Here is a 72089-nt window from a genome sequence, read left to right on the forward strand (position 1 = left end):
CACAGGGATAGGATGTAGCGCAGGCACTCATGCAAGGTTCACATCCCCGTAGAAGGCAGGAAGGAGCCGGGCACGGGTACGTTTCAACATAACGACAAGCGCATAATGCATTTATGCTCTGAAAAAAGAATATTATTGACATTAAATATTTACATTTCGAAAAGATTTGTCGCAGTAAAGAAAATTAAGAATTCTAATATCGGGTATATATTTTATACTAGAAAATGACAACTGCTACAAATCTAAAAAGTGATCTTAATTCTTAGGTTGGAGGCCAAATGAATGATTAATCGATTCTTACAAGAATTCTTAGAAGAAATTTTTAATGAAAATAGTAGTTTTACCCATCGAATGTTCTACAGTCGTGGTGTTGGTTGCCAAAATAAACAAGGAAAGAATCTTAAAAATGGAAAGATAATGACTAAATATAATGCACTGCGTCTTAAAAACATAATATATCACCTGACCATCAAGACAAGACTTATTATAACTCTTATGTTGGCAGTGCTGTTTTTTCTTTGTGTATTCGAATTGGGTAAATGAATCTTTTCGATATACTCACGTGAATCTCACGGGCTGAACAATCATATTTATTACATAATTATTTTTATAAAAATAATCATGCATTTAAGCGATATGAAGTTAATAATCACGAGTTAAGTTCAAGCTGACTATTAGCTCTACCACAGCAAAATTACGAAAATTTAAATATTAAAGTACATGTCTTACCTGGCACAAGCACACTACTAAAAGCACGAATACAATTTTGTTCATTTTGACAAAAGTTTGAACACTGAATAAGTCGTAGTTTATTTTAAATTGTTATAACAGACTAGTGACCTACTGACCTGCACTCGAATATATATAAGTAGTTTCCGGGGTTTTTCCTCTTCCGATTGTGTAACCTTATTTCAAAAGAAATTTAAATGTGTGATAGTGTTAAATAGAGAACATCACGTAGCAATGAAAAATACCTACTATTGATGTTGTAATTTGATTATTATTTTTATTTTTTATTTTTTATAATTAATAATATTTACCAATTCGTTTTTTGAATAAATTTTTAACGTATATAAAATATTCAATAAAACTGATAGGATTAAAATTATGAAATTGAAACAAAAATACACTGACGCGCCTGATGAAATATTACGAGCAAATTTTAGCACTAGATTGAAATTTGTTTTACTCATCAGTTGAGACTCTATTGAGCTATTGTAGTTTCTATATACCGAATGTATCCAATTACTATATAACTTGAATATATTCGATATTTTACTTTGTTAGTGGACAGAAATTAATAAATAGGTTAAACTTATTTTGGTTAACTTATAACTTATAGGTTAACTTACGGAGGAAGATGACAAAAGTAAAATTAAACTATATAGAAGACTAGCTGGTACCCGCGACTTCATCTACGCAGGATAAGTAAGTACTTCGACTTTCGAGCTTATTATCTTCTCAATATCTATATTTATACCATAATTCATCAAAATTGGTTCTGCAACATAAAAATCAATTTGTTACTAACAAATGTGTATTAGAAATATTTTATCAATTTTTATTGTATTTATGGTTCACAATTTTTGCAATATATATGCTGTCGCGGGCTTTTTTGTAGGACTAATTAAGATTAGCATTTCTCTCATACACTATATAGTTTAAACTCTACAGTTTTTCAGCGTACGCCAGAATAGCTCACACACTCACTCACAGATGCCAGATTTTTTCCGACTTACTTGACAATTATCGTTATATTTTGAACAATTCACACACTATCTTTAAAAATTATAGCCTATGTGTTATTCTAATGTATCAGCTATATTACTGTAAACTTTCATTTAAATCCATTCGGTAGTTTTTGCGTGAAATTGTGTTTGTTCCTCACAAACATCCATACATCCATACATACAAACTTTCGCGTTTATAATATTATATTAAATAATTATAATAATAAATTATTATAATTTTGTCAATTCGATAAACTCTATCTGTTAATGTTATATTTTATATTTTTTTTATTGTATTTTTTTTACAGAATTGTGGTATTATACTTTTTAAACTTTAAACGAAATATTAAACTTCGTCCTTTGACAAGTAAACATTATTAAGGTCCCTGTTTTTATCTGAAGCCACCAGCAACAACTAATGAAATAAATGAAATTTGAGGCTGAACACAAAAGATCCTCGCTCCGATGTCTACATCAAGTAAAAAACTAATTTAAAAATATTTTGTAACATAAATGCTCAAAAGAACTGAGTTAATCATTTCTATTTTCATCAAATCGACGGAACTTTCTGTATATATTCGACATTATTCCTGTGAAACGTGTTCAGTCCTCTCTCTGCGCCACGTTGACTCCTTTTCAACAGGTATAACTATTTTTTTTTAGTATAGAAGTTTTAACAAGCAATTTTTTTGATAAAAGGGTAAAAAAAGTCTGCCGTTAAGAGCCCAGAATGGATGTAGGGAAATTATACTATACATAGGTAGTTAGTAGCCTCTTATGAAATATAATTTATATGAGTCACATGACACGGAAGAAAATCAGAAAAATGTTAGACCAAAGGAGAATATGTCTTCAACGGGTGCTAACGTGGAAGACATTTTTAGATCATACATCGTACGACTTTGCACAAAAATATAAGAATCGTTCGTTATACATAACCATATTGTTCAATTAGGGTTGGCACATTAGCAGCAAAAACTGTGTTGCTTTATTATCTATCGGCGTCGATGAAAAATTATCATCAAATAAACTATCTGTTAGTTTTCCTTCTTTGGATATAAAAATAACTATAAGCGGCAACCCTGTTATCACTGAGTCTTCAGTTATTTACACAATAAATTTTAACACAGGAAAAGTTACAAAGACTATCGATTACTTCAAGGCTTACTGACCATTGGAATTCAAACATTTTATATTAAAGCATTGATTATAATCTATTGTATACGCTAACATTGAAATGAAAAATATATATCTCTCTCTTTCTTAAAACGCTTGGTCTATGGCCTCTTGTAAAAAATATTACAGTATCAAACTAATGATAACTGGTGAACTAATTTAGTAGTTACTGTTATTGTTAAAATTATTAATAACTATTATAATAAAGTAGTTATAGGCACTATGACCACATATTAAACATGCAACTATATTATTTTGTAAATGAAAAAAAAAGACTGTCAGTAGATTTTCAAATAATTACTCACATTTTCGCACATTTCATGCGGTTTTTAGTCTAGATACATTTCATCGGTGGATGAAATCTTTATCCAGCATCTCAGGACGCCAACGTGTGGATTTTCTACTCCATTAATTTCTTACCTCGACCTTAAATTACCTATAATTCTTCCCCAGGAGCAGTTTTTATGAGTTTATTGTAGAAATTACAGTATAAAAATGTTGCTCTTTATCTAATGTTATATTTTCTAAATTATTTGTAGTAGTAATAAATAATGGTTTTGTTTTTATTAAGAGATTCAAACAAACACATATTTTATCGATTTGCCTAAAATGATTGCTACCATGTTTATGAAAATTTGTAACAAAATAAAACTCAAACGAATACATTTGTGAATCTATTTGCGAAGAACTTAATTCTTCTTGAGCAAGCATTTCTTTTTATCGTAAAATGCTTTTGTCGTTGTAAAAGACTTTAAATTTAATCTACATAATGGACCATCGGTGGATTCAATGGTATTGTTTGGCGCTTGTCAGAGCCAACCAAGTTCTTAAAACGAATTTAATTTCCTTTTTTTGTGATAAAAACGCTGTTAAAACAATTGAAATTAGCTATAAAATTTGACAAAGTTGATAATTAAATTTGGATTTGTGTTGTTTTTATCTTTAAAAAAAGTAATGTCTTCTAAGGTTAAATAAATATATGTCAACAAAACACAATGCTGCTAAAATTCCGTAAATTCCATTTACACTAAAAGTACTCTTAGATCGACATAAAACACCTGCTAAAGTTTTGATTCGAAAAGTTAGCGAGAGAGCCAGAATCTGACACTATACTCTATATTATAGCTCTGTTGTGCTCTTTCCACATCCCTTTAAATAACCAACTTCGAATTTACTAAATCGACCTTATTATTTTACAATAAAATTTGTAGCAGAAAAGACCTACTCGTAGAAAGTTTATATGCACAAACAGTATCCGTTTATGTATATAAAAATACAATGCCTACGCAACTTTTTAAGTACAAATAATAACATTTTAACCATTAATTTGCACTTTTTTGCGGGTAGGTGTGAAGTGATAACAACGTCTGAAAATCTCTGCTAAAACTTTTAGTGTTATAATTTGGTTATAATAGTAATTTGAACTTTTTTCATGAATTTTTTTCGCGTTTAAATAATACCACTCACCTGCGAGCAATCTCATTTAAATTCTACTATATTCCTATTTAAGATACATTGCTATGGACTCAGTGACCACTAAGTTATCAGCGATGACGAAAATGTTCCATGAACGGATGAACGAGTTTCAACAGGAATTGGAAAGAAATTCACCACGGTTAACTTCCTCTTCATTGGCATCTGATTTTAATGCTTTCAAGACATTCATCCTGACTGCTCTCTCTGAGCTTCAGTGCCAAGTTGAGCTCCTGAGTAGAATCATGGATCGTCAGGAAATGAAAACACGACGCAAGATGTTACTTTTTCATGGAGTACCCGAAGACAAATCTGAGAACGTTTCAGCTCGCATCACCAGTCTCGTCGCTGAAAATCTCAACCTACCGAACTTCTCTAGTACTAGTATTAAGTCATCATACCGGCTTGGTCGATCCACAGGCAAGAAACCTAGGCCTATAGTCGTAAAATTTAGTGAGGTGGCTATTCGAGATAAGGTATGGTTTGCAAAAACAAGGTTGAAGGGAACTGGAATTACGGAGTCTGAATTTTTAACCAAACAGCGGCATGACGCTTTCCTGGCGGCTCGAGAGCGTTTTGGAGTGGAGCACAAAATACATACAATATAGACAAGAACCACTTAGTTCATATTAACTCATTACAGCTAAATTAATTACTCAAATCACTACATTAGTATTTAACATAAATCAAATTATATCAAAGGTAATTAATAATAATACATTATTGTTTGTTATGTAAATGGTCTCGTATTTAATTTCAACTAAAACTAATGCTATTTACAATTTCAAATCTAATATTAGATCAAACTGGTGACTCCGAAGAGATAGACAGGTGAGAGTTTTGAGGCTGAACCATTGAAATATGATTTGATTTTGCTAACTTTAGCTAAGCCGTCTTATGGAAGCGAGTAGTATTTGAATCCTAACCATACAGCTTGTTAGTGTGTGTCAACTGCTTCGTTAGCACTACGATTACGCTTTACTATCTCGAGATATATTAGCTGCGAGCAGAGAGCGCATTAGTCGTTGCTCCCAAAAATTGGCCTATATTAATATTCAGCGCCCCGTATATCGACTTCGTATAATTTTTATACAGTATTCGATGATTGAAACCTATTATATTTCGTCTGATCTTTTTTTAGGCCGCCCATTCCATAAATTTACAATTGGCTTGCGCTGTCGTACTTAGCTTTAGCCACCCGTTGCAGAATGGTAAATACGCCCGTGTCATCATTATAGATATATGATATCGTTTCCTTGTTATACAGAAAATTAACCACCAACTTACGGTGTAGCCACGTAATTGATTAAGCTCCAGCCTCAAACACTTCACCTATATAGAGAAAAAACCCTGAAGAAAGAATCAATTAATCATCAATCAATATCGGTAATAGGTTCAAGCATAAAATAGTTATAAGTATTATTTTCCTGTGTGATTTATCTTTTATCACGATATAAACAAAATATAAACGACGACATTTATGTTCAACTTTTTGGCCTAAGCCGCTTTAAGTATAGTATTTCGCAACAGCTTGCTATTGCAATCCGAGTGTGTCGTGATTTCTTGGTATATAGAGTAAGAGCTCTCTAAAGTTATTGTTGACATTAAAACTTTAAGACGTCGTAAACCGAACTTCTTAAATTGTATTGAATGCCCGAGATATTAATAGTCCAATGTCTGACAGATTCTTTTCTGTAATAGATTTTTTTATACCGTGTAACTTAATGTAACGTTGTAAAAGTATAAATAAAATTTATTTTCGTGCATCGTAAAATGTCGTCACAAAAATGTATTTATTGTACTGTTACTGTATCTGTCTATAAATATCACACTGGTTATGTTACGAAACATAACAAGTTTAAGCTGTTTTTTTTTAGCTATTAAGTATTTAGCACGTTTATATATTTAAATAAGGTTAACAAGTAACAGAGCATACAATTGAACAATTACACAACATTTTACAGTAGATTGGAACAACTGGGCTCATTGAATATTAATTGGACTTTTAACACTATACATTATACTGATTGTAATATGCAAGTAAATTAAATTGACATAGTTGCGTTTGCGACAAAAAACTGTCTTTAATTTACGTCGACCAGTATTGTGACACAACGTTTTGTGATTGATGGACGAAAACGATTTTCAATTAAACCGCATTATTAGGGATAATTCAAAACGTACTCACCAGATCTTTATCAAATTTATATGATACCACACGACACCAGCTTTCGATTAAAAAATAATCAAAATAATTGTGTTTGCTCGCAAACGAAAAACAAAACCGACTTCAATTATTACATCGACAAGTAATACAAAGTAGATAAAAAAAATTAACAAACGCACTAGTCGTCACTACGATTTTCGAGGGTTTCCCTCGATTTTTCTGAGATTTCATCATCAGATCCTGGTTTCCTTATCATGGTACCACACTTGGAATATCACCTTTTCTAACAAAAAAAATAATTATCAAAATCGGTTCATAAACAATGAAGTTATCCCCGAACATAGATAAATAAATACGATCGCATTGAGAACATACAACTTTTTTGTAGTCGGTTAAAAAGAGTCACTTCCCATTTCACTTATTATCCATTGATCTTGATTATATTATAAAATCATGTACAATTTTTGTATTAACTTTACATATTTTTTTTTTGTTTAATAAAAAAAGGTTCACAAACAGACCACAGACCGTGGTCTAATGCATAAATTAATGAACATATTGTACGCGTGTACATTTATAATAAATTGGAAAAGTTTGTCTGTTTGACATCAAACTTGAGATGTGTTGAATTCGATTTGAAGTTACGGCAGTTTTACTAACAAGAAAATGTTCAAATCTACTATTGCTAGAAATGCTACGTAGTTTGTTGCTATGTCTAACTTTATAAATTGTCACGGACTTTTTGACCACTTTTGATGTATCCTCCGATATTTCGGCGACGTCGCTAACGCCGCGGTCATCAGGTGGGACCAACGGAATTTTCAAAATGACAATGGCGATAATTAAAAGTGTTGATAAATTTATTTTCAATTTTAAGTAGGGTACACATTTCACGCTATATAATTATTATATATAGCAGACGGGTCCTGAAGTGGAGACGGTGTCCTGGCAAACGCACTGTGGGACGTCCTCCGGCCCGTTGGACCTACGCTCTACGTAAGGTCGCTGGTGTGGGCTGAATGTGGATTGCGGAAAACCGGACTGTGTGGCGCGAACTTGGGGAGGCCTATGTCCAGCAGTGGACTCCAATAGGCTGAGCTGATGATGCTGATGAATTATTATATATAGGCTGTATTATATTATGTTAGAATTCATATTAACTTACATGCAAGTATCTATATTGAAAGAGATAAGATATAGATATATAGATAAGGGCCCATAGGATGTTTGAGTTTATTTATTTTATTTATTATTTAAGCTCACGTTACATAAGAAATTACAATAATGCACGCCAAAAATCGCATGGATTTGTCCGGAGTGTTAAGTTTGAATACAGTTCATTTGGACATCATTTCATTGTTAACAATAAGGTGGGTAGTTCTACAAACTAAAGTATAAAATCTTTTAATTGAAGGCGATCGAGACGCATAACCGGTACATATGATTGATGTAGGTAAATATGTAATAAAAAATTTAGTTAATGCATAATTTTTTTTATTCAGTATTTTCAATTTTAATCGGAATTAAACAGATATATATGTATTGTTTTGTTTAGTAAAATAATTCAAGCATTTCTTATTTTTACAGCATTATGATAAGTTTTATTTACATTTTATAATTAAAGTAGCTATCAAATTACAGTGAACAATGTTTAATTAAAACACTACTATTGCAAAAAAAAATTAATAAATGCTAAACATTATTTTGTCCATTTTATTTGAAAAATTGATTTAAAAATGTTAATTTTGTCTTTTACAAGGATGTGGATTAACAAATATTTCTTTTATTTCTGTGTTTAATTTATAATTAATACACAGAAAAACCAAAATTTCTTAATTATGTTATATAAAAAAATGACAGGTCAATGATTAAAACAAAACAAAAAAAAATAGTTACATACATTTATTTATTATTGAAACACGTGGTACGTAAGCATCCATAATCAGTATACTAAAGTTTTCTTTATAAGTAAAATATTGTATTTGATACATTTTGTAAACATATCTAACAGTTGGCACAGATGTATAGTATAATAAATATGTATGTTACCAGAAACTTACAATAGCTTAATCTAATTTTTACAACCTAGTTACAATTGGAAAAATGTATGATTTTAAAATCACAGACGAACATTTTTATGGTGAATAAAAAAGCGTGCGTTGATGCTGCGTACAGATATACGTTCTTCGAACGTACAATTTAACGCGAACAATGTATACTGCTCGTTCGGTCTTGCTTGCAACTGTTTAAATGGTAATACAGGAAAATTTACATTTAAAAAATGTTTTAACTGTACTCGATTGTCAAAAGGATATATGTCAAAGGATATATACTCGTATGTTATGGTGCAAATGCTAATAATAAACATAAGTGAACCATAAGTAATCCGAGTTTGTTTTAAAAGGTATATCTTTTTTTAATATTTTAAAAAATAATACGTTATGATTCATTGAATCTACAAATTAAATGGTTCAATAGAATTATCATTCAATCCTCGCCACGGGTGGTAAGGACATGATTAGTGCACGTAAACATGAACATTCAGACTAAGAATTTATCGCTTATGTTACCTTGTTCGTTACATTACACGAGTCTGTAAGCAGCATCAGAAATCAGTCGTGCGTAAAGTACTTCCTTATAGTCAATCAATTACGTAAGTTCTTTTTAATGAAACTAAGATGTAAATACCGCTAACAAAAGCTCACTTTTTTATTAAATTCTTTACTTTAGTTTACGTAAGATTTATTTAAAAATATGCATGTTTTGATACAATTTTAAAATCGGTTTAATAAAAATTCAATCGCATCAGAAATCCGAATTGGTAACTTGTTTATGTCAAAAAGTAGCTTTACATAATGTGTTTGTTATGTTTTATAATCTGGAATACTAATAATAGTACTTATACTTCGGATGAATACAAATTTTAGACATATATAAGATATGAGCATGTTTTTCACAGATATACAATTACTTTACAAGGACAATTGGTATAGACAATTAGTAAGCAACACACGCATTACATCATTGCTGCAAAGCTCGTTAAAATGTCGAGAAAGTGAAAAAACAGTTTCATTTTCAATAAAGCATTAAAAACGCTTGTTACTATAAATTTTAAAAATTTGCACAACATTTTATTTCGTATAGAACTTTTTACAATAGGTCAAGAGGATAGTATCAAGAATAGTGCGACGATCTTTAATATTTAAACATTTAAGACTATACATTTATTATAATACTTAAACATTTCACTAGTTGTTATTACACATTTCAAATACACGTACGTAACTAAATGCTCTTGTACCTGCTTGAATGTTCGTACGTCTATTGACATGACTTGGTGGATTATTCAATAAAATTTTTGGAGCATATATTTTAAATCAAAGTCTCACTAAGTTAAGTATTTCACTACTATTAAGTTTTGATAAGCACATGTAAGCATCCAATACTTTAAGGCTGGCAAATATGAAAACAATATTTCAACAAGAAATCACATTTTATTCTATTGTAATATGATAATATAAGCGAAAAATCCAATATGATTATTAACGCCGCCTACTACAGCGTAAAATTGTATTAACTACACCCTATTAATACTTTTGAATTTTAAAAATATATCTTCATGTAGACGCTCAAAAAGCAACATCAATTTACCCTAACGATTTGGCATATAATGATTAATCTCACTCAATATTACTTGCGATCCAATAAAAGGGAAAGGACGTTGCTACTTTAAATTTAAACAGTAAATGCATTTGCTTATCTTAGTCGGAATAAACCCTCACTACGGGACCTTCATCTTGGTTTATGACCCCATGTAGCAACAAAAGCCTACGCTTCGAGAATTCCACAAAATTATGAAGCTATAGAGGAACTTGGCAATTTATTCAGGCATAACTCTGTGCATGCTCCAACGGCATATCAGATAAATTATTACCCTTTTCGACCCAATTCTTTAATCTCCCGCGCAACTCCTCTAAGCTCTTCGATTTGGCCTTATTTATTCTTTTGTACTTGACGTCTTTCGGTTTCGTCACATTCCTATGATTCGACATAACTCGGTTGTAAGTCACCACCTGATTCGTCTTTTGTTCTGTCTCCCCCTCGTCGCTTTCTGGATTTGAAGTTACTTCCTCATCGGAATCATTTGGTGGCATCATTCTTTTTGGGACGTAGCTGTATGACCAGACCTCGTTATTCGACTTAGGTTTTGTTTCTTTCTCATTGTCTATACTTTTAACTTCAGCGGTTAAAACTACGCTCCTCATGCGAAAGTTGTCTCGCCTCTGCGCGAGGAGACTAGTTTCCTTATATTTCTGTTCATCTGTTTTATTGGCGTCTTTCAGTTCCTTTTCTGTGCTATTTTGTGCACTTAAGCCTTTAGTGGAATCTCCATCGGCTTCCTCTTCAACACTGTAAACAGTCTCCAATATCTCCGGTCTCCGTAGAAAACCATTTGAACGCCTAACGACGCTATATTTCAAATTTGGATCTATTGCATCTGATATGGATCGAACTATTGTGACACTATCTGGGTTAGCCGATCTGAATCTTGGCACATGAGGAAGGTTGCTACAATCCGAATCTACATCTTCCATTATAACAGCGGAATCTGAATCATTAAGTGAATCAAAGTCGCCAGTTATTTGTGTATCTTGTAACATGTCTCTGAAGTCGGGAATCGTTTGTGAAGTATCGATTCCGTTATCGAGTAACTTGGTTTGAAGGGTTTCGATTACCTTTTGCTGTTTCATGATAATCGTTTCTCGTAAAGCTAGCATGTTGGTGATCTCCTTCTGTTTACGAACCAGACGCGATTCGAATAAGAGGAGTTGACTTGAAAGAGATTTAAGTTGCTCAGCCTTCTCTCGCTGAAGGCGTGTGACTAGTTCTTCTTGAGTACGATGCGCTCGGCGCCATGTCAATAGTTGATGCGCTTGAGCTCGATACTTCATTCGGAGATCTCTGGAAATAGATGAAAATAGCCTATTTTAATTAAGAAAATGCTGCGTTTGTTTGCATATTCAATTATTATTCTGTAATTATAACTTTTGTATAGTTGTAATACACCGTTATTGTTGTCTTTTTGGTTTAATTTATATTTGTTCTAGATAATTTAATAAATAATCCTATTCAGATATTTTTAATACCTGATAGTACGTCTAGCCTCGTCGAGGGTGTGCGCCTCCAGGGGGTCGGTGAGGGAGGCTGCCAATGAGACATCCGGTTCCGTCGGACTGTTCAGAGCCGACTCACTCCGACTGTGGACAATTTAGAAATTTATTACAATATTTAATATTTTGAGCATGACTTAAAAAGTCACTATCGAAAAACAAAAATAAAAAGTGAATGATATTTTATGAGTCAATTTTGTCTATAATGAAAATTTTGAAATAGATGTAGCAATCATTGCACGCTTTACTTAATGTTTTCGTCTTTTCTTACATATGTTACGGGTATAAATATATTTTCAACAACCAATATAAAAACTATACTATTATCTAATAATTTAGTGATTTGTGTAATCTTTGAAATTTTAGTAGCGTCATGATTTTTAAAACGAATAATACATTTAAAAACCTCATAATATATTTATAACATAGCCTATTTATGGAAAAAGTTGATAGGCTGTTAAATATCTTGTTGTGAATTAAAAGAATACAGAGCAATCCATAAAATAAATGCGCAAGGAACATGTATAGAGACTGTATAATAATCATTACATTATAAACGATTAAAACAAATTATGAATTCGAAAGTTATTTATCCATATTTATATTACAAATCCTTAATCCGGTCCGGTTTGTTATAACATTGTATTAAACGTAGTTACAAAGCTAATTACGTTTTCAAAGGGTGTAATGGCAGGCGAAGTTATTTAAGCCAATCCTCAAGTAATAATTAGTTTCATCTGTTCCTTAGACGTTTAATGTACTGAAGAAAAACGAATTTAAATTGCGTATTTATAAGTAGTAATTGAGACGAGGCAAAAACACCAACAAACACATGGAAAAATAATGAATACTCTCTGAAATATATTTTACACACCGTCTTTTGTGGTTTCGTTCATATCGAGTTTCGATACTTATAAATATAGATTACGAATATAATTTTACCTACTTTAAATAACTTGTTTTTTTTTTTGTTTTTTTTTTTTAATATACTACCTGGTTGTCAAATAAGCTTACATGATGGTAACGGTTAGCGTAGCCTTTAAACACCTAGTTTGGTACCAGAAGAGTAAATGGTGAGTAAGGTGGCCAGAGTCTTTGGGCCCACCCAAGGTCTGGTACTTTACTCACCACAGAACAGAACACTAGTTGAAATTAGTATTATTTAGCTATGATCTTTTGTAAGGTTGAGGTATCCCCCAGATGGGCTGCTCCAGATTTTGAGCAGGAATTATTCTGCAGTACCCTACCTCAATGAGTATTTTATACTGTTGAATCAGCATTCTGACCAGGTGGCGAGTTAAAACTATTTTAAATAATGCTTCAAAAGAGCTTGCAGAAGTATATTTTATATGTGAATATTTGATATTCAGTAGATATCAAAAGATTTTTACTTTCATGTTTCTCTTTGGGAACTGCTGTATTTACTTTCTAGTATTTTACTTGAATAATTTATTTTATATTCGTTGAATTCAAACAGTGAAGTCGCTTTGAATGTTGAAAAAAAATATTCATTTACTCAGTAAAAAAAGCTGAAAACAACAGTTACAACTTTATTTACTTATTATAACAATTATAATAGTGAGGTTTAATCTTGATTTTTTAAGGGATAATTTTCAAGAAAAGTCTGAATCTATGTTTGGAATACAATATACCAACTGTTTCCAAATAAAATATTTGACACTATCCATTACTTTAGCAAACAAAAATATTACTTGTAAAATAATTAACTTGGTAATAAAAATGCAATTACACTATAATATAATGAAAGTTATTTTCTCTACCAGAAGAATTAAGTTCCAATCGCAATAATTATCAACTACATGTTGGCTGAGAACACTACATGAAGCCAGTATTATTTGGCGTGATCTTCTGTAAGGCTGAGGCACTTCCCCGTTCGGGAAGCTGCGAAGTTTCTAGTAAGATATATTGGCTCTGTCCTATTTTAATAAAACTCGACCATCTAGTTTCTGCGGCGTGATTAAGCACCCTTTTATAAAACGTGAAAATTTAAACGAGTCGTGACTTCGTGCTCGCCATAATTGAAAATATTTTATATCTCGAAGTCTGAAAGAAAAGTCCATTTCCTTTTTAAATAAATAAACACTAACGTTTTTAATCTAAACTATATTTTAGTTGCGTTTTCTTTCAATGTTTGTAAACGTGTAAAGATATATTGTTTGGCTACAACGGAGCTCCGAGACAGCCCAAAACATGAAGCAAATAGATGGTGAAATTTTTGACCTCGAATTACTACCGTTCCATTTTCAATTGCCTGTGTTTAAATTAAGAATGAAGAAATGTCGCTACAAAACGTGTTCTGTAATAAATTCTAAACGTTAATTCGTGAATCCATATTTATTTGGATGTTTATTTCAGGTAAAGAATGACCCATAAGATTAACAAATAACATAACATAATAAATTTAGATAGCACAATAAAAATATAGTTACAATAAAGTACGAATTAAAATAACTATGATAAAAATTTAAATAAATAAAAATGAATGTTGCTAAGCGCAAAACTCGAAAATTGCTCGACTAATTCGGCTAATTTATTTTTTGTATATTCCTTAAGGCCCACGGAAGGTTTTAAGACTTAAAAAAAAAGAACGAAGTCTGTCCGGTCAACTTACACACAGTACGTTACAGCAGTTTTAAATAAAAATAACAATTCATCAAAAGAAACAATTAAAAATGAAACAAAATACAACCAGTAAATAAGGTCCTCAGTGTTAATTAATTTAAAAATGAGAGATATAAATGAGCATCGTAGCCTACAACAAGTGTTTTGTCAAACATAATCACTATTACAAAGTCTCGACAATTTCCACAATTCATACAGAATAACGCCAACGGTTATGTATCATGTTCATAATGAGAATTTTCATCATATCATCCCCTCAGGTAGAACATTCATTTAACACGTTTTTATGTTATGTTCCATTTAACAGAAAGGTATTATTAATCTGTATAAATTAAATGAATCGCTGAAATGTATGTACGCGCGCAACTTCCGAATAACTGCACCTAACCGGTTTATTCTTTTTTTTTTCGTTTTTGTCAGAGCGAGGCTTGTATAAAAAGTAAATTTAAAAAAAAAAGAAAAAGTTAAACATTTACGAAAAAAACGTTTGTTGCATAAAATTTCACCTGGCCAGTTAGTTAAAAATACAAATCATTGTCGAATCATATGTTTCATCGCGTTAAAAATTAAAAACTTTAAGAGAAAAAAAAGTTATAGTCACTACACGAGCAAAGCCACAGACGAAAGCTAAAGTTAATATAGATTAATATACATCGTAATAAATTGAGTAGCGAAGTATTTGAAAAATTCTCATTTATCAAAAACAGCGACCCGTTACGGAAACATTTTTCCCTCGAAAACCTTGCAATGGAATTGTTTACCCCACTTTGAGGTTGACCGAGCGTAAAATAATGTTGGCTGAGACTAGGGCTGGCTTGTTTACAGCCTACAATTTTAGAGTTGCTAGATGGCAAATTAAGTTCAAATAGCGTTTAGGTTTTTTATTCAACAGAAAAGCTATTCATCGAGGACCGTTAATCTATAAAAGATAGCGATGATTTCTATAACGAAATATTTATTAGAAAACAAAAACAAAAGAATAAAATTGTTATAATTTAACACAATTAAATATAACTTATAATTCTTTCGTCAAGTTCTGAACAAATAATTGGACATTTACAAACAACTACTTAACAATAAGTTGAACAACACGTGTTAAAGACGACACGTGTCCGTTGTTATGCCGCGGTCACACGTGTGATCACGTGGACAATTTATATAACAAGATTATTTAACTCATAGCTTTCTCGGGTGTGTTACACGATTTTGACCGTTAATTATTATTATTTTTTTTTCATTAAAATATAGGCTATTTAACTCAGTGATAACGTGGTATTCTACTGATTAAAGACTTTTTATAATCAGCCCAGTAGACATTGAATTTATACATAGCAAACAAATAAAAATCCAATATTTCCTCCTTATAACTTTAGTATAGAAAACTAGAACAAAATTACGTCTGAATGTGTATATTACAATGAAGACTAGACTGTATATATCGAAGATGTTTCACAATATGTATGTTTTAAAAATACGAGTAATATATGTAATTTAAAACCATTAACATTCTTTTGATGCCTCCACAAGATAGTAAATAATTTAAATACAAAATAAAATAATTGTCGCACAGCTGTTGTCGCTGCTTTATATTGGTCGAGCTAGCCACGTGTTAGCCCTCGTGCAGAACGATATTTGTTGATGCGAATATTGAGATGTTTTCAGTTATTAGCATGAAAATCCACTGAGCAGTGTATACGAAACGTAGAGGTTAGAACAAGTTAAAATTCGAACTTAATTCGTATTCCTCTTTCGTTTCATATTTTCAAGCGTGTAGTTTTTTTCAGTAATGCTGTTTTGATGTGCTTTTAATTTTATATAGTAATGTCATTTAGTTTTTACAGTTTGGTATACGAAGGCAAATATTTTCAAGGTTAATATTAATAATTATATTAAATCAATATTACCTACTTGCTGTTCACTGAAATGCATTTATGTAATTATAATACGAGTGAGTAAGAAAAAGCAAATTTATAAAAATATATAATAACTATAATGCAAATGGAATTATTTTGGTAATTAAACACTTAAAGAATAATCACAGAAATATAACTTCACTTTTTAGGTACATGTTGAAATTAAAAATAAATATATATTGTCAAACAATGTACTATACGAGTAGTATTGATTCTTTCATCCGTGCGTCTGATTCATACTTAGTTATTTTTTAAATGTACGAATTTATCCTTCCTTTTAATTGAAATCTGTAGAATTAATGAGGTAGACAGCGGATTTTTTTAGTCCCATCAAACACCGAGCTACGGCAAGACGCAACTTACAAGATTTATAAAACATAACTATTTTACGTTTAAAAACTTCTCTAAATTATTTTAACTACTCAAAGTTATCTAAAACTAAAATTCACAAATGGCAAAAATATTTACTTAAAAAAGTATTAAAATAATACTTACGAACCAAATATGGAAAGGTCACCAAAAAAAGTCAATAACGACCCCATTAATATCACTTATAAATACTTCAATCTCCATTCAGAACTATATTATACTATATAGTAAACTAAAACAAAAATCAATTTAAAAGATAAAATATAGTAAATTTTCTTTTTTATAACAAAACGCACGTAAAGTACTTCACAATGTAGGAGAAACACTACCTTCCGTTTCTTTTAGTCCGTTATAACATAAAAAAAGTATAATATTTAAAGTCATCATTCTGTCCCTTACTATCATTAAATATGTGAGCGAGCGGAAAATATTTTGTACATGTGAATGGAAAAGTTTTTAGGTAATTAGTTTTTATCTCTTAAACTATGTTATTGTTTTTTTAAATAATTGCTTTGTGAACTAAACTCTGATTGATTTTAGACCTAGAAATTTTTACCGGTTATTAACATAATGAAATAGAATAGTAAAATACAAATTTTGTAGCTTGTAACTATATTTAAACTAAGAACATCTTTGTATACCTATATTCGCCATAAAATAAACTTGAATTTTCATTAAAAATTGTCTATGAGTAATAGAGTGTATTATTGTAACTTTACAGCCCTCTATAGTTTTTTTTTTAAGAAATATTATAACTGAAGTAGGGCACAGCAGGAAATATCCTGCTCAAAATCTGGACCAGCCCTGCTGGGGAAGTACATCGACCTTACAGAAAATCACAGCTAAATAATACTGCTTTCAAGTAGTGTTGTGTTCTTGTGGTGTGTAAGGTGACCAAATTTTGATTGGGAGTAGAGTCGGCAACGCGCGATGCTTCTGGTGCTGCAGGCGTCTGTAAGCTACGGTAATCGCTTACCACCAGGTGAGCCGTACGCTTTTTTGCCGATCTAATTTTATAAAAAAAATATATATCACATGTGTATCATGTTATATACTCGTATGTATCCGTGATCATGTAAATTAAGTTAAACCTTAGAAACTTTTAAGATCCAAAAATATTTATTTTAATTAAGATTTTAATATTGAATTAAGGTTATTATACAATTAATACTATTAATGGGACTAAAGTGACGCCAGATACACTTAGCTGAAAGTAAAGGAAATAGCCTCAGAATCAACGTTATAATAATTTTACAACTTAGTTGTGAAAGGTTCTGTAAACTTCCGTCCGACAAGGTTTTTCCGCAACAGTTTTGATGGCACTTAAAAGTTTTAAAAATATAATTTACCAAAATTGTTTTTTTTTTTTTTTTTTTTGGTACAAGAAACATCTGGTTTAATTTATATTTAAGTAGCTGTACCCTCCGCGTGTTCCTACGCCTTTTTATATTTTTTTTTGGTCGTGCCAACTCAGAAACCTTTGTGGGTTTATGCACAACACTTTGCTGAAGATAATGACATGATCAAATGCACAGTTTACGAAATATTTTTATATATATAAATATATTATACATAATTATAGTCTAATCGAATGAGATCTAAAAAATCATTTTAAAAAGTGATGTCTATGGAAAAATCACTCTGGTGTAACGGTGAGAGTAGTCGCCTAAAACACTGACGGTTTGCGGGTTCGATTCCCGCTCGGGATGGATATAAATATTTGTACAAATATTTCTTTCCGGTTTGGATGTCTGTTCTTGTGGGTCTCCCCTTCTCACCTCGGAGAGCACGTTAAGCCGTCGGTCCTGGTTGTTATCAGAAATATCTGATAACGATCGTTACTCATAGCTACCAGCTATCATTCTTTTTCTAGATTGTGAAAGAGCCCAGCAGTGGCTCTTCGATTAATATTTATGTGAGGAAATTCGAAAAATACACTAACAAGGACTATTTAAAGAATTTGATTTTTTATTTCAGTATATATTCATTAAAATAAATAATTAAAAATATTTAAAATTAATCTCCGATATGTATGTAAGCACATAACTTTCAAACGACTGCATAATATCAGATATTATTTTTCATGTTCACTATTTCCAGGACAAGGTTTGTACGAATTAACATAAAAGAAAAATCGATATATTGACAAAAAATATTCGGTACGAGGTTCGATGTGTCAGCTGGTGTTTAGGCATTTATATATAAATATTTAAACTAAATATATAAGTATAATATACCAGTTTTGTTGGCGACAGTATAAAGGGAGCGTCACGGTTGAACGGGAAGCGCAGGCGCAGCTGGTGCCACCGGACCGATTTCCGTACAACTTGACGTCATGTAACATTTTTTTTAAGTTTACGTTTTTTTAATGATAAAATTGAAAATATGTTTCCGAAAAAATAGACAAAAACGTTGCCTAACTTTAGACGTACTATTATTTTACTTGCTAAAGTTTTGTCGTAACTTACCTTATATTTTTGTATTACCTACAAATAAATAATTTACTTCACTTTGACCTACTTCATGCATGTACAAAACGAAGACAAGTGGCAACACAGACATTGAAATTGTATCTACGTTGAACACATACGTCCTCACTCGTACATACGAAAAATCCTTTCAACATGGAAAAAAGGTCCCAAGCCCAGCTGTTAGATGTTACGGGCTGAATCAAGACCGTGGCATACGAAAACAAAAAAAAAATACTAATAAATGAAATAATGTACGTAAATAATTCAACAAAACATTTTTAATCCGTTTAATTATACGAGAAAATAAATTATCATTTTTATATTCCATTATCTGATAAACCGGTTTTTCAATTGAAAAATAATTACATTTAAAATTAAATTGATGATAGAGTTATCAAGCTCGTCAATTTATTTTAAGTACTAACTTCAATATTCCAATTATGAATTATTTTTTAAATGGCATTTACATTTCGACAATTTTTAAACGATTAATTAAATTGTTTGGGTCAAACTGTCGAAGTACCTACTGATCCAGTTTGGTTGAATAGACCATTGTTGCTAGCCCGTTGGCACAGTTTGTAGTGACCCTGCTTTCTGCTCCGGGGTTGTGGGTTCGATTCCCACCCCGAGTCTGGGTGTGATATAAATATTTATTAATATATTCATATATGTATTATTTATAAGTATGTTTATCGAAAAAAATATATATGTAGCTATACCAGTCGGCCAGTTACCTGTAACACAAGCCCTATGTTGCTTACTTTAGGAACAGACGACCGTGTGTGTATTGTGTAGATATTAAAAAAAGAAAAACAATAGACAATCGGCATGAAGTTATAGCAGCCTGTAGGGATCGACAGAGTCAGATGTAAAAATACTCCCTTGCGTACTTGGACCCCATAACACGTCTTCAGTTCTTTAGTCAGGAATATTCGTGGGTTTCGAGATGTAAGTGCACCTACCATGAGTGAGGAGCTACTTGTCTAATACTTTCTGGATACGCCTCAGCCTGTAATATCCCACTACTGGGCAAAGGCCTCTTTCCCCACGTAGGAGAAGGATCAGAGCTTAATCCACCACGCTGCTCCAATGCGGGTTGGCGGATATATTCCCACTATGAGTAACGATCGCTATCAGGTGTACATGATAACAACCGGGACCAACGGCTTAACGTGCTCTCCGAGGCACGGTGGGGAGACCCACTAGGACTGCACAAACACTCAGACCACGGCAAACACCTGTATGGCCAATACAAATGTTTGTCATGTGCGGGGATCGAACCCGCAACCGCTAGCACAACAGATACAATCCATGGCTGTAACCGTTGTGCCAACGCGGCGTCAACTTTCTGGATGGTTGTCAAATTTCACCAGTCGGTCTGATGCGACTTTATACTTACTTTTTACATTTACTTGTAGTAACTGATATTTCTACTGAATTGATCGATAAGTGAAACGCTTATACGTAAATAACGCAAAATGTCTTTTACCGTCGTCTTCTACGTGACACTTAGCTTTTTTTTGACATGCGTACTAATCCATCATGGTTTGGAGTCGGGTCATTTAACAGCATGCAGTATTCGAACTTTTTAGCTGTATTAATATTAGGTAGGTTTTTAGTTAACTTTGGAAAATCTTCTAAATCTTATTATTCTTCTAACTTTCTAAATTATTCATTTAAATTTGAAGACGAGTCAGACTCTGTTCCCTTAAACTTTATTCATCTACCTCCTGTTTTATTCTGAAAAAAAAAATATAATCATTCGTCTATTCTAATGTTTTCATCTTAAATTGGCTAGCGTCATTTTGTATCATGACGTGAAGTCACTCAACTAATAATTTAAACTGGTGGTTGAAATTCGACCATAATTAATTTAAATTATAAGTTTGAACATTATTAAGGTTCTTTTCTCAACTATACTTCTATAATAATAAACAAAATACATGATAGAGTGTGTAATGTTTTTTTTTTTAAATTGATTTGATATATTATTTATGCATCTGTGTGGCTGTGCTGTGTGGCTACGGCACTAAAGAATTTAGCCACCCCATCTCTTCCCGTGGGTGTCGTAAGAGGCGACTAAGGGATAACACAGTTCCACTACCACCTTGGAACTTAAAAGGCCGACCGATGGCGGGATAGCCATCCATCCAACTGCTGGCTTTTTAAATGTACAGACCGAGGACGGGCAGCAGCGTCTTCGGTGCGATAAAGTCAGCCCTGCGGTCACCAACCCGCCTGCACAGCGTGGTGACTATGGGAAAAAAACCCATGAGTTCGCACCAAAAGTTTAGGCCCTTAGTTCCCGGCAGCCCCACTATTCCCGGCTATGGCAGCGGCCGAGGTAACGGTGGGGTAGAGGGTGCTAAAAATTTTGATCTAGCGGGTACATCGTTCCATGGCTTACTTGGCTAGAGCACCAACACGATCAGTCGGAGATGCATGTTCGATCCCCGCTGGAACGGTCGATTTTTGATATGATATTAAAATTTTTTTGAATTCCCTCATGTGTGGGTAGCACAAAAATAATTAGTACGATTTTTTATACTATTAATATAAATAATAAAAACATGAGCAGGTGTGTATACATTTATTCCATTTATATAGATTACATAAGCGACGTCAACTGTAATCGTTAACTAAGTAGTTGTTAGTTGTTCAGTAACTACATTGATAAGGCAACTGTTACAAACTTGTTCTGCGGAGAACGGAGTTAGTATCAGAATGTATTATCTCTTCATAAAACACATATTTATCACAGACTAGATGTGCTTCGTGGCTTCACATGCATTCGCTTTAATGGCTACAGTTCTACTGAATCAGATATACGGTATATTAGCCTATGGTTATTCCTTGATAATATGGAATTTTAGTGGCAATTTTAAGTATTTTAATTTTTATTGTTGAATAAAAAACGAATCTCATATTAACAATGTGCTAAAAGTTTTATATATAATAAGCCATTCATCATTTATTATTTTTTATTATATAAAACATTTTTTACTGAGTGTATTAAACGGTTATTAGTTTGGCGACGAACATCTTTAACATAAATGAAAAATCGAAGCAATAGAAAGTAATCTTAAAACGTATTCTTAAAGTTTTCATATAATTCCGATAAAAGTGTCAGTAATGTTAGATTCATTTCGCTATTCTATACTGATGTTTTTTATTATCTAAGTCTTTCCTTATTCAGACACCTTTTATTATTAATTCTAATTTCATTATTTTAATGTACCTACTCGTATTTAATAAGATTTTAAAACCTTAAATACAACTTTTTGACAAAGGTTTAAACAGCATTTTCAAAAAAGGAGGAGGTTACTCAATTCGACAGTAATATATATATATATATATATATATATATATATATATATATATATATATATATATATATTTATGTTTGTTCGGAGATAACTCCGTCGTTTATGAACCGATATTGATAATTGTTTTTTTGTTGAAAAGGAGATATCCCTAGTTTTATACCATGATAAGGAAACCAGTATCTGATGATGGGATCCCAGAGAAGATCGAGGGAAACTCTCAAAAATCCGGCATAACATTTTACTGTGTGTACCGATTTTAATGATTTTTAATTAAATCGAAAGCCGATGCTTATCATGTGGTCACATTTCAATTTCATCGAGATCTGATTACAACTTTAGGAGTAATCTTTAATAATACGTATTTACTTGACTATTTTTTCGTCTACCTACGTTGTATTACTTTACGATATAATTGAAGTCGGTTTTTCTTGATTGCCTGCAAACACAATTATCAAATCTTGATTTCACACTTAGGTTAATGTGATGTAGTTATTATTTTATAAGTAGTTAAAAATAAGTAACATAAGAAAAATAACAACTATACATCAGATTTATACGAATGATAAATTTTCTGTTATTTCGCCTAATACGAGCAACATCAAGAAAAACATTACCCGTATAAATCAAAATAAATTCCCACCGAGTGGTCGCGGCGACGTTTCAATCGTGAAGACTTAAGATATAAATCACCTACGTTTGTTTTCGTAGACCCTCGTTCGTCATTTTTGGAATATTTATTGATAAAACGATTCACATTTTCTGATAAAAGTATAAGATTGTTGGCTAACGCAAAAATTACATATGAGATATATGAGTAGTGGAGTGTATAGAGATGATCAATATTTTAATACGTGAATAAAAAACTGTGTCTCTCTGCTGTTTGTGTCTGCATCAAGTCTGGGGAAATGGTCTTTTTTCACGTTGATTTAAAGCAAAAACCATGAAAATAGAAAAAGATCTTCTATTTCCTTATAGAAGAAACAAACTACACGCAAAGTCAATATGCATTTCACATTAATATTCTATACTTATTATGTACCACAGATTAATAAATAAGAATATATAAAAGTTTCCGTTTCCTTCTGAAAGGAGTGACGTTCACACTCTTAAACTCATCAATTCACAGTTAGTATTATTTAACCCCGTAAGTTCTTGCCGCGCGCCGTGCCGTAGACATGGGTCCGGGCCCTGAGAGACTAAAAATTTGATGTAAAACTTCTTCTTCGATGTCACATGTATTCTGTATATATATTATATATATTTAACTGTACATAATATTATAATGTCTACAGAGAGTCTATGGAGACAAGCTTATATCCGAAGTCTAGTATTAATATTTAATAATATTTTCGCAACGAAACACGCCTTGTCGCGTAAATGTAGTTCAATCAAGGGTTTATGGCGGCATGAAAAGCCGAGCGAAAAATTAATCCATTATATTCTATAAAAGCAGCGTTTACTTTAACGCTTTACCGTCAACCTTGAAAACAACTCATTAGCTCTGAAACCGTTCTTACATAAAATTCCAATATTATAAATAAGAAGCATAATTAACTCTATCTTTGAGCTTTGCGTCCCAGGTTTACTTTTTAGATTTTTATGCCAGTAAAAACGAGCAAAATTAATACAAATATAAAAAATACCCATGTTTTGAGCAATTTTAACACTGATTAGAGTTTTAATAATTAGGTTGATATTATTGACTTTTGTTTCTGTGAACAGGAGCATCAAGCTTCAGTTCACATTTTGAAGCTAATAATATCCTTCAATGAATAATCTTCTAAAAAGATGGATAATGTCTAGTCGTTGCCAACTTCACGTTGTAACTCAAACAAAAAAAAAAAAACTCTTTGGTTTTATCCCTTAATATAATTTAATAAAAATTTAATTTCAGTTATAAATTCAATTATATAAAATAACATGCGTAAACATGATACTTGGACAAGACGATTTCTGCTATATTTTAGTACATTTTATCGGTGAAAGTTTGCACATAGTTTGGCGTACCGCCAGTTAAACGTTGCGAGACAATACGAATTGCTTTATCTCAAAGGAATACATTATTTATTTTTAATTTAGTTTGACAAATGTGTTTGTAAATATTTATAAGTCCATAATGTTACCAACTACAAATAAATAAATGTCACACAATAGTTTCAAGAAGGATTTACTTCTGTGTCAGGTGTCCAGAAACAGCACAAAAGCACAAACGCCCAGACCATGATAAACATCTGTATGGCCAATAAAAATGTTTGCTTCGCGCTGAAATCGAGCTCGTAAACGCAACAGCCATGAGCCACTGCCTTAGTTAATGCATCGTTTAAAAATTTAATACTTTTGTCTTTGTCTTTTATTTCATATAAATAAAAATGAATCACCGAAATGTATGTATACATGTATATAATGTATGTATGCATATCTTCCATACAATTACATCAAATTGGACATTTTTTTTTCAATAAAGAATTTACTGTCAGAACAAGTTTCCGTACTGACTGTTAATATATTATTGTAATATTATGAATATTTTCTTTCACTTAAGTGTTATTTTTGTTCACATAAAAGTACAAGATTAATAATTATCTCTGTATTAGCGAGATAATTTATTAGAAATAAGCGTACGGCTCACCTGATGGTAAGCGATTACTGTAGCTTATAGACGCCTACAACAATACAAGAATCACAAGCGCCTTGCCCACCCTATCACTCCCAATCACCCCCAGGAGCTCTAGTCACCTTACTCACCACAGGAACGCAATACTGCTTGAAAGCAGTATTATTTAGCTGTGATCTTCTGTAAAGTACTTCCCCTGTCGGGCTGCTTCAGATTTTGACGAGGATATTTCCTGCTATACCGTACAAAAAGTTTCAGTAAAATGTATACATTTAACAATGAATATCAATAAATGAAGCCGCGAGAAAATTTTAGAGCGCTATTTATCAAAATTATAAGTAAGAAATAAGTATAAAGTATATAATGAATGAGTCAATAATTAATAAGTGTTTACGTTACGTCGATCTTTTGTAAATGAAAAACGAAGTCAATTTTTTTTTTGTATCCTAACCCAGATAGAACAGTCTTGGATACACACAAACGAATATTATACAGATATATTAACATAATTATTAACATATATCTCAATGTGTACTTAATGATAACTTGAACAATAACTTTGTAAATTGTATAAAATAACCTGACTTCAAATAAAAGTTATATAAAATCATTAACAAAATATATACGAAAGTTTTGAAGTACTTAAACTACTCATGCATTTAATGTCATTTCATACAAACTCTTCAACTTTTAAACAATTTCTCGTTTGCTAGTTGTAAACTTCACGGAGTCTTGGAAAGATGTGTAGACAGTTTTTAAGTAAAACTATTGGTTTTGTTTATATAGAATTTTCAGAAGTTTTAATGAAATAATGTTGACATTTTTTACCCTTATTATTTATACGTATTCGTAATACGAATATATTTGTTGTCGGTTGACACTTTTGGTATTTATATTATTTCTATTTTTTTATTTATTAATTACGGGCCTTTATATTAAATATTTCAATATTTTATAACAAATAACCTTTTTTAATAAAAACTTTTCTGGACTAAAGATGTACTTAATTGAATTGTGTAAATCCCGGGATATGCGATTTTGTCTATATATTTTGTATATTTTTATGAGATAAGGTAAATAAATAAATCACAAGCTTCCGGGGAGCTTCAGATTCCTGGTTGGTTCCGACTCGATTATTAGCGATTTAAGCTGGAGGCTTGGTGCAGTTGATGAGAATCGATGAATGAAGAGGATGACGCCATTTTCTGACTTAAATCAAGGAGGATATCTTGATCTCACTCAATGCCTCTTTACACTTTGAAGAGAGTATTTGAGTGCCGTCATATTGATAAAGGTATGGAGTATGATATGTAAGTAGCACTCTTTTGTAAGAATTTTTCACACATATACGTACATGAAAAACATAAATTACTTCTCATTTTTTCAATTACGAGTATAATCCTTATATAACACCTTCACTTATTATCATATTACTCAGCAATTTTCGGTAATGAGTAAGCACAAAAAGGTAAATGGGTATGTCCAAGCTGTCATAACAATAAATTAAGAGCGACAACACCAATACACCTGTTGTACGAACACTGGGTCAGAAGCGAAACCGTCTTGATCTTTTCTCTTCTCCGGATGATGCCAGGTCCCATATTTTTGATCATGTGACCGAGCGTCAAAAACTTCAACCATCAATGTCTAATGGCTCATAACAGATATATATACTACTAAACTTTAGAGGTCTTAAAACTAAGACAGGGGAAATAAGATAGACTCTATTGGCACCTGAGTACGATTTAATCGTGAGTCGTGGTCTGTGTGATCATGAATTGTTTAATAATAATTTCAATGTCTTTCGGAAACATCGTATCTCTGCATCTCTAGGAGATAAAACTGTTGGTGGAGTTATAATAATTGCTATATTGACTTCGGAGGGCCTATGGGTATCGGGACTAACGTAGAAAAATATGCTCTTCTGAACAGATTAATGGGATAGGATATAATGAATTATTGTCCTAGGGCGACATCGATAAAATCTTTTCTAATAGTCTCGAATTTGTTAAGAATTTTTTAGTTATTTACAATTAATTTCTTTAATTATATTGTATTAATATATTGTTTTGAAACTTTGTACTTTGTTGTAAGACCATACTATTGCTATATCTCATACCAAAAGTTGTTTACTTGCACACAAGCTTACGTATAAAAAATGTATACACCTGTAAATACAAATCATACTGATTTATACGTGTAATTCTTACACTTAAAATATTCTTATGTTATGTCGATGGTATGTCTGTATAGTAAATAAATAAATAAATAAATAAAACAATTGTTTACAGTTACGCATTACGTTACAGTAGAAGGCCTATAAATTATTCAGAGTATACCCAAGTATCGATGAAATTTTTCACACTGTGAAATGGACCACACTTTTTAAAATATAACACACAAATCTAGTTCTTATTTCTGTGTTATAGTGCCTTTCGTTGTATAGCTTACTTTGATTGACATTCCACTACACTGACTTCAAAATGCAACTACATTTTCCTTATCGTAAATGTTATGAAGTTGAAAATCGCATGATTTAGGTGACACATGATTGAAATGTGAATTATGTATGAAGAGCTACAGTGGATTGAAAAGTGTTTATTCAAATCTCATAAGGGCGTTGGATAGTTAGCATACTTCAAATAGTAGAAAACGTGGTCTCGGTAAATGTTTGTTTATATCTCTTTGAAGGTATTCCTAAATACATAAAAGAGAAACGTATGTTTTAAATACGTGCTGTATACTATGTATACTGTAAATAAGGAAAGTATTTTATATATTTTAGTAATTATTTTTTAGCTCTTTCATTTTTCAATCGTAATTTATATAACATATTAATTTTGTATTAATAAATAAGAATGTACAATAAATGTACTATTATAAGTATTTATAACTAATAATATGTAATATTTTCTTTCAATAAAGTTTTATTAGTTTACCTACTAGAACGTTGTAAATAATTTAATGTAGATGGTACCAAGAACTTATTATATTTTTATATTATTATCAAATCATTTATTTTAATTTTATGCCGTTAAGTTATGACAGTACTGACTTTCAAAATTTGTACACTAATAAATCTAATATCACAGTTAATATTTAGAAAATACTAGCTGACCTGGCGAACTTCGTATCACCTTATTTTTTTCTGAAATATAATAATAACATAATATATCAAAATAAAATATAGCTTATCTTTTAAGTTGGATCAAACTGCACACGGTGTGCAAATTTGACTAAAATCGGTTAAGTAGTTTAGGAGTCCATTGAGGACAAACATTGTGACACGAGATTTATATATATTAAGATTTTATCAAATTACGTTCACAAGAAAACAAAGGAACTTAAGAATTTATGACAACAGTTTTGTTAGGTATTCTTTTCCTTCTGTGATATTTTTTCCGTTCTATTTCTTAGGCTTTTTTATCTTATTTTTTAAATTATTATTATAAGAAAGATAGAATATACTTTATTTAAGTTACCCGCAAAATAACGGTTTTTAATTAAAATTAACAATTTAGCTAAATTTGGATTAATTTTGCGACCAAATAAATTTTATTATTAGGCAGTTGACTCGATATAAAGTACCTGCTCATAAATAATGCACCTTGTAAAGAGACAATCGGCTAATTTCAACTTCGTAGAGCGTTCATTCCAAAAGTTCAAATTGTTCTGTTTTGCGAACTGTCAAGTGTCTGAAGTTGACACAGTCATTACGTTTTCAGCATATTTCAATTTTTTTGCGCAATTTTCCTTGTGCAATAACCTTTGCTACAAAGTATTAGTAAACTTAAAAAAAGTCCAGTCATTCTCGAGTTTTGCGCTTGGACCCATTTACTATTTTTATTTATATAAGATTTCAACATGATACAAAAATTATGTTCAAAAGTAGTACTGTGGATTTTGTACTAAGGACCACTGGTTCAATCCCGCACCTGTCATGTTCACAATTTTTGTACTGACCATATCGATGTTTATCTGTGCGTTTGTGCTTTTTACTTTTATTACATGTGTTCGGAACCGGACACGGGATTCAACGTTATACAAAATATTACCATTGAGTGTGATGTTTTAATTTAAAACATAAATACTTTAACAATACGTGATAAAACATATGATAAAAGTATTAAATAATGTTCATAGCTTTAAAATGAAAAGGAAATGAAATACAATTTAATTTCAAAATCTGAACTACCGCGCAGACATGTTGGTACTCGCAATGTTTTGTATAAAACATTTATCTTAATATATTATTTGCTTAGTTTCGCTTAGGTTTGCTTTACAAAAGAAAAAAAAAATCTCAACTATCGTCAAAAACATCTAAGCTTGTATTAGTAAGAAGAAGAAGGTTTAATTAATATGAAAATTATCTGTGCTACAAATTTCTCTTGAGAATTTCGGGATCAAAGATAGTGTTAATCTGGGTCTCCAGCCATCTGTATAGCAAGTTTAATATAGATCGAATTTCGAATTTATAATATTTATATTAATGGAATTAAACTTTGTGATGTTATCACTAACACACACATAGAAAGTTCCTAAAGTGATTACGTGTGTATGGACACAAAATTTAGACTCTGGTAATCAAAATGACATATCTAAGTCATTATTAGCATAAATTCACACCCAATACACACACATACAAGCGCGCGCGAGCGCACGCACGCAAGCAAGCGCGTACACAAACACTTTAAATGTGTAATTTCAGCAAGAAGTTAATTTTTAGTTTATTTTTTATTTTTACACACACGGTCGTTTGTTCCTAAGGTAAACCTAACTTAATGCTTGTGTCATAGATAACAACCGATTGATATAGCTACATTTTGTTTTTCAACAAATACTTATAAATAAATACATATATTACACCCAGACTAGAGGCCAGAATCGAACCCACAACCCCCGGAGCAGAAAGCGGGGTCGCTACAAATTGCTGCGTGTTCCCTGACCTTTATATATTTATGTTATTATTTATTATATTTTATAGGGCTACTTTTTAGGGTTCCGTACCTCAAAAGTAAAACGGAACCCTTATAGGATAATTTTTTGTTATCCGTCTGTCTGTCAAGAACCCTTTTTTCAGGAACGCGTGAAGGTATCAAGCTGAAATTCATATCAAATACTCAGGTCTACTGTTTATTAAGGCTGTGATAAAATCAAACTACTAAGCCAACACAATCAAAAGATACAGTCGTTTATGCTGCAAATTTTCGACACTCACAAAGGAATCAAAACCTACAAGGTACTTACTTCTTGTGAACTCAGAATCTTGAAATTTGGTACGAAGCAATGTCTTATAGCACTGATAAAGGAAAAATTGCAAAAGGCATAAATTTTTAGTTACATCATATACTTAAAATATTTTTAATATTTTTTTACGTACGGAACCCAGGTGCAGAGAGTTCGACTCGCACTTGACCGGTTTTTTTTTTCATAAATTGTGAACTGTTTATATTTATGACCAGTAAACAAGTTTTCTTTCTTTCTTTACAAACTGCGCCAACGGGCTAGTAAAAAAGTTACTAGAGAAATAAAAACTTTTTATATCAAACATTTTCCTCTGTTAAAGATAATTTTATTTCATTGATGTACTTCATCACATACATTCTTACATTCCGGCACATTTATTTCATCATTGACATACAGATGATCTAGATTTTGAAAGATATATTTTATGAGTAAAATAATATTCATTACAGCCTATACAGTCCACTACTGGACATAGGCCTCCACAAGTTTACGCCAAAAATAACGTGAACTCATGTGTTTTGCCCATAGTCACCACGCTGGGCAGGCGGGTTGGTGACCGCAGTACTGGCTTAGTCGCACCGAAGATGCTGCTGCCCGTCTTCGGCCTGTGTATTTCAAAGCCAGCAGTTGGATGGTTATCCCGCCATCGGTCGGCTTCTTAAGTTCCAAGGTGGTTGTGGAACCTTGTTATCCCTTAGTCGCCTCTTACGACACCCACGGGAAGAGAGGGGGTGGCTAAATTCGTTAGTGCCGTAGCCACACAGCACAAAATAATATTAAAAAATAAAAAATACCTCTAAATCATAAAATGGTAATCGTAAAAGAAAACCCTTAACACCAATGCGACAGAACGTGATATAATAAAGTATTGAGTTCATGAATATTTAAACGTAATATACTGGAAATAGTTTTCTTGAGACGTGTAATAGAAAATCGTGAGTAGTTTCTAAATCATACTCTCAAGATTATTTATGACGCGATGAAGTTCGCCCAGCGCAAAGTTATCAAGTAGCCGCTTATAAAATGAACTAAGAAAGACTTTTTTAATAAATATATTAGGAAACCTTCCTTTTTTTAATCATATTTAATACTAATAATAATTTTGTTTACACGCAAACTAAAAAAAAACGAATTCAATTACATTGACATGTAATAAATACAACGTAGGCAGAAAAAAAAATTGTCAAGTAAATTTGCGTAACTTATATATATTGTGATACAGGAATATGGAATAGTCCGTTACGTTGTACGTTGAGCGACTTTAAGCTTGTGGACCAGTCTCTTCGTCAGTCTCCACATCTCAATTCCGTATTTTAACGCATGCAGGACGTATTGCTCAAAGATTTTTGTCTTCAAGCATTTCGAAATCTTCGAAGTGAAGATTCGATGTAGTCTGCCAAACGCCGCATAGCCCAACCGAATAGATTTTATTAGGGATTAACTGTATAGGAGTTGCGTTATGGTGACATGATCACTACGTGACCAATCATCATCATCATTACAGCCTATACAGTCAACTGCTGGACATAGGCCTCCACAAGTTTACGCCAAAAATAACGTAAACTCATGTGTTTTGCCCATAGTCACCACGCTGGGCAGGCGGGTTGGTAACCGCAGGGCTAGCTTTGTCGCACCGAAGACGCTGCTGCCCGTCTTCGGCCTGTGTATTTCAAAGCCAGCAGTTGGATGGTTATACGGCCACCGGACCAAACCAAGACCTTAATCAAGTAAAGATAAAAAAATGTATTTACAAACTTTACACAAACTTTCAATTTTTTTTTTTATAATTCAAATTCGAAAAAAGTCTAAAATTTTAGTCTCAAACAGTCTCTCGACACATAGCATGTGTCACGATGATTTCAAGCATCTAAACTTCTAAACTACAGAAACTCTAGTCCGCTGTGAGTAAATGCCCTTAAATTGTGCTAACAATTCGAACGTGTCGGGATATTTCGTTAACGAATTAGTAAAGCTTGAGGCCCGTGGGAACAGGCATCTATTAAAAAATTACCGCTCAATTAACATTGTTAGTTTAATTTAGAAATTGTTTCTATAAAAGTTGTTAATTATGTTCGCCTTTCTCGATATTTATATATTATTAACTTTTTAACAAAAGCTCGTCTTGACCCTCTCTTTCTCTCTTCGTTTGAAAATATGCTCCACGTTAGTTAGTTTGAGTTTTAATATGTCTTTTACAGATAGTTTGTTAACTGTAAAATGCTATAGAAAACGCACGCAGCCAAAAAACGGACAGCTTTAAGTATATTAAAATATAAAAAGTTTTGATTTTCTGTTCCACTCAACGTAATAACAACTACTCGTTTCTCTTGTGAGGAGATGTTTCTTCTAAAATTATCTTCTATACTACATATATATACGATTCAACCTGTAATATCCTACTGCTGGCCTCTTTCTCCATGTTGGAGAAGGATTGAATTTAATCCACTACGCTAAGGGAAACTTAGCCTACTATGAGTATCGATCGTTGGCAGGTATTTTTGATAATGACCGGGACCGCGCAAAGACTGACATCCCAACTGGAAAGAATTTTTTTACAAATACTTATATCCATCCCGAGCGGGAATTGAACCCGAAAATCATTTTTTCTTTAGGCGTTTACACGCACCACGACACCAGAGCGGTTGCTACTTACATATATACAAACAGTAAAAGAATTTTGAGACAAGTTCGAAATTTTAATGTAAATTAATTTCGTAACAAAATTACCAGACTTACAACGTAATAAAATACAATGAAGCCTGAATACGAAATAGTGGTTTACATAAAATTAATCATAAAAGTAAGCGGAAGTGTCCTAATTGATATTTAATAAATTATAAACTCACATTAAATATAATTAGTAGTTGAACTATGATTATAAATATAATACGTATTGTATTGTCGCGATCATCAAAGACAATACAAGCGTAACGATCATGTGTTAACTTTCATTCCGGCGCCTGCGCATGCACGTAATGTTACGTCACGTTTGGGTAACCACGCTATACAAAAATCGATTATGTATATGTATTTAAAAAAGCTAAAAAGTCTGTTTGTTTGCTTAAACGCGCTAATCTCAGGAAATAATGGTTCGAATTTAAAAAAGTCTTTTTATGCTGGATAGTTTATTTACGTTGGAAGGCTAAAGGCTATTCCTAGGCCTTAAAAGGATGTTTTCTTCAAATTTACATGTGTGAAACCGCGCGGCAGTAGTATGTATAATAAAGTTTAATAAATAATGCAATAACTGAAGTTATTTTATTTATACATAGTTTTGTTAAACGGGCAAATATCAAAAAATTCTCGTAAGGCATTCTTACTCTACTTCAAAACTATCTTATTCTTCATCATTATTGTATTGAAATAAAAAAATAATATTTTTTTTTAAATAAAAGGTTAAATGTTTGGAAAATAAATATTAAGACAAGTATTGAAAAACGTGTTTGTAAAATAATTCGAGTAGATTGAAGAAACTAAGAAATTATTCACATGTATTTATGCAAAACTTACTAATACAGACAATGATACAAATGAACCACGATATATATTTTTTTATCACCAAGCAAATAAAACATATAACGATACAACAAAATAATGTCGTCGACCGACAATTTTCACATTTTCACTCGTTTTCCATATAAATTGCGGAGCATTGCATCACTATAATTACAGGTTATCTATGCACAAACAGACAGGGCTAAATACTTTCCCTAGTGAGCTGTACATTAAACACTGTCTTTATAAAGAACGATAAGAAAAGTAAAAGGTGTTTATACAAATGACGCGCTCAGAGAAGTGTGGTAGTTTTGATGCAAAAATAAATTTCTATGCCTTTAAAAATGTATATATGGTACGTGTTTACATACAGCTTGTTATTAAATTGGCGTCTTTCCGTTGAGGGTCATATAGATGAAGGAAATTATACGCGAAAAAGGGTTAAGTATTAGTATTTACAGTTCATTACTGTGTAACTTAAAAAATATAAATTTGAAAAGTTATGTTGAGAAGACATAGAAAAAAGTGGCTATAAATAATCGACATAACTGTGAAATTCAGGTGACTCGGTTATTGACACGCCGATAATTGTATATATAATGATTATTTAATTATTAATTATATTATTGACGACCGCTCTGGTGCGTGTGAGGTGTCGACGGCGCCTAAACACCAACAACAGTCGCTGATTCGATTCCCATTCGGAGTGGATATTTGTGTTTATACAAATATTTATTTCCGGTCTGGTTGTTAATCCTTGTGGGTCTCTCAACCGTGGCGCAAAGAGCACGCTAAGCTCTCGGTCCCGATTGTTATCATAAATACCTGAAAGCGATCGTTACTCATAGTAGAGAATACCCAACCCGCAGTGGAGCAACGTGGTGAATTAAGCTCTAAGCCTTCTCTTTGACGGGTAATAGGCCTATGCCAGCAGTGGGATATTACAGGCTGAAGCGAGTTAATTTTATCTCTTTTATTAAAACGTTAGAACAAGTGAGTTGAATATTTAGGTTATAATATCGATTCTGATATTGCAGTTAAATGGAAGGATGCCAGTTTAATAACGTCGTATATGTATGATATGTGTACGTACATCTGTCTGTATTAGGTTATACAATTACTTTGTTATTTTTTTCTTTCTTGCTTTACTGTACCCCGCGGTAACATCATTTCTCACAACCACGGGTTGACTGGCACTATTTGAGATAATTTCACCTGTTAGCTTTTTTTTGTAATTTGCACACTCTTTTAAAGTATAATAAAGTTATATAAATTACATGAAAATATATTGAAAAAATATAATTATTTAAATATATTTTAAAAGCCACATTATCAAAAACAGCATTAGGTTTGAAAATTCCAACAATCTCACGTTATTTAAACACTACCTGCCCCATGCGGTTCTACCGTTCACCGGTTCGATCTGTAAGACAACGTGGGAAAAAGGCTTAAGCGTTTTGAGTTTTTTTAATTAAATGAATGTCTGTTACAATATATTTATTATTTTTGTTCGGTAAATGTCTCTATAAATGTTGATATACAACATGGCTTACAATTATCGGAGGTTTATAAATCGGATTACAGCGCGTTGAAATCCGCGCTTTGCAGCACTTCAATAATGAAACATCGTAATGGAATTAATAATGAATGTTTATATGAAAACTGTTATACCATCGTTTTTTTAAATGTATCAATCAAGATTAAAATATTTTATTTGATTATACTTATTAAAGCCCTGTTAAAAATGGCCTTGGTAAAAAATATCTATATCTATATGAATAAAAATATTAGCATCACTAGAAGATTGTCTGATTGTAGCTAACCTTAATTAAGACCTGTTCCTGCTCTACTAGAAATGTTTCCAAGGAATGTTAATAAATTAACAAGTAATGATTCGTCAATCAATACCTAAAAATTCATCTTTGGACGCGAACTATATTAACAAAAAAAAAAATAATGTAAATAAATTAAATTATCCACGATATCCTATATTTTAAACAAGCGATGGCCACTCGAGCGTTGCCCAGTAGCGCGCATGTCAATACTAGAAAGTAAATCGTTCAACAAAAGCTTATGTAACTCGTTTATTAATATCCTCTGTGTATCTTTGTAACAAGCCGCACTGTGTTCATTGGTAACTTATAAAATTTATATTATCTTTAATATACCAAAAAATATTCTTTAATTCAAATGAACTGGTTTGATATGAACTGTTAAAAACAAGAACACGGCACTAAGCTTGGGAAAATGATCGAAAATAGGAAAGTTATCGAGGTAGGACACAGCATAATATTATATTCTGCTCAAAATCAGTCCGACTATGGAAGTAACTCAAGTACCTCAACCTTGAAGAATATTACAGCTAAATAATACTGCTTTCAAGCAGTGTTGTATTCTTGTAGCGAGTAAGGTGACCAGAACTGCTGAGGGAATTGAAATTAGGGTTGGCAACGCGTTTGCCACCTTACTAACAATAAGCTGTAATACTACTTAAAGTTTAGGTAGGTACTTCCCATTGATGGTATTTTTCGATAAACTCTTTTTGAAAAAGATTTTTCCAGCTGTTATTTAACACTTTATACTTTAATGAAAGCAATTATAATAATTTACAAAGATCAAACTCGTGCTATGAATTCTAATCTCATGTTATCGTAAGATTAACTTTCAGCGTTCAATATAATATTGTACCCACGCGTTTCAATACTCAATGAGATCGAATCAATGATTTATCACCTTAACGATATATAGGGTTGTCCCTTAGAACCTTTGAGGGTACCATCTTACGGACGTAAATTAAGAATAATGTTGTATTTTTTGCTCTTTATTCGGGTAATAAACTAAAAATACTTAAGGTGTACCTTATATAACACTGTTTACCACGGCTTACTATTATAATGCAATTGTTTAAAAATTAAATTATAAATGTTATGGAGTTATACAACAATTATTGTAGTTTTAAAACATTATTTCTTTTTTCGTAACTAGTAAAGTATTCTAATATCAATAATTAGCTTTAAAACCATGCAAACATTAGAAAAGTTAGCAAAGTCCCCATGTGTTAATTTAGGCACTATCCTTTTTTTTTCTTCGAATAACAACGACCTGTTCTTGTTCCTTTTTTGATTCAAAAACCAATTTTCAAGCCAAATTTTCTGTTCGAAATTCACATATTCCAATAATTATTCTGGAACTTATAGCAATTCGAGAGGCTCTGTCATATATAGAAAGCTCAGAATACAAGAATGTACCTATAGTTTCAGATTCCCAAAATAGTCTGTACCATTTGATTTCCTGTGCCGAGGATGGATTAGGAAGAAATGAGGCTTTCCACATTAGTTAAGTGTATTTTAAAATTAATACGTAATGGGGTAAATGTCCGACTTCGGTGGGTGCCATCACACGTCGGTATTCGTCGTAATGAGATGGCCGACGTCTTGGCAAAAACAGCATCATATGATGGGATTCCAATTGACGTGACTTCCCACTACACAGATTTCCTAGGTCTAATCAAGAAAAGAGCCTACTCAGCATGGGACTTACATGTTCAAGACAAATCTGGGAATAAAGGCTTGTGGTACCGAACTTTATCAGATAAACCGTCAAATGTTCCGTGGATCTGTAAAATTAAACTTACCAAACGTAACCTTTCACTTGCTTTAAGAGTTCGATCCTACCACATTCCACTTAATTGTTTTCTTTATCTTGTGCGAAAAGCTAATAGTCCTAACTGTACCATCTATGGCTCCCATGAGGATCTTTACCATGTACTCATGGAATGTACCAGAAATGAACTCTTGAGACAGGAACACTTAACAGAAATTGATTGTGGCAGGGAAAACCTCTATTTCTTTTTCCATTACGTTTTTAGCTTTAAATTTACAAAAACTTTCAGTGATAGAATCCTCAGTTTCATATTTCACTCTATGTTTCTTAGACAATCAGACTCAGACGACCAAATTACGTAAATAATTGTACACAGATCTAGTATTTAAGACTTATGAGCCGGCTTAGCCTTTAAGCCTGTATGGCTGTAATAAAGAATAAAAAAAGACCTGTTCGAAATTTAAATCAAATTTACATCGATAATCGCCATATTTTGGTTATTAAAAAAAAAGGTCATGCGTGCAAAGCACACGTCTCAGAAGTGAAACTTCTTTACTAATTTTTAAGACTCGTTTATATTTATACAAATCTAAAGCTTTAGATTTCCGTTCCAGCGCCATCGACAAAAACGTTGCCGTTTCATCAAAACGTTGCCGTTTTATCTGTGAAAAATTTACTCTCATGCGCCTAAAGAAGTTTCACTTCAAAAAGTTAGATCAATTTCTGAAAGAAAAAAAAAACAATCGACTAAAAACGTCTTAAAACTTACAAATTAAGTTTGTATATTGTATTTTTCTTTCATCTACGTTTAAAGTGTTATAACGTATCATATAAAATAGTACCTTTTTTTTCATTTTCTAATACCAACCCTACAAATAATAGTCTTAAAATACGATATTGTTAGATAATAATGATCTATGCACGTATTGATGCTGCGATAATAACCTTTTATTATATACGATAGCTTTTGTGAATGTATGTGTGTGTATTGAAGGCACGCGTAGGCAGAGATTATGCAAGTAATGAGCTAACGGGTCATTTTGCGAAGTTTAACCATTAGTAGGTGTTAAACGAGCAATCAGTTTATTATTACGTATACAAACGGTCGATAATTTTGAAGTGAAACTTTTTTAAAATCGTTATGAATTGAAACTCGATGAAACGAAAATGAGTCACGGTATAGAAACAAACACATAAATGTATAAAAGAGAATGAGAATACATTACTGCTCAAAACGCGTAAGCGACACGTTTTGCATAGCACTTACGACCTTTTTTAAGACACCGTGATCATCGCCGAGAGAAAAAATTGCAACGGCCTACCTTCCTACGACTTTTTTCACTCGTCGCAAATTTCACTCGTGCCGTGTGTAAATGGCACATACGCACGCACACACACACACACACACATTTTTTTTTACATGCACACACGGGCGATTGTTTTAAAGAAAGACAACTTTAGGCCTTTGTTAGAGATAACAACAGATTACTACATTATTTTTTTTAATAAACATACATACAAAGATTACGTATATAAATAAATATACATTATAGACTCGAAGCGGGAATCGAACCCGCAACTTCCGGAACAAAATACGTAGCTAATCTGTCTAAATGTCTTTGTAAGCGTAGTCCATAAAGCCTGAATTTGTAGTTTATATATGAAGTACTTAAACGAACGGCTTAAGTATAAAGTTATAAAATTTACAGTAAGCAAACCAGCCCTCTTTAATAATGTACTGATTTTCAATATTCTGTAAATCTACAGATTATAACGATCATAACTTTTATAACTTTTATAAATATGTTTTTTCATCAGATATCTTGGACAAAGTAATAAATTTAAACAGTACTTAAAATATGGTTTCATTAAATTTGTTAGATTATTATCAATTAATTTTATAGATTGTCAATTGACTATTATTAGCAAAAATTAAAATAACTTATTTACCAAGCATGTCATTTGACTTTTACTATTTACTAGCCGACCCGTGCCCACTTCGTTGGGCGTTAATTATTATTTTTGTGATGCAAAAATATATAGTAAAGTTTTCATCTCGCTTGCATTTCTCCGACTCGACTCGAGATATATTGCCTATATCGCTCCTGAATAGTGTAGCTTTCTGTTAGTGAAAGAATTTTCATACATACAAACAAAGTTAGAAACTTTACCTCTTTATAATATTCGTATAGGTATAGATGAAAAGGGTCCGCTGGCTAGCCTTTTTCTCTTTTGTAAAAAAAATATTGATTTTATTTTTACATTGTACTTACTGTAGCTTCTTACTGAGTAATTGAGGTACGAATGATTAGTATAGTGAATTAGAGTTCGTTAATAGATCTGTTCGACTCCTAATCGCGTTCCTTTAAATGCTTCAATTCTGTAGGTGTTATAGATACGTTGTACGCGAAAAAAAAATCCTACAACTTTTTAAAGTTTTATTTTGTTAATAAATTGTAAACGTACAATAAGAATAGACAAATACAGATGAAATTACTCTCAATTTTGTCGTAGGGAAAATCATGGGAAAATAGACTTGACCAGTTTGAAAATTACCTCCCGAAATATCCTTCGACGGTAAATGTAGTTGCAATTTGCGGACATTAATAAAGAATAAATGGAAATGCGCCTAGTCTATTAGCAGGTATGTTAATAATAATAATAATAATAATAATAAGCGTTTATTTCAGACGTGTACATCCATAGTATATTAGTGTGTTAGTAACAATATTTACTTATAATCTATGTTAGTTATTGTTAGTAAGATGATAATAAAATAAAATAAAATAATCATTTTAGTTGGCCCGTCATTGTTTCTATCCAGTATTTTTGAATAGAACAATCAGGGCGAGCCGTGATTGTCCTCAGGATGCTGTTGTTGCTGGCCCTCATGCGCCGCAGCAGAGACGATGCTTTTTTACGCATAATCGCGTGAAATCCATCAACCCGTGCATCCGCGAACATTCCTGAGGCGCTGCAAAACCGCGGTAGCCGCAACAGCACTCTGAAGGCATTATTATACTGAACACGTAGTGCGTTGTAGGCTCGACGCGTGTAGCTCACCCACAGACCACCCGAGTAAAAGGACTGACAAAAAGCCCGGAATAGGGTAATCTTGACACCCGCAGTACCACGTGCGAACCTGCGTGCGAGCATATTGCTTCTCACCGCCAGCGCCCTACGCTCTCTCTCAATATCGTCATCATCATTCAAATCAGCAGTGATTATATGGCCTAAATATTTAAATTTGTTGACTCTGCTTAATGCTGCCCCGTTCAAGGTAATTGTCGGTACATGACCCGGTAACCGTTTACCAGCCTTAAACACGAGGATCTTACTTTTCTTAGCATTGTACACTAAGCCGTGAGCCCTCGCATACGACTCGCAAATCTCTAATAATTTTCTTAACCCTCCGATTGATGGACTCAGCAGCACCATGTCGTCCGCGTAGCTTAAATTATTGACGCATTGCCCATCGATATAACATCCTACATGAACGCTGCTGAGACCCTCAATCAGCTGATTGATGTAGAGATTAAAAAGGGTGGGAGAACTAAGTCCACCCTGTCTCACACCACACGTAAGGGTATACTCATCTGAAACGGCCCCCGCCCACCTAACCTGATTTTTTTGGTGCTTATACCAAAATTTCAAGAGTTCGGTACATTCCGCCGGCATACCCGTGCCCCTCAGCTTCTCCCACAGGAGCTCATAATTTACTAAATCGAAAGCTTTGGATAGGTCTAAAAAGCAAGCATACACCGGCGTTTTCCTCTGAGTATAATACTTGACAGTATGCTTAAGACTAAAAATAGCACTTTCTGTAGAGACACCTTGCCTGAACCCGAATTGAGCATCGTCAAGTTCCACATACCTACCGAGGTAGCCGTTAAGCAAACTGTCAAGCATTTTTGCAGCTGTAGTTGCAAGCGATATAGGCCGGTAGTTGCTTGTGTCAGATGTGTCACCCGTCTTATTTTTAACAACAGGTACTACAATTGTACGCATTAACGCTTCTGGTAAATAGGTATGTCCCAGACTACAGTTAAAAAGCATCGCAAGTATACGAGGCAGATGCTCGCCGGCATACTTATAGTGTTCTATACTTAGGCCATCGTGCCCAGGAGACCTTCCTCTCGTCATTTTAGTAATAATTTTAGACAGATCTTTTGCTAAAAACTGAACAGATTTCCCAGACACAGTGTTTATATTGCTACCCGATACAGAGTCCAAGAGTGATGTCACCGTGAAATGTTTTTTAAAAACATTCGCAATATCTTTTAAATTATGTTTACCCCCTACGCTTACGGGGATACTGGGCCTAATATTTAATTTATTTGTATCCCTCCAAAATTTTCCAAAATTCTTTTCCGATAAATCTGATGCCAAGACATCCATTTTTATTTGTTCTTGCCTGCCTTGACACCACTTTAATTTGCTTTTAAAATGTTTCCTACTTTCTAACATTTCTTCATAAATTTTTCCCACACGCGGTTTTCCCTGTTCCACCCAAATTCTAAATTTAAGCCGTGCCACTCTGTGTGAGTCTGCGACATACCTATTCCACCCGGCTATGTAACCATTCTTTCTGGGACACCTGCTGCGATACGTCGCTGCGGCAGCATCAGCCAGAATGTTGATTACGGTGTCGTATATTTTGTCAATAATAGCCCTATGCTCAGAATTATTACAATACCTATCACAACAATTAGTAATTTCTTCCGGAAAGTTAATTTCTCTAAGCTTAGAGTTACAAATCTCACTATAATTTTGTATTTGAGAAATATTCCTTTCCCCCCACAATACTTTAGCCCTGTTGCCATTGGGCCGACAATTTGGTAACATTATTTTAGGTTTTACACAAAATAAATCACATTCTAGCACAAGTGGAAAGTGGTCCGACCAGTAGACGTCATATTTAATATATATATTATTTATTGTCTTACTAGCTGACTCTGTGACTATACAATGATCCAACCACCTTACACTACCATGCACATCGCTTATAAAGGTATAAGAATTTGAGTTTAATTATGTAACTCAATAGTTAACAGCGAGAATGTCTTTACTAAATTCAAAAGCGTAGTTGTTATAGATCATCTTATATGTTAAAACCTATATTCGTTATGAAATTCTTTATCTAGTTTTGGGAAATGTAAGCGATATGAAGCCAAACACAAATAAGTTATGAAACAAAATTTTGAATGTCTGGTTTAATCATTACATAGTATAAAAAAAAGTCGCTTCCCGCTGTCTGTCTGCTTAGATCTTTAAAACTACGCAACGGATTTTTATACGGTTTTTATTAAATAGAGTGATTCCAAGGAGGTTTATATGGATAATACATGCATAATAGGGAGGAACACTGATGGTTTTTGCAACCGTGCGAAGCCGAGGCGGATTGCTAGTATATTATAAAACCTAAACCAGGTACATATCATTTATCATATAAAATTAACATATTAAATTCGCTTTGACTTAAGTATAAAAATATATTTTAAGAAACAAAATAGTACGTCAATATTACCAATTGCTTATTATTTTGACAGATTAATTAGCTGTCTCTTTCACTCATAGGAGCAGCAGCAAATAATTTCTGGTAAACAAAAGGGACAGAGTTGTGACCTTAATTCAAAATGCAATCTTAGTTCTACATAAAAGTTCAAGGCGGACTTGTGACTTAAAATAGCAAGTACTCGAGACAAAAATCAACTATAAATACAAATGGATCTCCTTGAATTCCAAAGTTTTTAATATTTCGCTGTTGCATAAATATTCATAATATATTGGGAGTTTTTTCATATACCGCTTTCTATATTTGATCACAGAATTAAATTATTTTTTAAAAATTAAAAAAATAAATTCAATTTAACACATAAATGTTTTAAGGATTAAGTTTGATCGACGGTAAAGACAAACATCGTTAAGATACATGTGGTTTAGGAGAAGTTTTGAGACATAAACAAACCCAACTACGGTAGCATGGATTAAGTCTCATATATGAAATTTACCCTAATATGAAAAGATACTTTCGTCAAGGATTAAAACATTTCCAGAGTGTTTAAACGATCTATAAGCATTGAAACTAATTTGATATTAAATAACAGAAAGAAGGCAACATTTTAATGAATTAATGACATTTTTAATTAATGAATTATTTAATTAGATAGTATGTATAATATATATTTACGTTTCTGTATCGACTTGACATGACTATTGAACTTGACATGTTATATTTTTTAATCTTATATAAGATTTAGCGTTAATTCGAGGGAAAAAATAGCCTATAGCCTAACTCGGTAAATGGGCTATCCAACATAAATAATATTTCAATTCGAACCAGTAGTTCCTGATTAGCGCTTTTAAATCAAAAAACTTTTCAGCTTTATAATACTATTATAGATATATGATACCCTTAACTGAAAAAATATATATTATAAAATATTAATATACATTCTTATTATGATTTTTTTATCGATAAAAATAGTTACTTTACAAAATATAGCTAAATAATTTTAACGTTACGTACGTTTTTGCCGGCTAGAGCATCCATCCGTAACATCCCATAAGAAACTTCGTTCCAAAAAACACTCTCCTTTATAGTTATTTGAAATTTTTTAACATACAACATATAACGCCTATAACGCCGATAAATAAATAAATGTATTATTTATTACAACATATATTAAAAGTTACCAAGATGTAAACGTAAATCACATTTAATACAGTAATAAATCTATATTGTTGAATATTATTATTCAACACTTAGCTCGTTTATTGAACAACAAATTTGTACCGAATCTACCAAATTTGTTATCTGCGCTCGATTTTAAACGAACAAGCTTTGGATTAATTTTAGATATTCGATTGTTCCTATTTTACGAGCTCGAACCCAAAGATTCACGATTCAAATCGTATTATGTATTAAACATGATTTACAGGGGTACGGGTAAATGTTGCGCGGGTTGCCTTCAATAACGTTTAACACTGTCTTATAGTATGTGCTAAGCTATCGTTTGTCTTTGGTTGACTTTTTAACAATTCTTCTGGTGTCATGTAGCAATGGTTTCTCCAATGTTGACGATAGCGGATCAGAAGGCAGTCACTGCATACTACGCCAACGGGCTAGTTAAATTCTAAGCAAAGTCTTATTTTTGGCATAGATTTCGTGGCAAGTCAAGTCTTTCTGCAAGGACAAGAGCTAAACTTGGATTGTAAGAATGGAATGAAAGTTAGTCCTTTACCCAGTAGTGGGTCGTTTCCATATTTCTTTCTTTGGGGTTTGTGTTTTAGTATATACAACCACCAAGTTACGAATTTTAGGAGTGAAGTAATTATTCAAGTGATGTATAAAATATAAAATTAAATTTAAAAGAAATAACATGTTTACGTATGGTCTGCAATCGTGACACATCTCATTAGCGGAGCGCCGGCAAAAAATATTTTTCTAAAAAGAAATTTCAGCAACGTACTAACCTACGTCAGTCGTGTTTCCTTTTCATAGAAAAATTATTTTAATTGGGCATTAATAACTTTATACCAAATTATACAAATCATACATTTTAGCAAAAAAATAATCGAGTATTGATATTGACTGATTATGTAGGTTTTATCAAATTATCGTAACAAATAATAACATGAAAGATCTCGAATAAAAGGTTTTAATTCTGTAACACACAGAACTAAAACAAAATCGCAAAATCGTTTCCGTAAATATAAATATAAATGCTTTTGAATGATTCTTTGTGTCAAAATGTTTCCTCACCTTTCGGAATCCATGATGGGGTTAAAGAAAATCCAGTTTTACGACGATTTCGGACTTCTGAAACAAACAATATAACAATTATTTAAATATAAAGTTAAATGATATCAATAATAGTATATAAAAAACTGATTCAACGATCTATATTTACTAAGCTTAAGAGGTAAATTTTTGTGTGAAAGTGATAATCTCGGGAACTACTTTTTCGAATTGAAAAATTATTTTTGTATGTGATACGTCCATGGAGTCCATTTACCGGGGAAGACTTTAAGCTGTATAATATTTTAGTAATTTTTTTCTTTAATTAACGCGGATGAAACACAGGATACAGCTATTTAATAATATTTTAATAACAATAAACAAATATTTCTTGAAATCAAAATAGTTATTGTTCTTTTTTTTTTAAGAGGTGTCATGCATTTTTACTTATTTTAAATTCTGATATACATTAATAGCAACTGTTTAAACTCTAAAGCGATACGAATTATTTAAATACGTAGAACAAAAAATTATAATCTCAGTCTATAATCAAGTTGTAATTAAGATTAATTACTTTTATACCAAATATAACTGGTATATAATTACATAGTATAAAACAAAGTCGCTTCCCGCTGTCTATATGTTTAGATCTTTAAAACTACGCAACGGATTTTGATGCGGTTTTCTTTATTAAATAGAGTGATTCCAGACGAAGGTTTATATGTCAAATACATGGATAATATAGTAGAGGAACACTGATAGATTTTGCAAGCGTGCGAAGCCAGGGCGGTTCGCTAGTGTATTATGATTATTTGTAACAAATCAAAGAAAACAGTCAATTTCAGTGTTACTGTTACAAACTTACCTTTAAAAACAGATAATTTGAAGACAAGGGAGCTTTTTAAATCGCTACTAGTCAGCCATAATGCACGTTTCTTTGTGAGAAACGATCTTATCTTACACGACGATCCACGTTATAGCTGGTAACGTTTTGTTTTCATACATACGACGTTACTCTTTTTCGTCTTTGAATTTCTATTACACCTTACATATTACTATATTTTCTTAACTTTTTACTATGTTTTTATAACTCTCCGCACATAGATAGTTGCAAGTAGAATAATTGTTACATTTAATAAGGATATCAAGAACCCCGCTTTTTACTCTGAATTGAATTATTCTCTTAATAACTTACATTTATTATAATTTTATTTTGAAGTAATTAATTATGATTGACTGTTCGATCTTCTACTACTGTAAAATAAACTCTTTGTAATAAAAAATCATTTTCTACTTTTTAGTTCGATTAGCTATAAGTGTGGTTTTTTAGGTTTTTTAAACTATAATTTATTTTCTATTTTTAAGTTCAATTTCGCTACTTTTATTTTAGACATTTTATTTATTTCCATTATTAATATAAACAATAAAAGAATAAGTAACTCTTAGATAACTATTCCGCGCGGCGCGAAGCCATGAACTTACACCACGCGAAGTTGGCGGGAAACAGCTAGTAAGGAATAAACAAGGCAAAAATGCAACTAGCCTGAAAAAGTATCTGCCTCCGTTGTGTTGTGCTGAGAGCCCGAACGAAAGAGTAAGTCCGAAACTGCAGGCATACGCAGATCGCACGCTAGCTTATCTCTCTTACTTCCTTACAGAGGATCCACAAAAGACTATATTAATCCTGGCAGTCCTAATAAGGATCTTGGGAAACTATTATTGAATTATTGCATTGTCATCTGTCCTTGATACGTGTGCAAAGTTACAAATTAATCAAACTTCTGGAAATTGGTGAAAATTGTTGGTGAAAATGGGTTGTCTGGAAGAAATGGCTAATTAGCCAAAAGTCCGCCCATTGTACTCCACTGTCTGTAACTATCTTTATGCTTTGTTTGTAAATATTTGTGGTGTAAAATAAACTATAAAATAAAATAAAATAAATAAAATAAAATTATGCTCAGAGATTCCATTACATACATACATACATACAAACCAAGCTAATAAAAGCGTGATAAAAAAGTACAAAGGCGCTGGCGGTCTTATTACTAATATTAATCTCTTTCAGACAGAAATTATTAATACACACTACTAAAAATTTTACTTGTTCAAGTAAATGTAGATATGTGTAAATATAGGACAATATTTCGTCTCTCAAATAAGTATTGTAATAGATATCCCTAATAAATAAACACGTGAATCAAAGAAGACTAATAATGTTTAAACCCTCCATGTACGGTATTGAATGTCCGGTTTAATTATTCTGTAACAATAGTAACAGTATTACAATCCAACCTTTATCTATAATAACACCTAACAAGCAGTCAATTATTTTCTATTACTAAACTTGACGATACACACAATACCTTAATCTTTATACTTATAGCTTTTGCATTATTATTTAAATACAATTAGTTTTGATGTTTACTTATATTCAAGAATAAATAACCTTATAATATCGTTTTATCTAGTATAACGTGAGGTGTAGGAGAGAAACGCATGTTAGCTGATAAATAAATAAAAGCCTTACACTCCGCAGCCAATAGGCAGTAGAATTTTCTCCTGTGTAAGGGCTTCGGCAACAGATACAATACAAAAAGCCCAAACGCCCCGACCACGACAAACATCTGTACCACCAATGCAAATGTTACATATTGCATACATATGCCATCGAACTAGCAACCGCCAGCGCAACCAAGAAATATAACTCAATGCACCCATTGCGGTAACGCATAAAATAGGTGATGAATGATTTCGTGGGTGATGTGTGACCTTTTTGAAGTAAAGCTTCTTTACGCACCCTTGAATTGGAGAGTAAGCTTTGCGTGACGAGAGCGTTACGAAAAGTGTGACCAGACGAGGCGAAGTTTAAAGGGAGATATAAGTTAGTAAAGATAGAAAGTTTTACATCAGTCGTGTGGTCATAAGCACACTCGTTTTTTTCTTAAACTGTTTTCTTATCTTTCAGCTTTTAAGTACTAATTTCCGCAACTCTAAGAGGAATCGTTGAAATCTGACTTCCTTCAAAAAAGTGCATGTTTCGTAGTAATACATTAAAATATCTTTTATTTATTTCGTAAAAATATACGCTAAAGCTTTTACTTGAAAAAGGAAAACACACACGAACCAGCGTTGAATAGAACGAGATTGAAAGACAAGATATAAACTTAAACCATTCCAACTAATCGGAACTCGGAATAGCTGTGGAAGTTTCTGGAACTATTTGTTTTTATTCCGTTCATTTGGTAAAAAACTTATTAGGAGAGGATGAAATAGCATTTATTTAGTTTGAGAGAGTTTGTCGCGTTTTCCTCTGAGCAAACATTTACTGTCAGAAAAAGGGACGTTTGAATTGGTAATGCAGACAAATAATGTAATGGCATTTTAAGGCCTGCGTTTTTGAGATATTATATTATATTTTGGATTGTAGGTGAATTGTATTTTAAAAGTATTAACGTTTTATTCGAAACTTAATATAGGAGTTCAAAATTTTATCATACATATTACATACCTAATAATAATAAGGGTGTGTTCAAGTGTTAAAGGAAACTTTTTCTTTTTTTTAATTTTAAGCCGCTAGGCTATCTTAAAAAGAAAAATACATATAGGGTCTCTGATACGAACATGAGTAAGGCCATCGTAAAAAATGAGTAAAAAAACTAATTTCAACATTTGAAGACTCGATAAAATTCTCAATTCTAAATTATAAAGTTTGAGCTGTTAAGGAAGTAAAATTATAGTTGCTAAAAATTATACTTATATATTATCTAGTAATTAACTCTATGTATAGTTGTATATTGTAGTATGTTTATATTACATATTTTCAGTTCACTACAGATATAGACAAATGCCATAGCAGAAACCTTTGAAACATTTTGAATTTTTATATATCTCATGGTTTAGTCGACATCTGATATTGCTCTAGTGTAGTGATGCGTGCAGTTGCGGGTTCGATTCACGCTCGGGATGCCTTTTTGTATTTGTACTAATATTTCTTTCCGGTCTGGTTGTCTTTATTTGTAGGTCCCCCACCGCGCCTCGGAGAGCTCGTTAAGCTGTCGGTTCCAGTTGATGTCATATACAGCTGACAGCGATCGCTACTCATACTAGGCACTATATCCGTCAACCCACAGAGGAGAAGCGTGTTGGATTAAGCTCCGACTTTTCTCCTAGATGGAAAAAGAAGCATATGCCTAACAGTGGGATGTGACAGACGAAATCGTATGATTTAGCCAGCTTGAGCCATGCGAGTGCTTGGAAATCAGTTTTTCTACGACTTATATTTGTATAACTCTGGTTTATGATTGTGTGTTGATAATACATTTTTAGATAAAATATTTAGGTTGTTCGACTCCTATCTACGTTCCTTCAAATGGGAGGTTCTGTAGGTGTAATAGAGTACGTTCCACGGAAAAACAATGCCCTGCCCTTTTTTAAATTTTACTCTGTCTTAATATAAGCACGTATAACATGGTTTCTTTTTGGTTCAATAATTAGTTAAAATCGCATAAATAGGTCTATGGTTTATCTTGAAAGTCAAAACTTAAGTTTTAGGGTTTCGCTATATTAAATTACAAAAGATATTATAAGTAAAAAGCGCAGCTACATTCAAAATAAACAAAAGCAACACAAACTCGATACAATCGTAATTATACGACTAATGAGCTAACAATTACACATCGTTAATAAACATCGCTTGTCAAAACGAACCAATTGATTTTATACTTTAATTATAAGCATATTAAAGTTCAAAGTTAACTGTGATTTCACGGTGATTTATTATTGGAAACATCATGAGAACTGGTCCAGTTTCTATAGCCATAAGAAATACAGCGCAAACGCAATCAAATATGGGTATCAATAGCGAAAAACTTGTGAGAATTCTCGATGAGAAATTTTAAACGATGTTGTGAGCGCTTAACTTTATGTATCAAGTTATGCAACATAAAGTCTTTTTGCCTATAAATAATAAATTATACATACAATAAAATTGTAACGAGGCCGTATCGGTAATTTATTTATTACTGTAACATTAGTATATATTAGTAAATTATTTATTTATTTACGTTACGTGAAGTTATATGGCATTAAACCTTTCTTAGACAGACGTTTTGAAAAAAAATAATTGTCAAAAACAGGCCAGATTCCAAGACTAAATTAATCAAAATAATAAATACTCCTTCACCTTTATAACACAGGTAAAAAAGTTTGAAGCCAAGTTTGAGTAATTAATTGAATCTGTCAAACACTTTTTAATTGGTTATGAATTTTACTTCTAATTGAGGGATTAAATTATATTTACTGTATTATTAGACTATTATATATAAATATATATACAAGCAAACGCTTCACACTCAATGGCCTCTCGTCTATTCTTTGCAATTCTTTATTTCCTTTGTGTACATACAAGAATGTCTTCAAGAGATCGCTATCAGATAAAACTGTCTTTGCACCCTGACTATTTATTTCCTTTTATCTCTTAATGTAATTCTTGTAATGTCTTTATAATATGAGGTGAATAAATACAGACATGAATTACTGCGAAACACCTGTTGGTGACAATTAATAGCTCTGTGCAGCCTGTTCAGCTTGAAACAAACATATTACCGTGAATTTCGACGATTTTCGTCAATTAGTGCGAGTATTTTTGTTGTAATATGACTTTTTTATAATTATAATGCTCTACAATCGAGTCAATTCAAATATATTATTCATGTTATATTATTGTAATATTGTCATAGTAGCTTTTTGTTCTATTTTAAGAGTTAGGAATTTTTATTAAGTATTCTACAATCTTTAAATGGGGAGTTTTTTTTCTGAACCTATTTTTTTTGCTCAATAATTTCAGAAGAAAGAAGACTTACCATGTTTTGGCGTTTTTAACCAACTTATTAAAAAGATGAGGTTCTAAACTGGACTTTTTTGTGTTAGCTCATATATTTTACTGGGTACCGATTTTCAAGTTAATTTTATTTTTGGATAGGTAGCAAACACAATTATTTCTTAAATATTAACTTTAGACCGATTTAGTTCCAGCGAGTGAGTTAGAATCTTGATTTTATACGGCGGTAGCTAAGTTACTAAAACATTTTTTTAAATATATAAAATGATCCCATGTACAGTTCATTTCACAAATTTCGCATGGAAACGATAATAAATTATACACTTGTAATTTATATTCATATATACAGAACTAATGAACTGAACTTACCTAACAAACTAATTGGCATTAATTCATATTCATGATAACAAAATACATGGTTAATAACTAGACTTCAACTCAAATATGATTTAACGTTGTATGTTTCTGATGTTAAACTAAAACTTTCAGAATTTATAAAATGGTTTATCAAAGATTTCTGAGAACACAAATAATACTGAACACTACACTTAACGGATCCCGGTAATATTATCTCCTATGTCGGAAATTAGGAAATACACAATACACAAGTAAGTAAAAACGCGCGGATCACGATAAATATTTGTATTGTCTATACAATATTTATATTTGTATGTAACTTATTCTCATAATGATTCTTATAGATGAAATAGGTATTTATAATTTTGTCTGGTTATCTGGATGAATTTAATGTGTAATAATTATCTGGCTAATTAGCCGTAAGATTGATTATTATACTATATACGTAATCTTTAACTGTCTTAAAACTGCGCTTAAATGTGTATTATGTATTTGTGGTATGCAATAACGCATAAATAAACAAAGAAATAAAAATCATTTTATTACATCTTAATATATATAAATCTCGTGTCACAATGTTTGTCCTCAATGGACTCCTAAACTACTTAACCGATTTTAGTCAAATTTGCACACCGTATGCAGTTTGATCCAACTTAAAAGATAGGCTATATTTTATTATGATATATTATGTTATTACTATATTTCAGAAAAAAATAAGGTGATACGAAGTTCGCCAGGTCAGCTAGTATTTATTTAAATACACACACGGTCGTCTGTTCCTAAAGTAAGCAAGTTAATGCCTGTGTTATAGGTAACAGCCAACTGGTATATAGCTACATTTTTTTTAGATAAACATAGATACTTATAAATAATACATATATAAATATATAAATAAATATTTATATTACACCCAGACAGGGGGTGGGAATCGAACCCACAACCCTCGGAGCAGAAAGCAGGGTCACTACAAACTGCGCCAACGGGCTAGACAGTCAATTTAGAACCTCATCTTTTAAGTTGGTTTAAAACGCCAAAACATAGTAAGACTTCTTTATTCTGAAATTATTGAGCAACAAAAAATGAAATAAAGAATAAAAACTTAAGCGTTAAGTAGAATCTTACTCTTTATACAATATTAAAATGACCTGAGGGTATCCAGTTCGTTTCCCAGGCGGAAGTGGGTTCGACGGGATACGGTTTATGGGGTCTACAAATGGCCTAACGGAGCGTGACGAAACCTGTTCAGTGTGGTCGACTGCGGTCGCCTTTGTAACGATATTGTTCGTTTTAAAGGTTTATATTACAACCAATGACATCACGTCGTGTTATCTTACGTTCTTTGCGATTTTATCAATGACGAGTTTTGTATAATATCAAATTGGATTATATTTTATGGGTTATGGTAGTTTGGTGACTTACTGGCTTTTCTAAGGAATTATACTTTTTCCAATTAAATAACTAATTTAATAAACTAAACATTTTTTTAATATCATATCAAAAATCGACCGTTCCAGCGGGGATCGAATCTCTGACTGACCTTTAGGCAATTAAGCTATGGAACGATGTACCCGTTAGATCAAAATTTTTGATATGATAATTTCATATTCGGTTCTAAGCGTCCGTGGACGTTAGAATTCCCTAATGTGTGGGTAAGACAAAAATAAAATCGTACGAATTAAATAATACGAAATGGCTGATGAAACTGAATACTTTTTTTAATTTAGCTAAAGTTTAGATTATAGCTCATGAAAAATGGTTTTAACATTTTCATTTACAAAATATGACACTCATTTAATAATATCCTTTCTTGATACGAACAAAACATATCAAAACAAATGGTTTTAAATTATACGACCAATTTTCCACTGTCGGTCCGTCTACAACTAAAATTAGTATCGATCTATCGAAATGTATTTTAGTTAAATTTCGAGGCGAGGCGAATGTTTAATAACCGACTGGTAAAATTTTATTTGATGTTTCTAATTAATTTCACAGTAAATATAAACATGGTTGAACTATTATGTACAGTATTATCAGTATTTCGTAACAAAATTTGATATTTTATGCGGTGACGTCATAGGTCATGTACATATCGACGAAGAATTAATGCAGAATTGGCGGTTTAAGCTTCTACTATATAAATAAAATGATAAACAAAAATTTACAGTAATCAATTTACAGTAACAAGTTCAACGACAATCTTCCTTCCTGTCTTCCTTTGAAAAATGTACGTAGAAATAAATTATAATATGCTCGCAGACTCTGGATAAAAGGCATAGATAAATGTTACAATCTGGAAGAGCACAACTCTGCTTTTTTATCCCGGGAACAGTTAGGAAAGTTCCCGTGGGATAAATTCGTTAGTCGTTTACTATAGAATTAAAAAAATGGGATAATATTAAAATTTGCATGCCGACGAAACGCGAACAACAGCTTGTAAGTCGTTATTTATATAGTTTTATGCAAGGCTAAAACCCAATTCTGCTCAATCTTACCGTATATTACGTAAGCCATGAATATATAACAAAAAATAGCGTAATTACAATTGCGATTGACACCTTGTCATCTGTCACTTTTATTTTACATACTCACTAAACAAAATAGTAAATATAAATATAATTGTATTTACAACTGACCTTTTTATAAATAATTATATCACAAAACTAATTGGAAATCGATGTAGGCGTTATAGGAGTTACAAAAACAATGTGAACTTTGGAGGCCCATTGTAACTTATACGCCGACCCACAAGTTACTCTCTCATTATTAATTAGGGTTGGTGATCAAAGATAAAATATTGATGGAAAAAAATATAGTAATTGGGACGGTGCGCGGCAGGTCGTCTATAAAACATTTATCATTTTTTAATATTTATAAAATTTAGAACATTGTTTACGAGACTGATCAATTTTCTGTTATTTATTTATTTTAACACGAACAGTTTTTACTTATATAACATACAATTAATAAAATGTAAATGTAAGTAAAAAAGGATAAGAAGCCTATAACGACAAAAAATATTTACAAAATACTTTTAAAAACTTAATAGCTTATTGTATTGAGTGACAAAATACTTTGAATAATTTCAACAAGATTATACAATAGTGAAATACTGTGTACATGTTTTCGAGGAATAATCACATTGAGAAATATAAAAAACATCACGACAGTCGTCGGGCAGGACAAATAAACCAATTATTCTATGTATATTTTTTTTTATTAAAGCAGGTATAATTCCTACTTTTCTTTTATACATAACAAAATTTATAAATATTCTTGATGACCCTAATGTAATTATTGCAATGTAACTAATAGCATCTGTCCGCGTCTTCCATAATGAAAACAATTGTTTTCTAAACTACGATTGGGTAATTTTATTAAGACTATTTTTATATTATAAGTACTGTGATATTTTGAAAGATGAATAAAGACAAATGTTATTTTCATTTTGTATTAAGCTGATTAAAATTTAACTTAAACCTAGACGATGTAATGTTTGTTAATTAGATAGATATACCACAAGAATATAGATGTGCCGTTCTGAATACGAACCGGGTAAACAAGTAGAGACGGTCTACTTTCTGATTTGCTGTGTGGTTACGGCAATGAAGAATACAGCCACCCCCTCTCTTGCCGAGGGTGACGTAAAAGGCGACTAAAGGATAACACAGTTCCACTACTACCGATAACCATCTAACTGCTGGCTTTGAAATATACAGGCTGAAGACAAAGCCAGGCTTGCGGTCACCAACCCGCCTGCCCAGCGCACAGTGCTGTGAGTCTAGGACAAAAAAGAAAAAAACAAATTTCGGTTTCCTACAAATCGGTATTGCCGTTTTAAAAATAATGAGTTCCTACACAACGAGCACCAATTTTTATTAGCTGGATAGTTTTTATTCGCTTATAATGACACTTTGAATGTCTCACTTTGAATGAATACCGCTAACTACCTTATCAGTCGTAAATCGTCTGTTGTGCAAAGTGCATTGTGAAAAGAAAGTGTAACGTTTTTATAAACTAACAGCTATGGAGATTAAAGGCCAAGGTATGTACTTTAAATTATTATAGTTTTTGAGTCTATACGTTGTCTTTAACTATGTATGAATCTATCCAAAGTTGCTATTGAAAATAAGTGTAACTCGGTGCATTTTAAAACTTTGAAGAAAGTTTAAAAAAAAAACATTGCATAACATTGCATACTTGTAACATTTTATTATTACTACATTGGTATACTTTAATTTTCAGTACAGTTTAAGTGCTTCCGTTTGCGACTTTTTTTATAATATCTTTTTCAGCGAGAAGGAAATCTATCAAAAACTCCGGGTAATCTGGTAGAAGTACGGTTTGAAACGGAAAAAAGTGGTCGAGAATCAGCTGTATTTGAGAGAATTTGTTCTCTTTTCGTCGGTTATTTTGTTTAAATATGAGCAATAAGTGGAAAGAAGTTAGTCGTAGCCGCCAAAGACTTTATCAACGCCACGGAGGTTGGTTACAACGGGAGATTCGCCTGCCAGAAAGTTTTAATTAATTTAAAATAATTTAATTTAAATTATTTTAAATAATTATTTAATTTAAAATAATTTAGTTTGGCTATTTTGGTAGATGAATTAAGTTAGAATGAATATTGTGTTTTTTTACCTTAATTAAGATAAATAGGACCTGGGTGACCGAGCTTAGCTCGGTATTTTTAGTAAATCGTGTTTTTTGAAAATCATATTTAAATACGAATTACATATTTATAATATATGAATAATATTTTTCGATTTTATTCTTTTTAGAAAAAAAAAGAAAAAAAAACGATAATCGATCTGGAATACGTGAGGATTCGAACCATGATCTTATCGGCTGAGCGCGATCGGCCGATTTCCCCTGAGCTATTACAACTTTATTGACAGATGCGAAATTTACCTTCTTATTCTAACGATATTGTAGCCATTTTTTCATTGCCTAAAAACAGGGATAAAACGACATTTTCTAAAAATGAATCCTAGCTAGATGTATTTATCTCCCCCGTAATCCCCTGTATACTAAATTTCATGAAAATCGTTGGAGCCGTTTCCGAGATTCAGATTATATATATATATACAAGAATTGCTCGTTTAATAGTATAAGATAATTTTATATTTAATATTGTTATTAGATTAAAGAAGCTAAAAATTATTATACTAGACAACATTAACAAAATTATGTACGAAATATAGTTTATTACAGCATTAAAACTGTTTTATGATTTTTGTCCATCGCGCCATACATTTCACTGCACTGTGCAGCGTGGTGACTATGGGCAAAAAACACATGAGTTCACGCCATTTTTGGCGCGAACTTGTGGAGGCCTATGTCCAGCAGTAGACTGCGATAGGTTGAAGTGATGATTAAGCTGATTGCAATGTACTACGTTTGGTTGTTCTTAAACAAATTTGAGGTCTCTTGATTATATGACACTAAGCGTTACTGAAATTACGACTTGATGTGATGATAACTTCAATGGGACAACAACTTCTTCAAACAACGGATCATCGAAGGTATCTTACAAGCAATCTTAAGTTTGTATTTATTTCTTATTATTTATTAAATATATATTACACAAGAAAATTTAGAATTTTTAAATAAAATCAATTACTTTAAGTCTTTGTGACTATTTGAAAATAGAAACAGACGATATTCAACTTCAAGAGCTTTCTCAAATGGCCACATACAATAATATTATATTGAATTACGCGGTCACGACACAGCGTATATGGCCGAGGACCATATCAGGTGACATTTGGGTAGACACGACCTGAGACCATTAGGCAAATATATCTATTAGCTAGCGTTCGTAACAGCTTCGCAGCTTGGAATAATGTGCCTACTGATATGCGGGTGCGTTTATTTGTGACAAGGTTTAATTATTTTTATTTATTTGTTTTTTTTTAAGTCTTATTTTGTATTCTAATAATAAATTATATTTATATTAATTTGTTTAGGATAAGAGTTTATAAGTTTAATTAACAACTACTTATTTTTAAATAATTGTAATGTTACAACAAATGACACGTATATACCGTACTTATGTATAGGAAACTTTTTGGGGTTCGAATTCAAATGTTTAACAAAGATGGGTAATTTAAAAATGACTTTATATATATGAATAAATATGGTGACAAAAATACGCCTTCTATTGTTTAATAAATACCAAACTAAATTTCGGTCATTTACTATACGAGCAAATAAAACTAATAATATTTTTGCCCATTTCTCTGACATGCTCATATGTAAGCAGCTTGATTTGTTACAACCATAACTATGAAATATTGTTAGATTTATTCTCATTGTGTAAATGGAATCGGGTACAATATTAATATTATCTTTTACAGATTTTCTTATTTCTCATCATTTTCTATCAGTTTTTTTTTTGATGCAATTAGTTTTATAAAATTTACTGACAATATTGAATTAAAACTAATTAACATAAAATAATTACATTTAAGAATTGTATTGTAGACAATTTAATATGAATTATTGACAAGAACAGCACTATAAATATAAAATACAGTAAAATTACTCGTTTCTTACGCTATATATTATAACATTATTCATTTCTTCATTCCTCCACTCAACATAATTAATTTTAATGAATTCTCGACACTATTAATATACCATATATTATACATAGGTTTATATAGTTTTACTGTTTTATTTTTAAATATATATTGGAGTAGATACTCTACCTCCTAAGACAAAACAGTAACTGTCTCGGGAAAATTCTCAAATAAAATTTTAGTAAAATACATATTCCAATGAGTAGAACTATATTTTCCTTTAAACAGATTTATACTTGCAAATACTGCATACAAAACGAAATTCAATATCGATTACAATAGACGACTACTAATAAAGTTTTCACTTTCTTATCTTTGAAAATCAAACATGCCATATCTATTCAGAGCGTATACGCGAACCTCACCAAGCTATTATAACTTCTGATATAAGCAAATATGTATTATTTTAGTGTGCACTAAGTGATGGACGTCATTATAAAACAATACTGTGATCTATTAACATGAGGTTACAAAAGTGCAAGCGTATATTTTGAGTGGACTGAGTTTTAAAACACTAACAAAATTTTCTTCATTGTATTGCACCTGTGTTAACTTCAATTCAATCGACAATCAATACAACGCAGGCAGTTGAAAAAAGTCATTTTGCTTTCGATCACAAAAAGAATCAACAAAGTCGAATTCAGAACTACCTTGTATTTCTTAAATCATTTTAAAACCAGTAAGTCTCGCCTAAGATCAGATCAGATCTTCTACTACAGAGAAGAAGTCTGAGAATTATCTAACTCCGAAATTGACGACTTGAACTTTTTCGGAGTCATTTAAAACACACACCAGCACTTTGCTCGCAACCGCGTTTTGATTTAAGAGTTAATTTTGTAGTTTAGTATTTAAATATAAAAAAAATACTTTAAAACAATATATAGTTAAAAATACCTGCACACAGTCCAGTGACGCGAGTCTCATGTTCAATAGTTTCAAAATAGTTGGTAGTGACATCAAAAAATGATATCACCATTGACGTCATAGTGTTGGATTTGACACTTGATTATACCCTTCAATAGTATTATAATATGACAACAATGGCAATAAAATTACTGAAGATTACAAAGAGTCATTTCACACATTGTTGATAAAATTTTGACTCGAGGACTCGTTGGCGCAACGGTCACAGCACTGGTTTGTGGCAGTTGCGATGGCGTTTGCAGGTTCGATCGCGCACAAGACAAACATTTGTATAGGCCATACAGTTGTTTGCCGTGGTCTGAGTGTTTGTGCAGTTCTTGTGGGTATCCCCACCGTGCCTCAGAGAGCATGTTGAGCTTTCGTTCCCGTTTGTTATCATGTACACCTGGTAGCGATCGTTACTCATAGTAGAGAATAAATCCACCAACCCGCATTGGAGCTGCGTGGTGGATTAGGCCCTGCCCCTTATCCTACACGGGGAAAGAGGCCAGCAGTTGAGTTACAGGCTGAAGCGATAAAGTTGATCTCATACATAAGTTATGGGATTTAAAAAGCAGGAGTTTGGTAGGTAGGTGGCAGAAGGGCTCTGTTGGAATGTCAACTAGTAGATTAAAGCAAAGCAAAGTAAGATTCGAATATATAGAAACATCTAATAGATAAGGTGCATTTTAGTGGTGAAAAGAAAGATTATTTTATCACAAACTTGTATGTTTTGGATGTCATTATATGTCATATAGTTTTATCAGCACCTGATGGAGCAAAACTTTAAGATTACTAAAACTGAACAGTTTATTTTAATCTTGTAGCACCTACGTGATGGAAGATACGTTTCCAAGATGAAAATACGTAAGATGTACTCTGAAGAAACAATCCAGAAGTAGTTTTAGAAATTCAGGCCTTTTAAACTTTATGTTTTATACACGGTTCTGCTTTCGTGTTAACGTTTATAGGTAGCTACATACCATCAATAACTGTATTATTTTAAAACCCATAATGTAGCTATATTATACGTTTAGATAGATCTATGACGAATAAAAAATATTTGCATTTTTTTTAATCAATACTTAAATACATAATACATTGTAGTTAACAAGAGCTCTTTTAAAAATGGAATCAAAAGGTAAAAATTGAAGTAAAAAAACAAAACTGCAAAACTGAAATGTTACAGAATCTTTTCGTATTTTTGGAGCGTTTCTTAAATATAAAAAAGAAGCTTAAATTTCACTAGAAAACTTTTAACGACCCGGAACAAAGCGCTTCGTAAAAAATTCGGAAACATTTTAAGTGTTTGATTTTACTGCCCTAATATCATATATCAAAGAACATAAGGCGTTCATTTGTCTTATCTTTTTAAACATTCTTGACTTCACTCCCACTAAACAGATTCTCCCATTATGCAGACGGAGTGTTTTTTTTTTTGTTAAAAATTTCATAAAAAAGAACAACCTTAAAATATAGATATATATTAAAAATAATATTATCATCCCGAACTTTGGCAAAGTAAATTTTGTAATTTAAAACCAATAAATTCTGCCAGGACTGCCGACTTTGTTCGCAATTAGGTATAATTAAAATACGAGTATATTGAAAGTAACCATTCGTCTGGTTACATTAATCATTTATTGATTGATTTGTTGTATGGTTTTATTTTAGCGTTTTGAGTGTATTTATTATCGGTCGTTCCTTACGTATAATGTTTTTAAAAATACATAACAATATTTCTCTTCAGTGTGACGATATATAGAATATCTATGTTTCTTAATGGTTGTTCGTACTCTAATTCTATAAGTTAAGCACTTCATATACAAAAACGAGTCACTTTACTTTGTAAAAAACCTGCTACTAATGTACTTTAACAAGTATTGCGATGATGTTTCTCTGTTCAATCATCATCCCCTGACATTATTCATCACTTACATAAATCTAAGACTTACTTCACAACACTTCTAAAACGCTCAAGGTTTGAAAAATGCTACAGCTATTTTATTGCAGCGCCCTCGGGCAAAACATCTTCGTAAAACCACCTTCCGTTTGCAGAAAACTGTATTAACAGTAGTTCAAAGCGTTTTTAAAATTCAAATCAGACATAAATCTTATTTTGAATTATCCCAATTTTTGTAAAAGTAAGCCTATCACCGATTCGGAATATAGATTCTACAGAGAAGAATCGGCAAGAAACTTCGAAGTTACTATTTTGGAAATAATATATAAACTGTGTTTTTAATTAGTACAATTTTGTACTATCTTGCATGAAATACAGCGTCACTAAGTCCACACATCTTTCTTTATCAACTATGAATCCTGCATGTCATTTAAAGAAAATAAAATCGATTGATTTAGTTTACCCATTTCAGAGATAAGCTTCTACATTTATTTAAACCCATAAGAAAACAACGCAACAGATAAAAAAAACTTCTTGCGAGAAACCTACCTACTTTTCTTTGCAAATAAAAATAAACACATTTCTTGGCGGATATAAAACTGTATTCAGAAAATGTTTTCTCGTGTTCACTTGTAAGCGTATGTCTTTACAACACATATTTATCGATATTTTCCACCTGAAGTGAGATTTATATTTGTATATTTAGCTAGCCATTTACCCGAGTGTAAAAGAGAGGTTATATTTTCATATGTTTGAGTGCATGTGCATATAGAACTTATCGATGTCCGAAATAAAAAGCCAGCTAGGTTATTATTGATATTTAATTTAAAACGTTTATACGTATTTATATATATAATTTTATTTGTTTGTATTTGGTTCAGTATTGATCATGATTATTACCAATTAAACGTTTTCACGTAGATTCCCATTTATTGTTATCGATCAAGGAGTATATAATATTTATGTGGTCTGTGATATCGATGAATGAATGATGATGAAATTTATCAGAAACTTATAATATATCAAATACTTTATGAGTTACTGGCGTAGTTCGCAGCAGGAGATGTTGTGCTCAAAATGAAAAAAAGTTCGACTGAGGAAATACCTCTTAACCTTACAGAGGAACATAGCTAAATACTGTTATATTAAGTAAAAAATACACCATTTTATAACTGATAACGTCAAAAATCATACCCATCATTGAATCGACGTAGCTTTGATTCATATTTGGATGAACATATCGCTATCGTTCATAAAATTTTACGATCTTCAAACACAGAACAATGGACAACAGTGTTCGAAATAAGAAGTAATTGAACAACAGGTGCGTGATTTGGTCGGGAGGTCGACGAACTTATAGCATCATTTCGGCACCGAATTCTCTCGCTAAACTGATCGCGGTTTTTTTTTTCTTGCCTCATTAAACCGATTAAGAATAACAATGTAAAAAAACGTCAATATAATAACTACAAAAAGGTCAATATACGAATAACTAAATAATATATGTTACGTTTTAATAACCAATTAAAAAACTTAGTGTAGTTCACAAATTTATTTCTAAAAATGTATACAAATAAATAAAATTGGCAGAACTCCAATTTTTGTCTGCCTGTCTGTATTTATGTATGAAAGTATGTATGTATGTATATATGTATGTATGTATGTATGTATGTCTGTCTGTCTATCTGTTTATTTGTTCCAGCTAATCTCTGAAACGGCTGGACTAATTTTGACGATACAATCACTGGCATATAGCTGATGTAATATGAAGTAGCTTAGGCTACTTTTATTTTAGGTTTTTTAAATTTTATAACTCTAAGACTGCACTGACTGCTATTTTTTTTAATTCCACGCGAACGAAGTCGCTGGCACAGCTAGTACCTAATTAATATACTTGATCTATAACACAAATTTAAGAAGTGTTGACAAACACGAATTCAAGAATCAGAAATAAGTTTTGTTCTCAACTGTCAAAACAATGTATGAAAGTTGTCTAGGATCAAAACAAACTTTTAGCTGTTTCGTACTTTGTATATGTATATTTATCTGTACATTCTTATTCTATACCAGAAATTTGTTGAAAATTATTTTAAACTGGCGGCGCCCATGACTTCGTTCGCGTCGAATTTCATAGACAAGTTATTGTTCAACTCGCAGAGTTATAAAATAAATAAATTTCTAAAATAAAAGTAGCCTAAGTTACTCCTTATTACATCAGATAACTGCCAGTGAAAGTCCCGACAAAATCGGTCCAGTCGTTTCAGAGATTAGCCGGAACAAACAGACAGACACAAAATTTGTAAAAAATGTTATTTTGGTATATGTACCGTGTATACTACATCCACATACATTTAGTAAAAGGCGGTTATTTTGATATTAAAAACAGACACTCCAATTTTATTTATTTGTATAGATGATGTCACGGAATTCTCATTTTAGAGGAACGAATTTCATACTTTAGTCAACTCCCTGGGCAATTAGATTACCAGATTTCGGGGAATGGGTTTTAATATTAATGAAAATGTCTCAAGTGAAAATATAGAGTCAAGAAAATTAAAACATTAAAGTTGTTTTTAGGTTACTTTGAATACATACTTCGGTCGCTCCTTGTTGTAAGGAAATTATCTGCTCATTGTAGCTCCTGGGACTAGGGATTGGGTCTGCAACGCGCTTACGATGCTTCTAGTGTTGCAGGCGTCTATAAGCTACGGTAAACTCTTACCATCAGGTGAGCCGTACGCTTGTTTGTCGACCTAGTGATATAAAAAAAAAAGAATAGTGGAGTTACGTGGTGGATTAAGCTCTGCCAACAGTGGGACGTTACATCATTCTAGCATAATTGTGCACAATGACGCCTCATTGTGCATTATACTTTTTACTCAATACTCTATGGGGTGTACAATTAAGAATAAATAAAATGAATAAATAAATAATTATGCTTGCTTGCAAAAGAAAAAAATCGAATTCAATTACATCGACGATCGACGAAAAATAGTCCAGCAAATACTCATTATTAGGGAAAATTAAAAAAAAATAGTTGTTAGATCTTGATTAAATTTAAGTGGGACCACACGGCAAGCCTTTCGATTAAAAAAAGAATCATTGAAATCGGTCCACCCAGTAAAAAAAAATTGTCGCAACGTACATAAAAAATACATTCGAATTGACAACCTAATCCTTTTTTGAAGGCGGTTAAAAATAAATGAAAGAAATGCCAGTTAGTTAATTCTCCAACTGCACTAAAGCACAAGCTTACCTTTTAATTTAACATTTCCGCTACTGAATGAGATAACAAACAAGGGAGTGAAATTTAAAATGAAAAGTTTAGGATACAATGGTTATAATGAGGCGCATTTTCATACGTTTCACTGTCAGGCCTCGTGTAAAAGTAGACAAAAAGATTTCGTAATTACTGTTCTAATTATTTTTCAGCCTTTTCTGTTAATCACTTGAAACTTACGCTATGAAAAGAAGACAAATATCATGATATACTTCTGATATTTTAATAAAGGAAATGGGGAACATTTATAGCAATGTCCCATTTATTATACGTGGACAGATAGATTGTTTTCAAGCGAAGTTTTCTTTTATCTTTTTCCAGACATTTTCATAATATATCACTTCCTTAAGTTTTATGACAATTTTATCAGAAAATGAAATAAAAAAACATAAAACCTTCTTACCGATCAAAAAAATAATGATGTTTTTTTCTATTTCTTTAATTGAATACATATTAATGTTTTTTATATTTTTAAGTCCTTTATAATGAGTCAGTGAACATGAAAATCGTAAATTTTACGGCTTAATCTTAAAAATAATACTCTAAATTGGTATAGATAGGAAGTTTTTAGCAACAAAAATATTCCTAGCACTAAAAAAAAAAATTTGTAGTAGTTCAAAACATCACACATATTTACAATACAAATCTTTAAAAAATATATATGAATAGTGTATAAATTATATCCACGTTGCATAATAGCAAGAATACTATTATAACATAATGAGTCTAAAAATGTAAAAATACCTAAAAAAGAAGTACACAGTACAATACATTATTGTATTTAAAAAAAGGAAAAGCTTGGATATTTGAAAATTCAAAATTCTATCCTTAAAAAATCCTTTTTTAAAATGTTATCATAATATGTATTTAGCTTAGTTGCGTCACGATTTTGCAACTTGGAACTTGCTGAGCCGCAGACAGTGTAAATATCGCATTGAATCAAAACATAGAGTACATAATATGTACCTGTATTTTTAAATTATATCAAACGTTATCTCTTTGTATTAACTATTCAGTGATGCATAATTAAAATAAGTACATAAAGCTAGACAGTTTAAAGTCACATAAATATTTATGAGACTATTAAAACTCCGCGATCCGAGCCGACGGAAATACCTAATCATAAATTTAATCTATCATAACCGACATTTTTATATCAATATTAACTCCTTCCAGCGGCTTCTGATGCACACTTTGTTACTTGTCTTTATTACATGTGTATCGTAGCTTTTTTCGTGTTTTTCGTAACTAGTGCATATTGTAACCGCCTTTGTGCATATTATTATTTTGTAAGTTTTTAGTTTTTAAGATACCGATACCGTACTTTAACTTTTATGCACAATAAGATATATTTCTTCTTCTTCTTCTTCGTGTACATAAATTTGTAATTGTAAGGAAAATTCGTAACAAATAGATTTTTATACCACTAGGGTGGCAAACCAGTACGCCTGATGGTAAGCGTAAACTGTGGTCTATTGATGTTTGCAACAACAATGTAACCAGCAGTTCCATCTACCTTACTCACCATTGAAAAAACCACTCTTATTAAGAACAGTATTATATAACTATATTATGTTTTCTGCAAGTTTGAGTACATGCCCCAGTCGGCTTGCTCCAAATTTTGACAAATAGATTTTCTGATGTACCTTAACTCAATAAATGTAAAGTCTTTAGTCTTGGGTGGAATTAGGGATAGGGTCGACAACACGCTAGCCATGGTTCTGGTGTTGCAGATGTCTATATGCTACGGCAATCGTTTACCATCAGGTGAGCCGTACGCTTGTTTGCCGACCTAGTTATATATAAAAAAGCATATTATTCGGTTCAAGTTTATAATTATAATAATTATGTGTGTGTTTAGTGGGACTGCATTCTTAGCTTGCATTTCATGCAAGGTAATTATATATTATGTATCTATCATATTTGAAACTAGCGACCCGCCCCGGCTTCGCACGGTTGCAAAAACTATGAGTGATACTCTACTATATTGTGCATGTATTATATTGTGCATATACTTATAAACTTTCCTCTGGAATCACTCTATTTACTTAAGAAAGCCGAATTAAAATCCGTTGCGTAGTTTTAAAGATCAAAGGATACAGACAGCGGGAAGCGACTTTGTTTTATACTATGTAATAATAAGGGACTGTGTTTAAAAGGAGTAAACGAGGAAGGAGTCTTTCCGATTCTTCTCAGCAGAATCTACATTCCGAATCGGTGGTGACTTTATACAATACATAGTTTATTAAAGGCTAGTGTAATTGAAGTTTGTCAAATGGCAATTTAAAAGTGCTTATGAAATCAAAAGAATTTTTTCATTCTATTACTAACAAAATCGGGTTGTCTGGAAGAAATGGCTAACTAGCCATAAGACCGCCTCTTGTACTACACATTCTTAAGTTGTCTGTATTATTATTATTTTGTATTTGCATATTTTGGTGACAATAAAGAGTAAATAAATAAAATAAATAAATAAAAAAATCGTATACGTAAATAGATATATATGTAGATATATTTTCATTAAAAAACAAAGATTCTTCAGGAAATGATTCAACAGGAAATCTTCATAGATGCCTAATAAAGAGATGAATAATAAAGAGAGGTAGAATGCGGCCCACTTTATCATTACTTCAAACGGAATCTCGGGGGAAATGAGGAACCCAACTTTAGGTCGGTTGTAGCCCAGGGAATATTGTGTGGAGAATATGTTACAAATCGAGAACAAAAAATTGAGTTTCAGAAACAATTGAAGGTAAATATGTTATTTCTTAAAGCATTTTTACGTGTCTAAAAAATTATTACATCAATAAGAAAAATTAAATAATAATTTTCTAATTAATAGCTTTTGAAGTAGATGGTTTGATTGCTAATAAAGCAAGCATAATTATAAAAGTTTCTAAACAGATAAATTTTTGTTGTATTTTTCTTTTCCACTATAAACGCCACTATAATATGTCAAACACGTTTATTCGTAATCTGTGAATTTAAAAGCGTATTGGTTTGGTAAAGGTTAGTAAAGTTAAGATGAAATATATCCTAAGGTCCTGTTTACTTCTTGATGATAAATCTTATCAAACATTTATGTCCGAGACAAACATGTCAGCAACAAGTGCAAAGCCTTAAACTTAGTATATAATATATATGTAGATCAATATATTTAATGATAAAAAATTGTTTTATATATATATTTAATGTATAGAATAATGAACAAACAATGAATACTACAACACAATAGCATTCATTTACAAGCGAGAAGCATTGAATTAAACCAAATATAGTATAAACTACTCCTAAGATTTATAATTAAAAAAAAACCAGTAAGTAAAATATACAGTATATAAATATGTATAGGTATTGTTCGCAAATGGTATGTAATATATGCGGTTTAGTTAAATAGTTCTAAATATTCCTGTATTTCTTCTAAAAAAGTAACTTAGTCAGATGTTACTTACTAAAGATTATGGTTACTTATGGTTGATACCAATACGATTCGAGCGAACGTTGAGTTGTGTATTCAATTAACATTTTCTTAGAAGTTTACGGTATGGTAAGAAAAGTTACAAGAAAGTTTCTAGGCATATTGTTGCCTTTTGATCAAAGAAAGTGTTTTATGCTGTCAGCCGAGTACCATTTGCAATTATAATGGGTTTTCTTAGAAATGTATTTCAATACGGTTTATTGTGACTGAAATAATTTTTCCTTATGTTTTAAAAATCTGATAATTATTCTGGAGTGGTAAGTCGATGCCTTAATGCTAAACGGCCGTGAGATCAACTCCCGCCCATGTATTATGCATTTACACTAACATTTACCTATATCTTATCATGTTGTATGTCCTTGATTGTATTCCTACAACGTAAAATAACACATAAAACTCTTGCTCCCGGTTGTTTAATACACCTGTTAGCACCTTACTCATGGCAGAAAAATATCTGCAAACCAAAAGTGAAGGATCAAAGCTTAAACATGATGTTCCACTGCGGATTAGCGGACATGTTCCCTACTATGAGGTTGTCTGGAAGAAATCGCTTACCTAGCGATAAGACCGCCTTTGTGCATAGTATTGTTTTGCAAATTTTATTTTTAAAGATGTATGTTATGTAATATGCACAATAAAGTATATTTCTTCTTCTTCTTCTTCTTTCTTCTTATGAGTAATGGTCGCTATCAGGTATTTATGATAACAACCGGAACCGACGATTTAACATGCTCTCCGAGGTATGGTGGGGAGAACCACAAGGACAGAAATCCGAACCGGAACGAAATATTTTAAAATACAAATATCCATCATGAACAAGAATCGAACCAGCAGACCGTCGATGTTTTAGACAACTCGCACCACTACACCAGAGCGGTTGTTTTCCTTGTGTTATTAATTAATAATACTAGAAATCCATTTATCAAACAATGTTTTTTAAGCAAATATCAATCTTATTAGTACATTAGTTGAGTAGGTGGAAGATACGACAGTGAATGAAATGTAGGTATCTTAATATACTGTGTGAAGACGATGTCGACTGAAGCTGTGCTCTCAAGTAACCCCTATTACACAGTACAAAACCTAATCCTCAGAGTAATTGGTAGTAATTTGGTTTAATAAGATGCAGGGCTTAATAAGGATTATCAAGGGAAGGTTGAATAGGAAAAACACCTCACCATTTAAGAACATTTAATACCTGCTGAAGAAAAAGATTTTAATTTAAATTTTTCTTGATAACTTTTAGGATATAATTGAAAAATTAATTTATTATCAGTTTCATATTAAGACGAATCAATTAGATCATAATGCATACGTATAAAGAACCTGCGTGAATTATTATTATTATGATATAGATATTATATTAATTTCAATTAGACATATTTGTTTTTAATTTGTTCTCAGTAACAATACAATTTGATTATAATATTTTAAAAAAAACATTAGTATAAAATCGTATATAATAAGATATACAAATCTTAGAAAACATAAGAGATATTTAAAATCGAAACCAGAAACATACGAACAATTAAAAACAATAAAATAAAGTCTCTTAAAAACCTGTTATAATATCGTCCGAGAAATCGGACGATTTTTATTACACGCCATTGTACAAAAGAACAAACTTAATTTACCCTCCGTCTACAATAATGAAAAAAATATGAAAGAAAAGAAATTGGAGTGAAAACATCTTCACCGCCCACGGGGAGGGTTTAAATTATTTGTTAATTGTGTCTTCGAAGAAAACTTCGAACTGAGTAAATGTTATGAGAAAATAAGAAAATTTTTCGAAAGTATTTGTTTCTTTCTGATTAACTGAAAATTAAAGGTAGCGTAGTATAAAACAAATTTATTCGACAAAGTAATTTTTTTCCTTGACTCATCTGATAGACCAAATATTACTTACTAGTAGGATAACAAAATATCTAAAATGTATGTTGCTATTTGGTCCTTGTGAACTCAGTTTTTGTAGTTCACTGGCAGCATCTGCAATAAATTACTTGAATGTCTGATTTTTTTAGAGCTTTAGTATGCTTTGGGGATATCAGAAGATGGTTGGTTCAGATATTCGAAATTAGCATTCCTTATTTCTTCATTGTGAACTTTAATGGTCAAGATAAGGTAACTGTATTTTTATTTAATGTGTTATTCTATTTTTAATATAATTACTGAACCGATTCTAATTAAACTTGGTACATAGATAGCTGAAGATCTTGAATAATACATAGGCTACTTTTTATCCCGACATCTATTCATTATCCTGACGAAACCGCGTGGAGCAGCTAGGATAGTATAATGCTATATTTTATATACCTTTCGACCACTTAAAAAGTAAAAAATACCGACAGATAAACTCTGATGATAATTTTCAGCATGAACTTATTTTGAAACTTATAAATAAAATAAAATTTTAAAATAAAACTGATCTATAACATATAGTAGTTAGCTTTACTTTTACAAAAATAATATTCATTTTTAAAGTTTTAATTTGTAAAATGACGAGTCGAAAGTCTTCTTGGGGCCTATTTGAGTAAAGCAGTTTTTGATTTGAATTTTGATTTTGATAGCAGTAATGGAGCAAACTTAGGACATTTTCATAGTCATAAAATCAAGTTTCATTAGATGTGCGTTTCGATATACTATTTCGATGCGATATTTCGGGTACTACATATTACAACAAAACCATAAAGCCTTAACTAAAACATCGTATCCCGATTTCCTGTCTCCAACTCTTCTATTTTATTTTAGATAAAATTAGCCGCTATTTTGCTCTTTCTACTGTGTTTATTGTTTGTTAATATTTGTGTTTAGTCTTTCTATTGATTTCGCCTTAATGAAACTGTAAATAGATTACGTGCCTTTATGAAGTACTGCGTAAATAACTAACTTATTGATCTTGTTATAGTGTATGTATTTTCTGGGTTAAGGTTTGAAATGAATCTACGAATATCATTGAGATTGTGACTTACTGTCAGTCCATCAAATTCCAAAGTGACATTAACTGACTGGATCTAAAAAAAGAGCTTAAGCAGACAGCGAATTTTAAAACATTAATAGTATTTGCGTACTTCATGATATTATCCATTATTAAATATATGTTATAAGTAGAAATATTATTAGGACAAAATATTTGGTTCTTAGAACACGTTTACATCTAATATAGGCCTTATTATTTTGAAGGTTACAAATTTAACACGTCCATATTAAAGTAACCCAAGCAATGCTGAAATCGTGAGTATCAAGATCTGAAAAAAAGGAATCAATTCCATACCAAAATTCACGAAGTTAATTATTTAGTTATTATTCTAATTAATTTTGTCTCATATGTAAATTAACTGTTTATATTGACATAAAACGAATCATTTGCAATACCAGAAATATGATACAGTTGATTGAGTATGTACGAATTGGTTTCGATTTATTCTGTCCGTATACACAGGTCTCCGCTTCTGTGGTTTGGTACACAAACATATGACGGTACCATTTATTTGAGCTTTGAACTAAAACAAACACGTAGTGACTAGGTGTGTGTCAATGATATGATGGCGGAAACAGAGATTTAAGTTTGAAATATACTTCCATGCTATAGAATTTTTCACTATGATTGTGTTACTAAAATTATTCAAAAACGGGATATTTATCATTTTTGCATCTTTTGCATTGATTTTGCAGAGCTCGGTATTTCGGCAGTTTCTACGAATGTCGTGTTCACGAGAACTCGTAAATATCCCGTTTATTAAATTATTGTAGTAATGATAATAATCATGTTAATTTAAAACCTTATACTATTGTCTTTTTTTTTCTTTTTTACATTAATGGCTTTGCCATGTAGGCTGACGGCCTTTCCGTAAATATATATAGGTACTTATACGAATAGTGAATCAACGTTTATTAGTTATTGAATTATGTTTCTGTGCATATAAATAGTTCAATATAAAATCCGAATGCCTTCTTCAGATTATAGTTCGTTAGTAATATATTTTAGTGTTTAATTCTTATTAAATTCAAGTTAAAAAGGCTCAGTATAGACGATACCTTGCCCGAGTAGAATACATAAAATATCTCATTATCTTTTATTATCTTCTTCACAAAATTACAATCCGAATGCAAGAGAAATGGATTTCAATTTGAAGATGACTTTAAAGTAAACGTCAATCATTTATTGAGACAGATATCTTTGCGCTGCGTCATTGGGGAATTAGAATATTTTAGCAATATTTTCGCAAAATTTATATCTATATACTAATATTATGAAGCTGAAGAGTTTGTTTGTTTGCTTAAACGTGCTAATCTCAGGAACTACAGGTCCGATTTGAAAATTCTTTCAGTGTTAAATAGCCCATTTACGGAGGAAGGCTATAGGCTATATATAGGCGTTAAGATTCATAGGAGCGGAGCAGCAATGAAGAATGTTACTAAATCGTTTTTTTTTTCTTTGAGAGCTTCCGCTGCAATCGCTGCGTAAACAAAGTTTCGTAAAAATCATGTATGAAAGAATTGCTCCTATTCGACGCGGATAGGCTGAAGTGAGTGAGTGAAGTCGCAGGCAGAAGTTAGTTTATGATATAACACGTATTTGTAGTGTTCAATATAAAGCTACTAAACTAGA

General features: G+C 31.8%; 1 protein-coding gene and 1 long non-coding RNA gene across 2 annotated transcripts in view; both read right to left on the minus strand.

Annotated features, from left to right (window-relative positions):
- LOC123661106 overlaps window positions 1–423 on the minus strand; it is a 948-nt gene extending 525 nt beyond the window's left edge. The window contains exons 1-2 of the long non-coding RNA XR_006744297.1: window positions 345–423; window positions 1–118 (exon numbers count right to left, since the gene is read on the minus strand). The exon at window positions 1–118 is cut by the window's left edge and continues 525 nt beyond it. This is a non-coding gene — a long non-coding RNA (uncharacterized LOC123661106). The remainder of the gene's footprint in view (window positions 119–344) is intronic.
- Window positions 424–10430: 10007 nt separating this feature from the next.
- LOC123662337 lies at window positions 10431–26694 on the minus strand. Its single transcript, XM_045597192.1, has 3 exons — window positions 26594–26694; window positions 11694–11804; window positions 10431–11508 (listed from the first exon to the last, which is right to left on the minus strand). Exons 1-3 carry the CDS (start codon window positions 26692–26694, stop codon window positions 10431–10433), a joined length of 1290 nt encoding a protein of 429 aa, XP_045453148.1.
- Window positions 26695–72089: the final 45395 nt, after the last annotated feature.

This window comes from Melitaea cinxia, chromosome 2, assembly GCF_905220565.1.
Source record: "Melitaea cinxia chromosome 2, ilMelCinx1.1, whole genome shotgun sequence".
Classification (NCBI taxonomy): Eukaryota; Metazoa; Arthropoda; class Insecta; order Lepidoptera; family Nymphalidae; genus Melitaea; species Melitaea cinxia.

Excerpts from the sequence above, each read along its gene's own strand:
- LOC123662337 (XM_045597192.1), bottom strand. The coding sequence starts at position 26,694 with ATGGTTGAAGTTTTTGACGCTCGGTCACATGATCAAAAATATGGGACC. Across the intron at positions 11,805-26,593 it reads GGTTTCGCTTCTGACCCAGT|TCGGAGTGAGTCGGCTCTGA; the intron begins GTTCGTACAACA and ends AATTGTCCACAG. Across the intron at positions 11,509-11,693 it reads GAGGCTAGACGTACTATCAG|AGATCTCCGAATGAAGTATC; the intron begins GTATTAAAAATA and ends ATCTATTTCCAG.